At 36.7% G+C, this 72,089-nt stretch overlaps 1 protein-coding gene and 1 long non-coding RNA gene across 13 annotated transcripts; one reads left to right on the forward strand and one right to left on the reverse strand.

Moving 5' to 3' along the window:
- Window positions 1-31,851: 31,851 nt before the first annotated feature.
- Window positions 31,852-37,898, forward strand: LOC113274815. Of its 11 annotated transcripts, none has more exons than XR_003323272.1 (5): window positions 31,865-35,232; window positions 35,655-35,839; window positions 36,640-36,756; window positions 36,873-36,934; window positions 37,492-37,895. It is a non-coding gene; the product is annotated as an uncharacterized LOC113274815 (long non-coding RNA). The 11 variants fall into 11 exon arrangements; XR_003323271.1 differs by having other exon boundaries at window positions 36,640-36,705; window positions 37,492-37,893; XR_003323268.1 differs by having other exon boundaries at window positions 31,861-35,232; window positions 35,655-36,756; window positions 37,492-37,898.
- Window positions 37,899-68,739: 30,841 nt separating this feature from the next.
- On the reverse strand, window positions 68,740-71,784 carry LOC113274817. Of its 2 annotated transcripts, XR_003323274.1 has the most exons (6): window positions 71,555-71,784; window positions 70,470-71,257; window positions 70,146-70,345; window positions 69,806-69,902; window positions 69,559-69,716; window positions 68,740-69,296 (listed from the first exon to the last, which is right to left on the reverse strand). XR_003323274.1 is itself a non-coding variant. In XM_026524214.1 (5 exons), the coding sequence occupies exons 2-5, from the start codon at window positions 70,670-70,672 to the stop codon at window positions 69,695-69,697; spliced, it is 522 nt and encodes a 173-aa protein (XP_026379999.1). In that variant the 5' UTR covers window positions 70,673-71,257; window positions 71,555-71,784; the 3' UTR covers window positions 69,556-69,694. The 2 variants fall into 2 exon arrangements, 1 of the variants encoding a protein (XP_026379999.1); XM_026524214.1 differs by lacking the exon at window positions 68,740-69,296 and having other exon boundaries at window positions 69,556-69,716.
- Between the last annotated feature and the right edge of the window lie 305 nt (window positions 71,785-72,089).

Genomic DNA, 72,089 nt, shown 5'->3' on the forward strand with positions numbered 1-72,089 from the left:
CCTCCAAGTCAATTAGCAAGCCAAAGCGAAGTTGGTGGGCCAAGTCAATAACCAACACAGGGCAAAGGCAAGAAGGGCAATGTCAAAGTGAAAGTTAAAGGTTACCACCTTCCTCATATTAATGACATGATACTTGACCTTGAACGTGGTAGAATTTGGGGTGAAGCTCCGGAACCAGAAACTATTTGGATACAAGCACTCGTGGGCTCGTACTATCTATCAAACCTATGTAAGCATTTTTTATCTTGTGCATATGTATTATTGTGTATTTATGTAAAATATCTTAATTGTCTTGTCTCCTAATTGTAGGATCATAAGAAGGCTGTGCGTGTTTGCCGAAACCAAGCCACGGATTGTTGGAAATTGTCCGAGGAATGTGAGGAGGTCCAACAAATAGTAATGGATTCTGGTCTATATGCTTTGGTTGAAAATTATGTGAAGCTTGATTCTGTGACTGTCAATTGCTTCGTCGAAAGGTATCATGGTGAAACCGATACCATGCACTTCCGTTTTGGGGAAATGACCTTCATCCCTGATGATGCTCAGAACATTATAGGCTTGAATGTTAGCGACAAATCAATTGCAGAAGGAGTTGAGTCTCTAGACCTAGAATGGTCGAAGTTGCACGCTCTGACTATCAAGCTGTTTGGTTGGGACTACAAAACTTCTGTGGAGAGCTTTTATGAATCTGCGTCTGGTAAGACAAAGACAATCAAGTTGACGCTGCTTAATAAGAAGTTTGAAAACACAAATCAAAGAATTTTGGAGGATGGATGGGACCCTGAACAAATTCGTTATACTGCCGCTGCATACCTCTTATACATCTTGGGCACTAGGGTATTTCCTGACACTAATGGCAACACGGTTAGTGCGAACTACCTTCAGTACTTGGATCCGTTGGAAGATGTCTATGGGTATTCTTGGGGCACCGCGGTAATGTCACATTTGATGATGGAGATGAGAAGGGCCTCTAAGGCTAAAATCAACCAATTTGTCGGGAATTTCACTCTACTGCAGGTAATTTTATTTTTAAACTTATGTTATTATGTATATTGTTCACATGTACCCTTATCATGAACTTAGAAACTAAACTTATTGCCTCACCTTGGAATAGGTGTGGGCTTATGAACACCTCCCCACCTTGTTCAAGGACTAGACCTCCTTGAAGATCAAAGACCTTCCCGAACCAGATACGCCTATAGCTAGGAGATAAGAGTTCAACAATACTCCGAAGCCCGGTAACATAGGTCGACTGATCGATATGAGATTATCTTTGGACGCGATGAGTACCAAAGATGTTTTGTTCGAACCTTACAAGGAGAGGAAACCGCCAAGTTTTGAGGTATGCTAACGTTGCATTCTACCATGAGTCGTTTTTCCACCCAAAAGGATACGTTATGGCCAATCCTACACGTGTGATGCGCCAACTTGGATATAAGCAATTATCACATATCAAGACGGACTCTTTCCAATGTTTTATTCTTGACCTTTCTCGGTGCTTTTCAACTCCTAATCGGTTGCATGTAGAGTATGATTCAAAACCGGATCCAACAGATTGGAGGGATGGGGAACCACGTCGTTTGGTATATATTAGTCAGTGGGATAAGTGGGAGCTTGCGGAAAACGGTGATTAGGTTGATGCCGACTACATGGAAGATTACCTGTAATGGTCACATCCTTTTTTCGTCCGCCCGGATGACGTCCAAGTTCCACCCCAGAAACACCCTCTCGTTCAAATTCCCGCACTGGAACCACCTACGGTCGCCCAACTTAATAAGACCGTTGGATTGCTAGTAAGTATTGTTATTTACTTAGTCGTTTAATGTACACATAATCTTATATTATCATATATATACTAATTATGTGGTGTATGTATAAAACTAGCGGCGTCGGCTTGGCAAGTTGAGGAAGCAGTTATGTTGCAAGTACGATGAAGGAGTGGGGCTATCCAATGAAGAAGTTAAGGAAGTCGTGGAGAAGATTGATAAAATTAAAGAAGACGACCCTAGTGCAAGAGATTTGTTCGGGGAAATTAAGAAGAAACCGGCACAAAAAAAGCAAAATACCAATTGATTAACTATTTAGTTGTGTTTATTTTTCTGGATGGTGGTTGTTACGTCTTGAAAAATTCCGAACTTGTTTTCGTTTGTACCTCATGGTTAACTCTTTAGTTGTTTGGTTTGCTTTTAGTTTATGTTACCTGGATTAAGAACATTTAAGCAGAATCCAGTTGTTTGGTTTATGTTGAACATGTTTAGGTTTCTAGTGATTGCTTTATGTTGAACAGGTTTTGATTTCTAGTGAAATGTTATTTTTGCAAGATTTATTACGACTGCTTCCGGCATGGAAAAGCTTTGGTTCAACAACGCCGGTACTTGTTCCGGCATGCGAGAAAATTACAGTTCATTGCTGGTTCCTGGTACCGGCAAAGAAATGTTTTATAAACCATACCGGAACTAGAAGATTAAAAATTTCATGTTCCTGTATAGAAATTGGAAGGTACCGGCATAGTCCTTTTTCTAAAATCTATGCCGGTTTTATGATTTTTTTCCAAATTTTCATAGTCGACAGAAAACCGGCACTGTAAGCTTGGTTGCTTCTATGCCGGCACTCTTCTAATTTTGAGTATAAATGCTCTTTTATTTCATTCCTAAGTAGTCTATTACATTGGATTTGAAACTTTAAATTAAAACATGCTAGAAAACATAGAATGGATTACATTTGGTTAAAGATTATCTATTTCCATCCCTTTTCAACAATTGCGGAACCTTTGAGCGTTTTCCGAATCTGTTCGAAGACATCGTCCGGGATGGGGGTGTCAAGGATCATCTTCATTAGTTCTTCTTCTCTTTCAGCTATTCCTTTCCCTTCATATAACACCCATCACACCCATAGATAGGCTTGCATTGGCACTTGTGGTTTTTTCTTGACTCTGCAAGTTCAACAACTTTGTCAAACCATTGGAACTCATCGCACTTTAGGTGATTCAAACACCTTAGAAACATTCTTCCATTTCAGCATCATCAGTTTTTGCAATCCAAAACCGGCGTGTCCCATCACAGCTTCTACACTTTGAATAAATAAAAGGATAGTCCATGGCTAGATGAGAAGGTGACTTGAAATTTTGACACTTGCAATGATGACTCTGTAAGAGAAGATTATATTAGTTATGCGTCATAGTAGTGAAGACTATGTTGTTAGTAATGTTTAATCTACTTAATTTTCAAATAGAGCTAGATGATGAATCTCCCATCCCTTTTGAAGCTTTACCCGTGCTTGATAGGCACATTTTTGTCTTATATAATCTCAATTGTATATATTATTAGTGCTCGATTTTATATTTATTATGGATTTTTATGTCCCTGTAGGTATTTTTGGAGAAATAAGCTTTTGCGGCGAAATTGGCTAAAAAAGTGGTTTTTGCGCTCGTGGGAGAAAATTACTATACGGACTCTCACTTTGGATAAGGGGTAGCCTAATTACTAAGGGGTGACCAATTACTAAGGGGTAGCCTAATTACTAAGGGGCATCCATTTTCAGGCAGCTTCTAAAGGGAAGCCACTGCTGGATAAGGGGAGGTCATCTTCTTCATTTGAAATTTGAATTTTGGAGGGAAAATAAGAAAAAAATTAGGGTTGAAGAATTGAAGGTGTTCTAGGGAGATTCAATGGCTGAAATCAAATGGGTTTGTTCCTCTTGGCTAAACAGGGCTGGTAATGGTATTATTTTTGCCCAGAATTAGCTAGACAATCCGCAGGAGATGAATCAAGTTTTATAGTTTTTGGCGGGAAAAATATGCATGCAACTGGCAGAGTTGGGGATTGAATTCGGTCGATTTCCAGAGTGATTCAATGGCTGAAATTGATTGGGTTTACTACCTAGGCCTAAACAGGCCTGGGTAAGTCTTTTGTTTGAACGCAAATTGGCTAGAATAGCCGGAAAAAGAAATAGAAGTCAGGTTTTGCACGGGTCTCTATATGACTTATTTTTGGAATTCTAGGAAGACTAAAGGCAAGAAACTCTTCCCAAAGATACATATCTATCTAAGGAAGATTTTGAGATAAGTTGGAAAGCTCAGAAACGCGTGAAACAATTTTGGGAAGAGATTATTGCCGTAACTGCCAAGAAAAGAAAAGAAGAGATTTCGTGAAGTTTTGGGGAGATTAAATCGCTCTGTTGGCTATATATAAGTTGCTTGGAGTTCATAGAAGGGAGTCGAGACTTTGGGGGACCGAGCTGAGGGCTTGGTGAAGCTGCAGAGGTGAAAATCAAGAGTTGCAGAGAAGACGTTTCTGCTGCTGAAGAACAACGTCGTAGAACACTTCGCAACTTAGCAAGAAACCGTTACCTAATCTTTCAAATCCAATACCTTTGTAACAGCTTTGCAACAAATATTCCTGTTAGAATTTCTTTGTAAGGGCAGCTTCCGTAACAGTGGATTCTGTAACAATTATATCTGTTACAGATTCACTTCTTCAATAAAAACACCTATTTGAGCCATGATTAAATATTTTGAGCGTGTTTTTGACATGAGGAGCTAAACCCCAACACTGGGATGATGGAGGAAGCCCTATTTCACAATCACTTGGTAACTACAATTAATTCTTTATGACTTTTGCACTTGTTTTAATCGATTTATGATTTTTCTTGATTAGTTGTGATTTTGTTTGATGTTGCATGCTGGGTTTTAGGAACTTTTGATGCGTCATGCTTGTGATTTACATCTAATGCTTTATAAAATCTACTTTTGGCAAAGAAAAGAGTCAACAAAAGAGCTAGAATTGTTATGAGTCATCATATGATCCAATTGAATGTGATTAGTGGTGAAATCCTAAGTCTCAGTACCTCTCGATATTCGTGACAACCTTGTGAATATGTTTTTAGTATTTTTATTCTTAGTTCTTAAATCAAACCTTTACACAATCCGAGTTGAACGAACTTTACTACCACTTAAAAACTACATCAATTTTTGGCGCCGCCAACGCGGATTTGTATTAGGTTTTAGGTTTTAGATTTATTTTATTTCTTTTAGAATTTTTGTTCTCTTTTACGCCTTTGGTATTTTTCGATTCTTTTCAGATTGGAGCGAATCTACAAGGAAAGAAAAAAAGTATTATAAAAGGAAAGCATCGCCAAAGAAGGAAAGAAGAGAGGAATCCGAAAGGAGTGAAGAAGAATATTTTGTATATAGTTATTTTGTTTTATTTTTAGAAACTGTAAATAGGGTTTTAGTTTTTGTAATTTTTCTTTTTATTTTTGGACACTTTTTGGACTTTATTTTGGACTGGACATTATTTTTTAAAACCCTACGGAAGGGTTAAGATTAAATATAAACTGTTTGCAGGGAAGGACGACAGTTACGATACTGTCTCGGCCCCTCGGGTTCGTACACTCACATAGGAGTCGGTGGCCTGAGTCGACTTCAACGGTTCATCGCCCGTCTGGTACGGGAGGTAAGACTCTATCCACCCACGAATCCCCTGTCAGTGGGTTTTATTTTGTGTGACAACTCACACCCCTGCAATAGAATGTCGAACTGGTATTACAAGAGCCAATACAATGAATATCCGACTGAGTTTCAAAATGGACGTTACTACTTTGACCATAATGTGAATAGTGGTTGGGAACATCATCCTTTTCAAGGTTATGGCTCATACCTTGATGAGCCCAATTACTATCCACACACGCACCGGTCATACGAGCAAAATTCTTATATTTCTCCTTTAGAAGAGTCCCTCAGGAAATTAAAGGAGTCGACACGTAAGTTAGCTGAGATGAATAACTTAGTTTATGACGAAAGAGAACTTTCTATAGAGGAATCCTACAAGTTGATAGCTGAGACGAACGAAAGAATTGCTCGAAATAATCTTAATTTCCAATACAGTGATTCCAATAGTACCCTTGAAAATGAGGATAGTTATTTGCATAATCAAGATGACGAGGATAAAATTGGTAACACTACTTGTTTAGATGAGGTTCAACCATTTTCATGTTATTATGATGATTATGATGTAGATAGTGTTGATGAAGAATTTGAAATATGTAGGCATAGTGATCAGGAATTTGTTACTCCAAATGAACTTTATGATGATAGTGTTATTTCTGGTTCAGATCCCGATAATTTTAATGATTATTCACCTATTCAAAAGGACGAGGATTTGATTAGAGATACTACTTCTTTAGATGATGTAGTATTTCCTTTTGATTACGAAGTCGATAATGGTTTAGAGGAACGAGTTTATTCTGAGAATACCGTTTTAGAGTCTAGCGATTTAGAAACAATGGTCTTAGACGAAGAAAATGAACTCGTACAGCTATTAAATATGAGTGAGGATGCGTCACTTGAGTATAACCTAGAAGAAGCAATTGACTATTTTCAGGATTCCAACGATCTAGAAATTAAGGAAATTGTAGCTAGTCTATCTAGAGATACCCAAAACTCTAAGTTTTGGGGTGATCATCATTCTCCATGTGCCTTAACTCTTAGAAAGGTCCCTAACTTCGGACTTTACATATGTGCCTCAACCATTTTGCAAGATTATCTTCATACACGTTTTCCTGAACCTAGTGATGTCCATAAGGAAGTTCAGTTGTTAGAAACCCATCCTCTGGTTGATGAGGTTAGACCAGGCTATGATACCAAGATCGACTTTGTTTTCCCACCAAATATTTTTCAACCAATTGTGGGAACGTATAAATTTCAGATGTGTCAATTATTTAGTTTTGAGACTAAACCTAATTACTTTAAGAGATTAGGGTCGATACATATGCTTAATATTGACCACCAGTTTCATCGTGGTCGATTGTGTGAGTCAAAACTGATTGAATTTAAGGATCCTCAATTATTCAGGTTATTATTATGTGCTTTTAAATTTTTACTTGAGTTTCTTCAGACTCTAATACCTGAACCGGATCTTAGCTTTGAGGAATTCCAACCCATGAAAATATTTTATTTGGACCCAATTATAGAACCTGAACCTGAACCACAGCTAGATGTAGTTGTCTTAAATAGGAAACTAGACAAGGGTGTGCTTTATTTGTTTATTTTCTTGACAGGTTGCAGATTCCTTTTATTTGTGATAGCTTTATTTGGTTTTGATAACCCACAAAAATTTCGGCTATTACTTTATGATTCTATGAGGTGACTAATCCTTTCTTACTCTGGCTGAAGACTTTAAACTTAGCACTTCTTGGGAGGTAACCCAACATTCATGCGACACGGTAATATCTTTCCTTATCTCTTTTGCTTCAAATGGTAACAGTTTCTCCTTGTTCATGCTTTTAATTTCATCTTTAGAACATTGAGGACAATGTTAGATTTAAGTTTGGGGGTATGGGAGAAACTTTTTAGTTGCAGTATGAATAAATAAACTCCAGAGCTTAGAAATTTATGCCTATTGAGGATTGCACTAACTAATCTAAGTGGATGAAAGCATTTTGATCGTAGGAGTTGAGGAACCAATCTGATTAGATGGAAGCATCTAGAAGAGTCTATTCATAAAAGCACAGAGCTCATGTGTTAGAAATAACATGATAGTTTCACCATATCTCGTTGAGTCCTTTTCACTTCCATTTTTATTTTATTTTGTTTTTAAACCATGTTTCTCTAGTAATAGGTGTGGCCCACGATTCAAGTTGTTACCAATGCTAGGGTGAATTAGAGTGATTGAGTTACAAATAAAAAGAAAGAAAAAAAGACCAAACCAATTAGACCAAACGGATCAAAAAAAAAAATGAATGAAACGAAAAAGCTAAAAAAAAAAAAATCAGTGAATAAAGTCAACCACTAGTTCCCTTGTATATGCCAGTTGTGTTGAACTAGAATTAGGATTATCGATCACTGGTTCCCTTGTATATGCCAGTTGTGTTGATATTAGTCAGACCAGTATCTCAATCCATTAGGATAGGTTCATTTTGGCGGAGGCCTTCAGACAGATATGGGAAACGCCGTTCACTTAGTAAACATCAAAACCATCTATGTTTTTCTCTATATCCATCTTCTTGATCTATGCATGTGATTAGTTTTGACTCCGGATATTGATGTCCATAGTGCGACTATCTGAGTAGAGCTCTGTCACTTTATATGAATTTTAGTATGCTTGAGTGCAAACTCGTGTACAAAAATTGGAATTTCGCATCAGGGTACTTCCTCTTGTAGTCAATAAGTATGCCAACCAAGGAGATTCTTTAGTGCCTTCCAAGGTTCTGCCTAGATAGCTAGGGTCTGGAGTGTAAAGGTTTTATGGGTATATCTCTTGTAAGCCCTCCTGAAACAACACTCCGCCACTAGGGACACTTAGGGGTTTAAAGGCTTATTGCATACGCTAAATGCAATCGACGATGCCTGCGTCAGTGAGTTAGGATTTTATTTTATTTTATTTACTCGAGGACTAGCAAATAATAAGTTTGGGGGTATTTGATAGGAACATTTTTGTCTTATATAATCTCAATTGTATATATTATTAGTGCTCAATTTTATATTTATTATGGCTTTTTATGTCCTTGTAGGTATTTTTGGAGAAATAAGCTTTTGCGGCGAAATTGGCTAAAAAAGTGGTTTTTGCGCTCGTGGGAGAAAATTACTATACGGACTCTCACTTTGGATAAGGGGTAGCCTAATTACTAAGGGGTGACCAATTACTAAGGGGTAGCCTAATTACTAAGGGGCATCCATTTTCAGGCAGCTGCTAAAGGGAAACCACTGCTGGATAAGGGGAGGTCATCTTCTTCATTTAAAATTTGAATTTTGGAGGGAAAATAAGAACGAAATTAGGGTTGAAGAATTGAAGGTGTTCTAGGGAGATTCAATGGCTGAAATCAAATGGGTTTGTTCCTCTTGGATAAACAGGGCTGGTAATGGTCTTATTTTTGCCCGGAATTCGCTAGACAATCCGCAGGAGATGAATCAAGTTTTATAGTTTTTGGCGGGAAAAATATGCATGCCACTGGCAGAGTTGGGGATTGAATTCGATTGATTTCCAGAGTGATTCAATGGTTGAAATTGATTGGGTTTACTCCCTAGGCTTAAACAGGCCTGGTTAAGTCTTTTGTTTGAACCCAAATTGGCTAGAATAGCCGGAAAAAGAAATAGAAGTCAGGTTTTGCACGGGTCTCTATATGACTTATTTATAGAATTCTAGGAAGACTAAAGGCAAGAAACTCTTCCCAAAGATACATATATATCTAAGGGAGAGTTTGAGATAAGTTGGAAAGCTCAGAAACGCGTGAAAATTTTTTGGGAAGACATTATTGCCGTAACTGCCAAGAAAAGAAAAGAAAAGAAGAGATTTCGAGAAGTTTTGGGGAGATTAAATCGCTCTGTTGGCTATATATAATTTGCTGGGAGTTCATAGAAGGGAGTCGAGACTTTGGGGGACCGAGCTGAGGGCTTGGTGAAGCTGCAGAGGTGAAAATCAAGAGTTGCAGAGAAGACGTTTCTACTGCTGAAGAACAACGTCGTAGAACACTTCGCAACTTAGCAAGAAACCGTTACCTAATCTTTCAAATCCAATACCTTTGTAACATCTTTGCAACAACTATTCCTGTTAGAATTTCTTTGTAAGGGCAGCTTCCGTAACAGTGGATTCTGTAACAATTATATCTGTTACAGATTCACTTCTTCAATAAAAACACCTATTTGAGCCATGATTAAATATTTTGAGCGTGTTTTTGACATGAGGAGCTAAACCCCAACACTGGGATGATGGAGGAAGCCCTATTTCACAATCACTTGGTAACTATAATTGATTCTTTATGACTTTTGCACTTGTTTTAATCAATTTATGATTTTTCTTGATTAGTTGTGATTTTGTATGATGTCGCATGCTGGGTTTTAGGAACTTTTGATGCGTCATGCTTGTGATTTACATCTAATGCTTTATAAAATCTACTTTTGTCAAAGAAAAGAGTCAACAAAAGAGGTAGAATTGTTATGAGTCATCATATGAACCAATTGAATGTGACTAGTGGTGAAATCCTAAGCCTCAGTACCTCTCGATATTCGTGACAACCTTGTGAATATATTTTTAGTATTTTTATTTTTAGTTCTTAAATCAAACCTTTACGCAATCCGAGTTGAATGAACTTTACTACCACTTAAAAACTACATCAGTGTTTGCTTTCTTGAGAGAAATATTTTTGTTATTTGGTGGGTGGTTTGTGTAGATTTTTCCCAAGAAATTGGAGTATTCTATACAAATGAATAACCAACGGTCTTATTTTAAAAAAAAACTAGTCTTTTTTTTTTGAAATTCACAAACACCAGCATAGTAGTTATTTTAGATCCAATGCCAGTTCCCTTTAACAGCATTGAATATTGTTGTAAAACCATGCCGGTAATGGTTGCATATTTGGCCCAATTTCTGTGAAAAAATTCCCAAGTATCGGCATGACTAGCTTATGGCAAAACTGTACCTGAATTTTGTGTCGGCATTTTATGTCACAATCACTTCAATGCCAGTTTTGGTGATTTTCAAAAAAAAAAAACAGTCGTTGAGGTTTTTCTCTATATAAAGTGAGCTAATACTTGGACCCAAAAGTCCAAAACTCGTGTGTTCTTATATATCTCCTTGAGCCTCTTAACTTATAAACCCTAAACCCTTCAATAATTATCCATAAATATCTTAGTATAGTACCTAATCCCATATACAACAAAGGCATCGTTCGACTCGGAGGAAGATTTAGCAATCACCCAAGCATGGTAAGCCGAAACTCGTCCTTCAATTATAGATAAAAGCATGCGGGATTCCATGTGGTTGAAGATTTTTAACAAATTTATTCACGATTACGGTAACCCGAAAGGAAGAACTTCCAAACAAATCGAGGATCGATACCATATCATCCTAAATGCGGTGGTTGAGTACCTAAAAATGAAACACCGGATCAATCACGCTACCCGCAATAGATTGTCCCCTCAATAGCTCGTAAGTATCTTTATGATTAATTCGACATAATCTACTCGTTTGCAAATTTTATGTAACAAACAAAGTTTGTGTGCTGTTTTTTGTAGCATGAGGCCGTGAAAACGCGTTACTTACAAGAAAAGGGGGAAGCATTCATGTTTGAAGCCAACGTCAACCATATTGTCACCAAAGTCACGGAGTACCACCAGCTGGGTGAATCGGAGACGAATTCTTCTTAAGAAGATTGTTAGTTTATTGGTGTTTGCTTAGGTTTTTAGGGTATTTGGTTAGGTATTTCGTAAGGTTTTGTGGGTAGATCTCTATGTAACCCTCACGAGACTATAGCTCGTCCACTAGGGTCGCCTAGGGGTTTAAAGACTTGATGCACGTGCTAAGTGCATTCGTTGTTCCGTCGACAAGGATTACATTTGAAATAAATTACATTTCCGGTATTCTATGTTTACATAATTTCGTACCAGTACCATGAACCGGCATGGATTTTATATATTTATTACATGCCGGTATAAAGTTTCAAAAACTATATTGTTTCTGTATATAATAAACCAGGTACCGGCATTGATGTTATGTATGAAACAACGCCGGCTCCGACTTCCGGCGCGTCGCTTATCCTTATTACTATGCCGGCAAATTCAAAATTCAAATTTTTGCAAGTACAACTTCATTGATTGAGTACAATAACGGTCATATTTGGGCACCATCCTATAAATGCACTTCTTCTCCCTACAAAACAACACACACCTGGTTTCATATACTCTAAAAAGCTGATATCATTATATAATATTTCTAACTCTCCCAATACCTCAACATACAAAGCAATAGAATCCTTTGATTCAAATGAAGATTTGGCGATCACCAAAGCTTGGTACGCGGAAACTCGAGCTAGGAGCCAGTCCTCCGTAAGGGTGGATTCCGTGACCTTTTGGGATAAGGTATACAACAAATATATGCAAGAGTTTGGGAATCAGAATAGAAGAAGTGTTCAACAGATTCATGATAGACACCAAGTCATTGAAAGTGCCATACTTGCTTATTTAGAAATCCAAAAACCAATTTTCAATGATCCTCACTTTAACTTGTCCATTGACCAATTTGTAAATATTGTTGTGGTTTATTTTACGTGATCCATGTTGTTTGATCTTCATACTAAACACCACTAACCAAGTAAGTTTGTGTTATGTTTTTGTAGCATGAAGTCGTCAAAGCGCGCTACTTGGAGGAAAAGGTGGAAGCATTCGCATTCGATTCAAGCTACCAATTCATGGAATCCAAAATCCCGGATTATGCCCCGGAAATGATGGAGGATGTATCGTCCTCGGACGAAGATGGATGGCTTTAGAAGTTTTAGTGTAGGTTTTGTGGGTAGATCTCTATGTAAACCCTCACGAGACTATAACTCGTCCATTAGGGTCTCCTAGGGGTTCAAAGGCTTGATGCACATGCTAAGTGCATTCTTTGTTCCGTCGACAAGGATTAAATTTCAAATAAATTACATTTCCGGCATTCTATGTTTACATAATTCCATGCTCGTATAGTGTACCGGCGTAGATCTTATATATACTATATATTATTGTATGCCGGAATTCAGTGTCAAAATTATGAGTGCAATAAACAATGTTCCGGATTTTTAGTTATATAAATTAGCGTTCCGGCAACCGATTCCGGCATTGTCGAAAATCTAACGTTCACTGCCGGAATAGAGCATTCAACGCATAACGGCTATTTTTTTGAACCATAAACCAGTAAAGACCATTTCCGGCGTGGGATCTAAGATTCTAACAATGCCGGAATGAAAAAGTGGAAAAGAGCCGTTGTGTCCTCATCTATTTAAAGGAATGGATACACTTATTGCAGTTGATACCTCAAAAAAATAAAAATAGGTGAGCTCCAACACATCTATTTAAAGGAATGGATACACTTATTGCAGTTGATACCTCAAAAAAATAAAAATAGGTGAGCTCCAACACATTTCTCTCATGGCAAAGAACTCACGAACTACCAATTTCAGAGAATTTTTATATGAAAAAAACTTTTACTCCGATAGAGAATCAATCATCATCCACCACCAACTCAATTCCCACGCTACTAGAAAAACTTAAAAGGAAGGAGCCAACCACCAAGTCACTTGCCGCAATGGAAGAAGGGATACTTAGAAGGAAAAGAGTAGAAGAAGAGGAAGCAATACAAGAAAAATATCGCAAAGAAACTAAAGAGATAATCGAACGTGTAAAACAAGCGAAGATAGAAGCGGGTGTTGAGGAAGAAACCGAATGGATTAAGAATTAATTCATAGTTTCGGATTTGCCGGAAGATCACCGCTCTTCAAACCTTTTTTGGGTCTTGTTGCAGATGGTCCTTATATGTCGAGGTTATATGACGGTAAGTGCAAGAAACACAAAATGGATTACGGGGGTGAGTTTGTGGCGAATTGGACAATTTACCTCATAAAATTGTGTCGCAAATACAACGAGTTTCTCGCAAGATACCGAGATAATAGGTATCAAGCTCAGGACGCATATACCAAATGGAGAAAAGAGACTTTTAGGAATTTCGAAGCTGCGTTGTTTGTTGAATCTCGTACCAAGAAATGATGTTAGTTGCAATTAGCTTGAGATCTTTCATTTTATGTGTTTAATGTTTTTTAGTTTATTTCCTTAGTATTAATATGAGCCCAATTTGGGTCAGTTTGCTTACTTAAACCTTTTGGAGATGCGTTAATAATGAATGAAGAATCACTACCGGAGTTGAACTGTAATCAACATACTATGCCGGTTTTATGGTTACAATTGAAACTTATTGTCAGAATGCCGGCATTGAATTGTGCCATCTTTCCATGCCGGCATCCTGACGGTTACAAACACAAGTTATGTGGCAGTTACAAACTCCTTCATTCCACTAATTTGACGGTTACAAACTATTTTATCCCACTTATTTGACGGTTATAAAATCCTTAATACCAATTTATGCGCCGGTTACAAACTTCTTCATTCTATTTAAGTGACGGTTATAGAAAGGAAATTATTCAATCTCCCTTTCTATTCACTCTCCCTTTTTGTTTCATCTTTTATACCAAAGACAATGGGTCGTCGCAAACCTCGTGAAAAAGCCATAACCAATCCTGAAGAATCTGCTGATGATGTTCTGGTAAGTGAGCCTGAAGAGTCTATTAGTGAGGTTGGAATAACACAATTGCTCCGGTAAGTGATGTATATGTTGAATTGAAGTATTTTTTAGGGTTTATCTAAAGTGAAACTTGGTTGTTTAGTATTTCTACTACACTATAAGTAAATTTTGAAATAGAAATTTGTAGTTTAGTTTCATGTTTGATTCGCGGTAGAATTCAATTTGAAAATCATGCCAGATTATATGTCTTGAATCCCTATTTTATTGCATGGCTCCGCCGGCATGAATAATTAATTGAATACCACGCCGGTTGTCTTTGCCGGCGTTGTATATTTGATCAATACTATGCCGTTTTCATTAGCCTATTTTGTTAAAAACTCTGTACTGAAATTACAACGTTCCGGCATACACAATACTTATCTTACAATGCCGGTTGTCGTTGCCGGTAGTGTTTATATGTGAAATTACTATGCCGGTTTTGTTTACCAAAAATTGTTAATTTTATGTCTAAAATTCAAGACAACCGGCATGGATTTTTAATTATATACAATATCGTCCCTGCTCCCGGCATTGATGTTATGTTCAACATATATGCCGGCTGTGATTATTTAACTCGGTTTACATATTGGAACATAGGTCAACAGCAGAAAAAAAGAACAAAGGAAAAGGCAAAGTTGTTGTAGAAGCAAAACGTAAGTCTTCTCGACGTAGCCGTCCTGATCCGGCTACTGCTAAGGTGACAATTCGGGATCAACCTATAAGCGACTCAACCAGCAGTGATGATGATGATGAGTGAGAAAAACTACCTGTACCGGAACGAGAAGGTGGCTCATCCTCACAATCAGGTGGCTTAGGACATACTGGTGTCGGAGTTGAAGCCCCTAAGGATAATTAAAAGGCACCCCCATTCCACCTTCCTGATAAATATGACATGATTCCATACCGCGATGATGGCAAACATTGGGGTGAACCGATAAACCCGCAACTCTTATTTGCTTACAAAGACTCATGGGCTCGTTGGATCTATCAAACTTATGTAAGACGTTTGCATCTTCTTATTATATTATTTATCTGTGATCGAAATAAATTTAATTAAGTTTGATGTGTTTTTATAGGACCACAAGAAAGCCTTCCGTGTTAGCCGCCATCAACAGTCGCATGTATAGACTTTGAAGTATGAGTGTGGCGCTGTTAAAGTAGTAGTCAAACATCTGGGTTGTATCCCGCGATAAAAAATTATGTGGCCACTGATACCATCACGGTAAACTGTTTTTTGGAGAGGGTTTTTGGTGAAACTGATACCATGCATTTTCATTTTGGCGAGATGACCATTATACCTGAAGATTTCCAGAGGATAGTAGGTCTTGAGGTTCTTGGGAAAGCCGTTAAGGTAGGATATGACTCTAAGGACCTAGGATGGGACAAGATCTATGAGCTGACTAAAAAGTTGTTTGGATGGGATAAGGAAACCACTTTGGAAAATATGTACAAGACAAACCGTTCCCAGACAAATAATATCACATTCGTCAAACTCCTTGAATTGTTTGGGAATACGAAAACAAGGAATTGAATCCCGAACAAGTTCAGCAAATTGCCGCCGCTTATATGTTGTTCATCTTGGGAACCGCTATATTCCCTGACGCTAATGGTAACAGGGTGCATATGAACAACCTACAATACTTTGATCCGTTGGAAAAGGTTCATGAGTATTCATGGGGCACTGCTTTCTTGGCACATTTTTTGGCAGAAATGTGTCGAGCTTCTAAGGCGAAGGACTATCAATTTAATGGGAATTTCACTGTAATTCAGGTATAGTGAACTACTTATTTTTTGATCGTTGTCATTAAATTTGTTAGTTTCCAATTATTTATTTTCTTATACATTTCATTAGAATGATATTTCATTGGCGTAGGTATGAGCTTATGAACACTTTCCAAAATTGTTCATACGGTATAAAGGATTGAGTGCTTTCCTTGACTATCAAAAGAATAGGCCTCTAGGTCAGAAATACTTCTTCAACAATACCCCGAGGCCCAATAACAAGAAACGTTTATTAGAAATGAGATTGTATTTGGATTTGGTGGTTGTCCAAGATGTTGTGTTTGACCCATATAGGAATGACAGAGGAGTTTACTTCGAAAGGCGTGACAATGTTTCATTTTACAACGGACCGTTATTTCATCCAAAAGGATTTGTTATGCACAACCCTCGCCGTGTAATGCGCCAACTTGGGTACAAGCAGAAAGATCTCACGGATACATCTTATCAGAAATTCTCTCATGACTTTCCTCAATGCCAATCAAATGAGAACCATACTCTCGTAGTTTACGACCCAAAAGCTATTCTTGCGCATTGGAGTGAGAGGGAAGAACAAGGACTTTTGTTCGATAGGGATGATTGGGAATTGGCTGAAAACGGTTATGAGAGTGAACCAACCTTCCTAAGAGGCCATCGGAAGTACTCGCATCCTTATGTTGTACGCCCGTATGTGGTAGAAGTTCCTTCACCACCAGCACGTCCTTCCACAACTCCGACAACTGTACCCGCACTTTTACAGCTCGTTACGTTGTTGGTACGTACGTCTTGTTCATTACTAATCTTTTAATCTATATCTATGAACTTATACAATTGTACATACCAAGTACATGTTTAATAATTCCTTAACAGCGTCAGCGGATTGGAAATTTGTCAAAGTTCTTTAAGAAAAAGAACAAGGAAGGAGAGGTGCTGACCAAGAAAGAAATGGAGAACTTCGATCAAAAGATTGACAAAATTGAAGATCCGGAGGCAAAAGACTTGTAGGGCGAAAGGAAGAAGAGGGCATACAAGAATCCAAGAAGCGAGTGATCGTGTGTTTCTTCTATAGTATTGGTTTGGTTTGAACAATCTAGTGTTGGTTTATGTTTGTTTGTGAGTCTTGAACAATGTGTTTGTTTGTGTGTTTTGCTAAACTCTTTGCTTGACTTGGTTTATGTTTGATTTGTTTTCGGTTTGGAACAACATAACTTAGGAGTTTGTTCTGGTATACAATCTAGTATTGTTATTATATTTATTATGTTGATAAACTTGTGCCAAATTACCTCTTTTACAGAGTTTGAATGTGGCAAGATCACATAAATTTCTAAGTTATCTCCAGTACCGGTATGCTCGAAAAGAGTAAAATCAATGTCGGTTTCCTAAATGAAAGAGTTCCGGAATTTAAATGTGTTTGGATACTATGCCGGGGTTCTGCAATCCCCTTGGAAAATATGTTTTTGACAGAAAACCGGCACTGTTAAGATGTTAACTTCTATGTCGGCGACTTTACTGATTTCTCTGGATGTTTTTTCTGTATTTCCGTCATGGTTCCAAAACAAAAATTTACGCCGGCACCGTAGTTCCGACGTAATAATTATAAAACACAACTATGCAGGCAAAGACATCAGAATAGATTTAATGTTTACAATTCAAACTTCCAAAAAAAACAAAAGGTTGTGTATTAGTGAACCACATATACCGAAATTACTCATCGTCGCTTCCACACGTATTAACTTGAATCTCCTCCTCTTGAAGAGGTTTCTTTGATAAGGCCAACGCATCCCAAAATTGGTGATTCTTCTCATACAATGCCATCCATCCCTTCCAGATATTGAAATCTAGATCCTTGTTTTTTACCATCCCACAAACAGGTGCCAATGGACAATTGTCCTTGAGTTTTGGAATAACTAAATGATTACCGTTCACGAACGCCAAAACAACTCTTCTCTTCTAAAGGGATCCTTCACATTTTTGCCACTTTGGGGTAAATGTTACTTCTACGGTGGGGGTAAAATAATGAACAACACATCTAAATGTATCCGCCACTAGATGCCCACAAAGTGGCATTCCCATCCAATATTGAGAAGGAAGAAATTTCATCTCATGCTCGGGCCCTAATACTTGAGGATGCATGTCATCAAATCCCTCGCCTACACCAAGCAATTGCTCATAAAAGCTCCTATTGTTCACAAGTTTTTCGGCCATCCTCGTTCTAGCATATTGGCATGGTGTCATACCTCTACTAACCTCCGTGTCAAAGATTCCTAATTGTTCTAACACAGCATGATATCCACAATTTCCATCTCCATCGACATCATCCGTATATACAATATACTCACGAATAACCTCAGGAAGTTGGTCTATGTAAGACTGTATCTTGGTATGATAACTTCTAATTGTCCTATCTGTTCTGGGATCCTTATACATCTTCATATTACCCTTTTCTAACTTGATTATATCCAAACCATCCTCTGCAATGTCTACACTTGCACTGTCTTCGATATGTGATAGGAGTCCGTACTTCGGCCTACCCCTTCGCCTTGGAACTAAAACTACATCAACTTTGATATCACTTGGGTTTGTCACCACCTTTGCCTCGTCACCTTGTTGTTCTATGTCACTTGACTTTGATACCTTTGGAGGACTACCCCTTTTCCTTGGAACCTCCGCTAGATCGACTATGGGTATGGCTTCGGAATGCTCACCTTGTTGTTCTATGTCACTTGATGTTGATACCTTTGGAGGCCTACCCTTTTTCCTTGGAACCTCCGCTAGATCGACTAGGGGTATGGCTTCGGAATTCTCACCTTGTTGTTCTTTGTAACTTGATGTTGATACCTTTGGAGGCCTACCCCTTTTCATTGGAACCTCCGCTAGATCGACTAGGGGTATGGCTTCGGAATGCTCACCTTGTTGTTCTTTGTCACTTGATGTTGATACCTTTAGAGGCCTACCCCTTTTTCTTGGAACCTCTGCTAGATCGACTAGGGGTATGGCTTCGGAATGCTCACCTTGTTGTTCTTTGTAACTTAATGTTGATACCTTTGGCGGCCTACCCCTTTTCCTTGGAACCTCCGCTAGATCGACTATGGGTATGGCTTCGGAATGCTCACCTTGTTGTTCTTTGTAACTTGATGTTGACACCTTTGGCGACCTACCCCTCTTCATTGGAACCTCCGATGAGTTGGCTTTTGCTGTGGATACGGAATCCTGCGTTTGTTGTTGACTTGATAACGGTTCATTCCTCGGCCTACCTCTTTTTTTTGGAACATGCGCTTCCACGAACCTTTGTTCTGAAATCTCACTTGCGGTTAGATCTCGTTTCTTACTTGCCGCGCGTTCTTCTTCACGTTGAGTCATTTCTTTCAATTATACCCTTTTTTTTCTCCTTGACGTTTTAGTTTGGGGTCTACCTATTGGATCTCCCTTTCTTGGATCTTCGCTTTGTGCGATCCATGGGCGAGTAATTAGCCTTAGTTGTCTCAACAAGATTTGCCGTCTTACCGAGCTGCCACGTGAGTAAGCTTTGAAGAATTCCTTTGCTTCGTTCGTATCCCATGGAGATTGTCCGGGATCTCCCGAAGGGGGGTGGGGGTCGAAAGATAGTTGCTTCCAAAACGGATCAATAACCTCAATAGGTATCACTTCTTCATACTTCACAAGAATATGACGACACGGAAGCCCCAATGAGGACATGTCGAGACAAATACACACATCACCTGGTTTTCCGTAATTTTTGTCATATTCCATTTCTCTCATCATATGTTTTATTTCCCAATGAGAGACGTTGAATTCTATTCCTTGGAGCAACTTACCATAACGAAGAAATTGAGTCATCCTTTCCATTAAGCTTTTCTCAAAAGCCTCCTTGATCCTATTGATATCAGCCTTAAGGTATTTCTCCATTGCCTCGGTGACCGTAACCACATTGCCTTGACCGGATTGGATGAGATCTTTAAATCTCCCATGAGCGGACTCCGCTGCACTAGTTGCTTCAGTCTTGAAGTGTCTATACCGGTTTGTCCATGCACGTAAAAAAATTTCCTTGAACTTATCCAACCATTGAGTCCGACAATAACAGACGGCAGTCGGATAAACTTCGTTCAAATCGGCAATAAACTTCTCCAATCTCTTTTCGTACATAACCTCGATAAGAGACCAATAAACTTTCTCCCAATCTCTTAGAAATTCCAACCACTTTTTATGATTTTCCGCATGTTCTTTGTCCACTCGCTCATTTATCTTGCCTCTCTCATCTTCTTCTTCTTCGGGGGATAGTTTGTTCTTTCGAACATCTTCCTCTAGTTGAACAATCATTCTTTTCTTAATATCCTCCTTAGTGGGTTGAAACAAGGCATGGCAAGTTTTTATGATATTTTGACGTATATGATATGAACATAGGAAATTTTGAGCTCCCCGGAAGACGTCGGACATTGCTTTCATTAATGCGTTATCTTGATCGATTACGATGACCCTCGGAAGTTGATTTTCCCGGAAGAATAATTTCAATTGTCGTAATGCCCAATGATAATTATAGTCCCTCTCGTTTTCCATTAAACACCAAGCCAATGTGAATGTTACCTTGTCCGAGGTTTTCCCCACGATGTTGAACAACGGCATATTGTATTTTTTTATCTTGTAGGTACAATCCATCAAAAGAACACCACAACATGTATTTGCCAATTTTTAAAGCAAAGGATGAGAAATGAATATTTGAAGGGGCTTCTCATTCGACCCTCTTTTAATGATACGCGTGTAGTTGTAATCCCAAGCCATCTTCTCAAATTCTTGCATAACGGACCTCCCTTCCCATTTCACCCTTCTAATAGTTGCTTGTGCACTATAAATTGTACGTAGAGAAGACACATTAGACTCATCCTTTTCCTTGAAGCCTCTGAGAATTTGACTCAGCTTGATAAGTGCTTTGGTCAATCTCTTTACATCCTCAAACTCATGAGGTTTTAGCTTCGCAACTAGGGACTGACCAACAAAATCTTTCGGATCCAGGTGGTGGCAGCCACACAAAACCTCACAATCCCAATTGTTCATGTCATTTAAACGGAATACAAGCTTAAACGGGCAATCATTCTTCCTCGTACGAGTCTTGTATACCCTATTAGTCTTCTTTGGATATACATAATCCTTTCTTTTGTGGCTATAATTCTCCTTGTATTTCGCACTTCTCTCGCAAGCCATCTCAAAACGCCTCTTTGAACCTTCAGTATTCCTCACCAACACACACATGTTCTTAAGAGCCGTCTCTTTATCCAAAGCGATTGCTTCATTTCGATCTATTATTACCTACATAAGATCAATTTCACATTCATTAGAAGGTTCATTACTAGCAATCCATTAGTAAAGTATTCTTTGGTCACATACCAGAGGTATTTTATAGTATTCTGACGTATCCCGATAAAACGGCTTTGCATTTGTTGGATGAATATATATCACCACCTAAAAATCGGATGAAAATTAATTCCAAACGAAATCAAAACACTATGCCGGAAACCCGTACCAACATGCTCGACCAATGTTCCGGCATAGTCGAACTTAGCCAAAACTGAAGACCAAATTTGAAACATACTCCGGCATACAATATTTATTAGACAGCAACGCCGGAAGAAAAGGTTCCGACATTCTCGTAATTTATTGTCCTAAGCCAGTACACGCTTCCGGCATTAATATTAATTGATATGTAATGCCGGTATTTAGGTTTGGAAAACATTTATTCCTGTATGTTTTTTGGTAGGTACCGGCATTGTAAATTTGAAACTTAACAACGCCGGTTCCGCTGCCGGCATTCTCGAAATTGATGGTACCACGCCGGTAACACGTTCCGGCGTTGATGTTTATTAATTTTCCATGACGGTTTTTGGTTTTAGATGGAAATGTTTCCTTATGTTTTTCATGCAGTTCCGGCATGGTAACCTATCAATGAACCCATGACGGTTGAATATTCCATAGTATATTCCTTCGTAGGTAAAAAAGTTAACTGCGTACCGGCATAGTTTTTTGGTAGAATACTATGCCGGATCAGTATTCAAAATGGGGGAAATCGCTTTACCGGCATGGTCGTAGTATGAATACCATGCCGGTAACGCGTCTGCCGGCATGGTATTCATACTACGACCATGCCGGCACCGAGGTTTTACAGTTGAAAAAATGGCGGGTTTAAAGAAAAAAAATAAAAAAATTCAACCTCCTAGCAGCTTTACCTGTGTATGGGGATGCTTGCATGTTGTGCAAGTTTACTTTCTTGTGTAGCTTCTTCGAAAAACTATCCATACTCGTCAAAATCATCATTCAAGGGTGTTAGCTTAACAAAGAGTTGCAATTGAGAGTTGTTTTCGTTAGCTCCTTGTTGTAGTAGAGCTAAAGATTCAGCAGCTGCATTCTCTCCTCATAATCATCTTCCATTTTCACAAGTAAAATTCCACTCAAAAATATTTTTCCCTCCTACTCTCACCTCACTCACCCAAATTCAAATGAAACACACACTAATCATTTATCAAAAATCTTATGATTTTACTAATTATTATTAATCACTAATCATGATTAGTGAGAGGTAGATTAGGCAATACGTAAAATACTTAGATAAGGGGTGACCCCGAATTGATATCTGGATCTTGTTTTGTCCTTTTCTTATATCCCCCAATTCCTTTTTTTATCCCCCAATTTTGCATTCTTGTTTAAGCCTTTTATGGTATATTTTCACTTAAAAGTCTTTAAGAATCCCTCGTAACCTTAAATCATTGATTTGGAAATCCAAATCCAATAATAGAGAATTTTAAAGACTTTCAGAAAGTCATTATCCAATAACAGAGAATTCTAAAGACTTTCAGGATGTCACTATCCAATAACAAAAACTCTCAAAGACTTACAAAGACTCCCTATTGATTAACAAGAGATTTGAAATGTCTCTAAAATTCCCCATAATTCTCAATCGGCTAACCCCTGTTAGAAGTAGAGATCTAAACACTCTAATTAATGAGGTTAAGGGTTTGGTATTCCTCTAGGGCTCTAATATGGAATGGTTCTGGCATATTCAATTTAGAGAATAAGTAGCTCGGTCAGATGTCATATTAAAGTTGAAACAGATGTAAGCCTTTTTTTTCCTCGAAAAATTAAAAGAAAAATAATGGATTTAATTTAAAATTATGATCAATCACAATTCTGGTCACCAACACTTACCATATTTCTTTCCTTCATCTTAATGGTGATTCTCATTTATTTTACGGAAAATGGGTTATTTGTCCAAATATTTTTAAACATGGTTCAAATGGACGAGTAAAAATTATTATGGGTGAAATGGACACCAAAAAAATAGCAAGGATGAAACTGGATTCATCCTGACTTAAACTTAAAAAATAGCAAGGATGAAACTGGATGCATCCTGATATAAATTAAAAATAAGAAAAAGTATTTGAAAATGATAGGATGAAACTGTTTACATCCTGGCTATTTTTACATTTTTGTCCATTTAAACAGTATCAAAATCTAAATGTCTTTTTCACCCAGGAATTGTTGATTTTGGTCTTTTTAACCAATTTTGTGTTTATTTTTATAGCTTTTTTTTTTTTATTATGTGGATACTCATGTACGACGTCGGAACACGGATATCGGTTTTTTCAATTCCTCAGTCAAGATTTTAGGCAGTTGTTTACTTCATTTTTATTGGATCATCACTTTCTCAAGAAGAAAACCTATCAAATAGTCGATACATGTTAAGAAGACCATCTTTTCTCCGATTTGAATGATTGCTTCATTCTTGTATTAGGTCCTTTCTCAGGTTTCTTCTCTTTTCCATGTCGTAATTTTTCGATATCGTACAGATACAAGTATGTTTATTTTATTTTATTTTATTTATTCTTAATGTACTCGATATCCATGTAATTTTGATTTGCTATTAATGAATGAATCCGTGAAAGTTTTATAAGAAAAAAAAAATAAAAAAATAAAAGAAAATGAAAGAAGCACTTCCCATAGCTAAAAAGAAAATATCTCCACAAATGAAAAATGCATATTTGATCAAACACTATATCGCGTGCGGTCCTTCCCCTAGGTAAGGTTATTTGTCATTTTACAGATGTATAAAATCATGAAATTTAAGTGTCGTGCATCACAAACATACACGAAAAAGTGATATGGTTCAGGGTTCAACGAAAATTAAGCGTCGTGCATCACAACCATCACAATCATGAAATTTAAGCGTCGTGCATCACAACGAAAATTATTTGTCAGTTTTAATCTGCTCACGGATTTCCTTCCATTTCTCTTTCCCTTTCTCTGAAAATACCTTCAACGAAAACTCTCAGTCACTGATTCTCTTCTGCTCAGATCGGTCCCTTTAGGGCTGATCTGAGCAGATCGACCATCACCGATCTCTCTCTCGCTCCGATCTATCAGATCTATTTGTTTTTAACTTGTTTTAGTTATTTTGGGTTTTTATTTTGGATCCTGCTAAACGTTGCTGGGGTATGTGTTTGATTCGTGGATTTATGGCTGAAAGAGCAGGGATTAGATGTGATATTTTGCAAAGAAGAAATCAGAGTAGTTCTTCACTTTCAGATCAAATCCGTGAGAAGATTAAAACTTCAACAACAATTTTTGCAGCATCATCATCATCTCCATCTAATCTAGGAAGAACCATTGGTTTCTTCATTGATTTCTTCTGTGATTCCGGTGATGATTGGTTATTTCTTTTCAATGTTTTAAGTTTATGCAGATTTCATATCTTAGATGTTTATACCAATCTAGGATTTTCTAGATCTGGTTTTGTTTCAGATTTCAGGATTGTATGCTTTCTTTTTTTGTATTTGGGTTATGTATTCTTCACTGTTATGGCAACATCAACAAAAAGAACAGCAACAAGAACAAATAGAGCTATTGCTAAGGAAGGAAAGGAAGCTACAACAACATAAAGTTCTTCAACAAGTTCATCAACCACAACAACAACTGTTACAAAGACTCCAATGCCGATTCAGGCAGTTCCGTTACGATCCAGACCTCAAATGACTCTGTCAGAAGACCGTTGTTACTTAAGTTACTGTTACTCAAGACTCTGTAATTTAGATTTAGGTGTAAGATACTTTGATTATGAAAAACTTAGTTCATGTAAGCTAGACTTACATGTTCTTGAAATCATGGGGTTGGATTTGATCCAACCACTGCTCTTTGCAGTCAAACAAACTAGTTTTGTTTCAAAACTAGTTAGACCTTGTGATCCTATTTGGTCCTATAGGAATTCTGTAATGGTTTTTAGGTCTGTAAAATTGGGATGGAAAGTCAAGAATTGGTGGCGATACTTTGGATCAGTTGATAGGGGAAGGATGTTGAAAAATCCTGTAACCGATCAATGTATTATGTATTAGTATTATGAGGTTTTATCCTCTTTTATGAAAAAGAAAAGAAAAAGTGATATGGAAGTTTTATCCGTGGAAGATCTCACATAGACATTAGTGTTTACCAATATTCACAAGTAAACAACAGGCCAGGTCAAATTTCCATCTCCGTGACACTTGTTTCTGTATATAATGCCTTTTCCAATGTAAATGCTTGATGTTTCAGATTTTTTAAACCAGTTATTCAAATATTACGAGCAAATGTGCTTTTGGGCTGAGATGCAGGAGGAAATTGAATTAAATATTAATAAAATGACCTATTGTAACTAGGTCCATGTTTGTTTTTGCAAACAGGTTCTATTTATATGGAAGAGTCGGCTCTAGCATGTTCCACCACCACCATAAGAGAAATGGTTCTTAGGAATATACTAAGAGAACTTATGTAGAAAAAACATTCACAATCACACACAAGCCTGGTCAAATTGGTAAACATTTGTTACTCAAATGTTGATACTACAATGGTTTATGGAAAATTGTGTGCTCAATTTGTATTTTGTATTTGCACAACATCTTACTATGTTGTTTGATCAAAATATATATAACAAGTAAATTTTAGAGGGAAATTACTATTGAACGAAAATAAAAATAATAACGGCACGTAATTCTTTGTCAGATCGAACGATCTATCTCAATATTTTGCAATGTGTTTGGATCTCAGTATATTGACAAATCTTAGTTGCTTTGCTTGAATGAGTTTTTCTACTACAGCCACACAAGGTCACAAAACCAGCAACTTCGACCATAATGTGACAGGAAGCGAACGTTCTCGGCCAAAAGCATGGCTAAGAATCACGCTTTCAGTTTTAAAATGTGTTTCTTGCATACATTTTCAGTTTTTAAAGTATTTGTAAAGCTTTAGTAAATGATTGTTGATTTCTCTAAAGCGTACATAAAAAAAAAAGGAAAAGTAAAAGTTCCCGGGAAGAATTGTTATGATAGTAATCCATGAGTTAATCGTTGTTGTAGTATTAAATCTTGAATCACCATTCTGCTTGGTTAAAAACCTGAAATAAGTGTACCTAAACTGTTCGAGCTAACTATTTTCCTTTTCGTAGAATACATTGTTACCTCCGCCGCCGACGGACCTGCCTGCTACATGCACAAAACTCCTTGTAAAGTTCTGACAATAAAAAACAGATCCAGAGAGGCCTCACCTAGTGCCAGCTCAGCCAGATAACTTTTTTTTTTTTTTTTTTTTTTGGACAATCAACATATTTTAATTCATCCAATTCAAAACAGTGATTACATGTTCGCTTATAAGAATAACAAAAACTTCAAAATACAAGATAATCAAGACCCTATACAAATAAGGACATCAATTACAAGAAGATCGCGAAGAGAAAGAGCAATAAACTGCAAAGATATCTGATTTCTTTTTATGTACAAGGGAGAGATGATGCCATGATGGTATATCCGAGAATAATTTCCGACCATTTAATCAGATTGTAGTTTTCTTCGTAAGAGATGCTCCTAAAACAAAGGAGTAATTTGCCCATGAATTTTTCGATCCACACAAACACGGATGCTGATTGAAAACGATGTAGTGATGAACCTTCGATGTCTTTGAATCGAGAAAATCAAGCCATGAACCAAATATTAAAATTTGAAGAACTCGCCCTACAACGACGAAGAAAAATCGCCCCAAAACGGCGAATAAAATATGTCAAAAGACATCAGAAACGATGTAAAAACATCTTACTTATTACTTACTACCAAAAACTTTAAAAGAACCGGATCTAAACAAGACAACTGAAAGGTTTTTTTTTTTCTTTTGAAAAAGCAAGACAGAAAATTAATCCATTCTTCCCAGCGTGCCTAAACAGATCGGATAAAAATATTTGGAATATTTGCATTGGAATGTCACAATCACTTTTTTTTGTTTTTGGAATAATCTAACAATCACACCTGGCTGGTGAGCGACCATTTCGTTTTCATGATATTTGCTATAAAAGACTACCGTCTCTCCTCAAACTTCCTTAGATATATTGATCGGTCAAATTTCCTTAGATATACATGACTAGTACTATCGAATTAAGTCATTACTTGGTCGGTGAGATTTTGGAGGAAAATGAATTTCTTTTGTATTATGAATGTAGGTACACATTTCATCTTCCGCCACATGTCCACAAAGACACACGTGGAGGACATGCGGCTGAGAACATCAAGATATGATATCACACGTGGACAGCCAAGAGACGTGCCTTATCAAGATAGCGTCGCCACCCACCAGATCCAACGATAGGGGATCGAGGAAGACGGAAACACTAGAACACTGCGAAGCACTGAAGGATAACCCGAAATTCACTTTATCCTATCCCCAGAAAGATCTAAGATCTACGGCTGGGGATAGTCAGACTGACGCAGACAAGACAGGGGCAGAGGACAACTGTCTACCGCGGACAGACATCTCAACTACCCGCATTAAATATCCTCAAACAGCATACGTGTCAGTCAGCCTGTGGAGGAAGCGCAGATAGCACTGACTATTCAAACGGAACATGCAGAGAAGACCAAGCGGCACAAGACACAAGAGGATAAGGTTATAACGGGCTTCAGAAGTGAACCCCATGTAACCACCCTATAAATACCCCTCTCTCCCAAGTGAAGAAGGGGGAAAAGGGGAGGGGGGAAAACATTGAGAAGAGAAGATGAGAGAGACAGAGAAATAGAGAAAGTGTAAGTGAGGTTCCTCCTGCTACACAGGCTTATATTAGTCTCAAAGTCATTCGACTATTTCGGTAATCCCCACCATATAATGAAAAACCCAATCTCGGAGACAGGGATCTGAGTGAGAATCATATAAGTTAATCGTTTCGTCTATGTTCATACATCCGTACTTTATATATTCAATTCGTTACTTATAGCATATCATGTTCGTACATTTTATGCGTCGTCCATTATTTATCTTATTATATGAGCTAAGGACAATGATTGTAATGGATGAGATGAGGAAGAGTATTAGAACTCTGAGTCAAGGATTCGACATAACCAATCCGTTCCCTTCAAGCGCAGCCTATTTATTGTATTGTCATGAGTCTGCGCGCATTGTTTGTGAATACTCAGATGACTTTGATCTGCGTGTTCACAATGAAAATGTGCTACCGGATGATTCAAATCATTATTAACATCGGGTAAAGACTGAATACGGATTATTGTTTTAAGATCATTTTCGTTAATATCAGTTAAAATTGTATAGATTGTTTGTACATTATTACAACGTTCATAGGACCATGGATTTTGGTTGACAACACAAAAGAAAAGTTTAGTTTTAAGTGACAAAATAACACTGTGATGTCTAGAATAAAAGAATCGGAACTACCGATTGATTCTGTTTGTAAATACTAAACTCGAATATGTCCACTAACTACTATGTTTGAATATTTGAAAAATGGATCTATCAATCATCTCCATGAAATTAATATTTAGCTTGATTATGTTTTCGCTAAGAAATTGTCGGCTAACACCAAATATACACCTAATCTATATCCACCAAAATTTTGCTAAGAGCCTAGGACACCAACTTCCGTTTTCATGAGGGAGATGATGATGGCGGTAAAAATCAAACCATTCTACAATGGCGTCGTTGATCAAAGGAGATCATCAGACATCATATGCTTAAATTTAATCCGGTCGTAGCCTAGCGATAACTTTAAAGCTCTACGGTGAATTTCCGGTACGATCCAGGTTTATTCCTGGTATCAAAAACATTCTGCTGTTTATAGCAGCACCGATGGTTGAAATGGATTGTTCATCATTCCAGTTCAATTCGTTGCGGTGATACTTAGTTATTCAGGTTGGGTTCCGGTAAAAATTAGGTTATTTTTGGACCTAACCCCCTTAATTGTAAGAGACCTCTTTGTAACAGTTCCGGTAATACTAATGTGGTTGGAGTATATGTTTTATTAATCTCTACAACACATTTTAGGGTTTTGTGCATATAGCCCATTTTGTGATATAAAATTTTCAAATTAAAATTCATAGGAGGCACATTTAAAAAAATGTGCCTCCTATGGATTTATCTTAGCCATGCTATTTGCTGAGAATTTTAGCTTCCGACCGTACATAGCTGAACCTTGTGGTTTTGCGACTTTTGTGTGCAGTAAAACAACACCACTTATAATGCTTATTCTTCGAGCCCATTCGATGTAACATTTAGAGAAAGTCTTATGGTAGAATCCAAGTTATTTCAGGTGTGGAAAGACTGTGGAATGTCAAGTCTAATGGCTTCCAAGTTGAGGTCTTCCACAGTTTTTCCAAGCCATGTTCCATAATTTCGTGGGATGGTCTGTGGAATCCATGAAAGCGCTAATCAGATTAGCCTAAAATACCATTCAGAATAGCGCTTTTCTTTTTATCCGTAGATTTAAAACGAGCCATTGAAAATCTAATGGCTGGAAAAAAAATGTTATTCATTCTGAATAGCGTTTTTCTTGCGCTATTCTGATTAGCATAAAATGCTATTTTTATTAGTGTTTCTCTTATTCCACCACTACACTTGTGGTTCCATCCACAATTCCAAATGCTGAGGTGGCGTGGAAGATGGCAAATGGAAGATGGAACTCTTCCACCATAAGACTTGCTCTTAAAGATGAATATTTTGGTAGAATACATTTGTTTGTTTCCACTTTCCACGTATTTTACTATAGGTGTTTTAGTTGGAGGTCCACCACCGGCACTCCTACCTGCTACATGCACAAAGCTCCTTGCATGTAGCAGGATCCGAACAGCATTCCAGCACATCCAGAAAATTAACCATTCACTCCCACCGTTCATAAATATAGATCGGAAAAAATTACTGCACCAAACTAATGTCTTGAACCATGAGTGTGTTTTCTGTTACCAACATATTTTGCGTCGGAATCTCAACACAAAATTGGTTAAAAAGACCGAAATCAACAATTCCCAAGTGAAAAGGACAGTTAGATTTTGATACTGTTTAAATGGACAAAAATGTAAAAATAGACAGGATGTAACCAGTTTCATCGTGCCCATTTTCAAATATTTTTTCTTATTTTTAATTTACACATGATGTATCCAGTTTCATCCTTACTATTTTTTAAATTTAAGCTGGTTTCATCCTTACTATTTTTTTTTGGCCATTTCATCCAAACTATTTTTTACTCGTCCATTTGAACCGTGATTTAAAAATATTTGGACAAATGATCCATTTTCCGGAATCTCAAACCTGACGTGCCGTATAACAAATCACAAAAATTGCATCCCCTTGAGACAGTTAGCGGCCATCTCCGGTTCATGATATGTGCCTATAAATTGATGACGGTATTTCCACGCACATTTTTGGATACACATGAGTAGTAGTCTAGTACTGTCAAAGTGGAAACTTCCTTGATGGGATTTTGGAGGAAACTAAATTTCTTCTATGTTATGAGAAGGAACCAAAAAGCGATTGGTATTTCTTTAAAACTGAGTAAAGACTATACGAGGTAGTTAGTTCCGGGTACACTTTTGTTGATGCCGCCTAAACAAGATGAAGTTTGATGTACTCAAGTACTTTTATTTGATTAGTTAGATTGTTCAATCTACCCTTGTTGAAGTTTCACCAATCATTTACTACCACGAGGAAAACATTGGTTGATGAAGTGGCATTGGAGAAGATTCCATTTTTGTCTTAGTAAAAAATGAAGGCTTCTGGATGAATAGCTCGTTTCAACATGGACCGATCGAATGGTCTTTCGTGATCGTGGATACGGAAAATGGGTCATTTTTCCAAATATTTTTAAAACATGGTTCAAATGGACGAGTAAAAATTATTATGGGTGAAATGGACACCAAAAAAATAGTAAGGATGAAACTGGACTTATCCTGACTTAAACTTAAAAAATAGCAAGGATGAAACTGGATGCATCCTGATGTAAATTAAAAATAAAAGAAATATTTGAAAATGGGTAGGATGAAACTGTTTACATCCTGACTATTTTTCCATTTTTGTCCATTTAAACAGTATCAAAATTTAAATGTCCTTTCCACCCAGGAATTGTTGATTTTAGTCTTTTTAACCAATTTCGTGTTGTGGATAATGGATTCGGAATCTATTTAATGCGAAAGATGAGTCGTAATATCCGTCAATTACCATGAATATATTTTATTTTATTTTAATTGGTCAAATAGAAATTTTATTGAAAAAAAAAACACTTAAAAGGGGTGCCTTAACCCAATGATTACAACCGAATAAAAAAAAGGAACCCAAAGGAGATTCTGTTACAAAAAAAACAACAACAAAATAAGAAAAATTATGGAAACCGATATAATGAATCCCATATAAAAATTTACACATTTAGCTTGAACATATCTGCGTCAAGCAATTTTGGCCGAACACCATATACATGCCCCACATTTGTCCACCATAATTCTGCAAACACATCAACTTTCACTGAGTCGTGTTATCATGCGCGCATCCGCGTAATAGTTTAAATGAACTCGCATATAGGAACCTGTTAGATGCACATCACAGTTGTTGATCCGTAAATAAAGGAAACTACATTATTCTCTATATATTTTATTATTTAAACACCCACAAACTTTATATTTATTTTACATTCAGCCCTTGCACATTAGAAACAGCTAACTATTATTCAATCATGGAGGTCAGATCCCAAAAGATACATATATCTCAACTTTCCTATCATGAAGTTCAAAATGAATTATACAAACTTTCCAAGAATACCGAGTTAAATACATATTCATAATAAGCTTGTATGAAGTTGGTATGCTTTTATTTTCATGTCATTTATAGGATTAAAAGTTTTGATCAGAACATGCATGATTATTTTTTCAGATCCCGACCTGTATCTCAATGAAATAGTCTATCGATTCGACACCCAGTCTTCTCAAATCGATTTGGTACCCAATCTTCTCAACACATCCATATAATCATAAAGCTTGTTCAGGTTTGCAATTATAATTGTGGATTTTGTTTTGCCAGTGATTTCGTTGATTTTAATTGTGGTTGAAATTGTGTTTCTTTTAATAACATGTAATGCAAGTGTATAGTGAATGTGTGTGTTGTGCGTGTGCTATGCACGTGAGGAGTACGAGTGTTGAGAGAAGATTGCTATATATTCTCATGTCTGTCTTGTAAACAATCCATCTTTATTATTATCAATCAATTGATTAAATCGTTGCAAATGTAGACATCAGATTTACCTGTGTTACTATGGTATCAGACTCAGAAATCAATTTCTGAGGATATCGATCCTATCCTGTTTCTTCATCAAAACCACCATTACTTCCATCTTCAACAATCATCACCACAATTAGTTCATCATCTTCTTCTTCTGCTGCTACTGTAGATCGAGAATTGAAGGCTGATTTCACCAAATCATCTTTGTTTTGCAACAAATTCGACTCATCTATGTGTTTCTATCTACATCTACAACAACATTGTGTAAATTTCTTCATCCACCTCCATTAATGGTGTTTTCTGGTTGGAATTAGGGTTTTGATTTGGTTGATACCTCTGCTACGTCAACAAATAGGATCAAGCATGTATTTTATATCTAAAATTCAGTTTTAGGGTTTGAGCTCTTGGTTATTTCAATTTCCTGTTTGGTGTTTGGATTGAAATCTCTTACCTTATCAACTAGAATTGAGTCTCTGTTGGTAATCCCCAATTTCATGTTTAGATTACTTTAGATTTGATGTGTTCAATTTCTACATCACTTCCTCAACTACATCCAGTTTCATCTTCAACTGCTTTATACATCATAATTAGCTTGTATTTTGCATCTAATTTCTTCATCAAGATCTATCGTTCTTGATTCCTGATGCCGATATAGTCTAAGCGTGTTCTAGTCCGCTACACCAAGGTCTAGTTAGGACGAAAACTTAAAGTCGTTCCACTGATTGGATTCAGCAGAAGATTGAGAAGTTGTTGGTCTCATATCTTACTTCAAGGCAGTCCTCACATATGTGTTGAAGAATCTTGCGTTTTTTAATGGTGTTTCTGCAATTGAACATCGAATTGGAGTTGCTGAGTTACATTAAGTACAAATTGATGTTCTCTTTGTTGAGTTTGTGTACACTTAGTATGCAACCTGGTTTTCATCTTGCATGTGTGTTCAATGTGCAACCTGTAGTTCTTCTACTTTTCATATTCTTTGAATAAAACAATTGAAGTTCATCTTCAATGGTTCTTTTTAATTTTGTTTCGTGTGTGAGTAAATACTTCAACCTGCTCTGGCCTTAAAGAGAATAATAAAAGGTTAATAATACAGTTGAAGCCAAGTCATGTTGGAGTACAACATAGATTGGTCAATAAATTGCTTCAGCTCTTGTGTGAATTGAATGAGACAAGGTACAACTGGTGGGAAGATTTCTTATGTTGCAGCTGTGATTGATTCTTCATATTTGATAACAGTGTATGCTAATGGATGTTTAAATGCTCATAGTCTACAGTTTGAATTGGTCCAAAGTCTATCATTTACAACAATATTTTCAACTTATGGAGCCAAGTTATTCAGTAACTTCAACAGACATGTTCAAATCTGGTCCTCATCTGCAGTTCTAGAGAGTAAATTCCAATCTTAGCTAGCCTGCAATTGTACCTCCATATGCTAGTTTATGAGTAGCATCCCCTCTATCTGCACTTTATATACATTTTCCTGAGTTGGTCTGATTGGCGCTGGTTTATCTTCAGATTTTCTTTCATGGTTCCTAACATTTCGTAGTCTGCAAGTTACAGCGATGGGATTATTCTTTTGGAGGTGTGTGTTGCAGTCAAGGTATGATGCTACATGTGTTCATTTTGGGTCAGAATTCAGTCAAAGACAAAGGCTAGAGAATGGTACTGCAACTGTGTGCTTATGAGTATTGTGCTTAATGTTATCTCTCTCAAGCCAAAGGTTCTCCAGCCGCTTACTCATGGTTTTCAACAACAACCTCATAGTGCTGGTTCCTTTCTTTTGGAGCTCAGTCGGTTGGTTGATAGTGGTGCTCAGATTTTTCGTTTGGTTTCATTTTCTATCATTCATTTCAGCTATATTTTATTGTATCTGCTGCTCCTGTCAAGTTCAACAATATCTATGGAGGTCACTTACTTCAACTTTGTTCTGGGTTATATTTTCTATTGTCAGATTTAGCCAACTGCTTTCAGCAATGCCTGGTAGTTTTAGAAATGCTTATCCACTTATAATTCAACTGCAACTACAAACTTTTTCTGCACCAACTAGTCATGCACTACCATCTCAACTACTTCTATTGATGCTTGTTTATACCTGGTATTTCTAGATATGCTGCAATACCAATTGCCTTACTTGCTTACTGTGTTATTGCCTCTATCAACACTACTGTTATGGTCTGAACAACCCAACATTTTCGTCTGCGACAAGTTCAAACTTCAGCAACATATATTCGTATTGCTTGTCCGTATGCTTTATTTTCTGTTGGTGATTTCCATGTAATGCAAGTGTGTCGTGAATGTGATTACAAGCTCAAGTATCCTCTTCAAGCCCCCCTTGAGCTTGAGGGAGGGTAATAACATGTAATGCAAGTGTGTAGTGAATGTGTGTGTTGCGCGTGTGCTATGCACGTGAGGAGTACGATTGTTGAAAGAAGATTGCTATATATTCTCATGTATCAAATCAATCAAACAAGATGATAAGTGAATCTAAATACTGGATTCTCCTTAATTCTGGTGACAGTATTAGGAAATACAGCTCTCTCATTAATTCTATACCCACACAATTAACTTTACGCCTCATTTATATCTCCCACTAAACCCATTTCGCGTTCACCCCACTTTCTCTCCCAGTGCTGGCTATGTAACTTACGATGATGAACAAAATAACTACTGCAACTTCGACGATTTCCATCAGCCGTAGTCAACCAAAATCAAAGTAAGATTCGCAGGAAACCATTATCCAGAATCAAATCCTTAATGTTATTAAGTTCGGCTTTTGATCTCTCACGGATTTTAGGTTCAAAAATTGCGGAATCTACGTGATAATTCTGAATTTTCAAAACTGTTCTTTGAGGTAACCCTAAGAGTTAATGTTATTAAATTTAAACTGAAAATTGCGTAGTTCCTCCCAGGATTTGCATTGGGAATTTAGGTAGTGCAGGTGTTTGGTTTTTTGGTTATTAGCTGTTACCGCTTTAAATTTGTTCGATAAATTGTCTAACTGAAAATTCGGTATAAGTTTGTTTTGTGTAGTGTTCTAAATTTGCTCCTTGAATCTTTGTGTTATGATTCAACCTCTGATAAAGTAGATACGTAGGAGAACAGATTGTGAAGCTAATGTTAACTTTGTGATTAAATATGGGTGTTTGTCTATTATATTTAAGAAGCTTCTTTTAGATGAGCCCGGATGATTAGTGGTGGATAATCATGTATTGCTAGAAAAATCATACAACTAATACTTATTGGTTTAATTGATGGGGATTATTTTGTTGACAGAATAATCAAAATCTCAAGGTGGTGTTGATTCTAAGAAGGAAAACTAAACAACTTCATGTATGGTTTAACTCTAAATATACCGAGGCGAGAGCTACCTGTTGCCGCTAATAAGTTCAAGGAAGAGTGCTTTTGGTGAAGATGGATTTGGACGTTTACATAAGGGTTATCTTGAAAACACTGGTCAGGTCAGTTGTGTTCTTGAAGCTAATGTTATATTTGTTAAATTGTTTTGTGTTTACACGTTGAATTAGCGGTGTAAATTCTGCTTTGCTGACATACTGTGATTGTTGTGAAGAATCCATCCTTCTTGGAAGTCTTCTCTGTGATTGTTGCCTTTCTTTTGGGGTTAATGAAATCAAAAGCCTATCTTCCTCTTACTCTTTGTGATTCTGAATAATGATTACTTCAATTTGTTGTTTAATTATATATCAGATTTTGATTTATGCGTGTGGCGATGGAATTGAAAGAGAAGTCCTGCAATTCCCTTTTATTTTAGGTTTATCTTTTTTCATGGATCTTTTTGTTTAGCATTCTAAAACATCCTTAACATGAGAAATTTCTAAATACACCCTCTGCTTTTCTGCAACGTGGACCAAACTGGTTCTGTGACTGAGAGCGTTAAAGTCTGATGGACTGTTATGGCTAGCCAACGAAGGTTGTACGCATAACTTTATTGGTAATTTAAAATCTTTATTACATGAGATGTTGAACTAACTTCTCCTGTTAGGGGTGCAGCGGTCAAATGGAAGATAGTGGTGAAAGTGTGAAACCAAATTAAGATACATTTATTGCTGATATATCTGGTGGTTTGGCAACTGTGAATTTGTTTATTTATCTTTTTGTTATATTTATATTTATCTTTTATCTTATTATTTTTTGCTTAATAAAGTGCTTCTTAAGGTGTTTCATCTGTGTGTAAAACTGAATAAAATTTGTAAACCTCACCAATTATTACTCACAGAAATATTTGCCTTCGGTGAAACAGGGACAAATCAAGACCGGAGCGCCTTGCAGATCAAAACTAGATTGGATGACTGAGCTGTACCACTAGGTGAAATTCTTCTGGTCATAATATCGTCATGCATAATCAAGCAGTGATCAGGTTTAGCTGGTTGTGTTGCAGTACTGACATTGTTGGTGAAATTTGATTCCTTTAAAATTTGACCAAGTTGGGTGCGGTCTCTGTAGATTAATTGAAACTCTGATTGTGTTTTGCAGGTGCATAGTGCATGCATATTGGTGGAGTATTTGCTGAAGCCTACTGCAATAATCGAAGTCAGGTACTCTCTTAGGTTTAAAAGTTAATTTGTAATGTTGCACACAATACCACTTCACCGATTACTAAATACAGCTAGATTGCACTTCAAAATACACTGTCACAATCAATTAAAGTGACGTGAGGTACTCCTTATCCGTGTAGGTTTGTCCTTTCCTCGCTCTAGCATTCATGCAGGTCTCTTTTTTTTTCTGTTCTCTATTTGTCTAATATACAACACATGGCTTACTAAGCAAAACAGGACCAATATTCTTAGGCGAACACTAGCACATGTTTTTCCTTTTGAAGGTGCAGCGATTTAGATTTGGTAGTCACCGATTGTTTAGGTTTGCAGTCCCTTCTTTTTGTTTTTGCCAATCCCACGGTTCCCACCGATTATTGTCTTCTCTTTATTTTTTTGTTTCATCTGATATGCTATCTTTGGTTGTGCAACTTCAGTTATTTTGAAAATTTCAGAAGGAACTAAATGGATTATAAATACAGACATTTAGGTCTAATTGTGCAGTTTTGCAACTACATATCTTTTCAATGCCTTAATTTCCACTTTTTACTGTTCCACAGATTGTACAAACAGCAGAAAGTTGAAAGAGATGCTACAATTGCTTTCTCCATTAATTAGTTCAGTACCAACAGAAGAGAATGGTAACTTCTCCTTCCACCGCTTTCCAAATAAAAATTTCTCTTTACACTTTGTACTGGTTTGAAGGTACTAGCTAAAGAAAAAATGGCAGCAGCCTGTAGAGCCCCAAGTAAATTGCGTAGCCTGAAGTAAATAGTGATATTTCATTGGTAGTGGTATTGGCGCCTTTTGTTTTGTTCGGATGAGTGCCTTTTATGTAAAAAAATATCTTTAAATTAATTGCAAGAAATTTATAGAACCTATCTAGATAGGGAAGTTTAAGAATTGTAAAATGAAATTTGGTGTTTTCAGAATATGTCAGCATAAATATTGTTTTCTCAATTAAGAAATGAAAAGGTTGTCTCAATATTTTTGCCGAAATTTTATTGATTGTACTAGCTATTAAGTACTACTGAAATGGCACATGCCTCTATGGCTCTATGCTACTCGGAAAAAAAGGGACTCTTGATGTCCTGGACCGGCAAAATAATACAAATGAACCAACGCTCACATTCATATCTTTAGAGATCAAGGGGAAAAAACAAGGGAATCTCCCGTTGCGTAGCACGGGTTACTTTCTAGTGTCTTGTAAACAATCCATCTTTCTTATTATCAATCAATTAATTGATTAAATTGTTGCCATGTAGACATCAGATTTACCTGTGTTACTATCTTTATCTTGAATAGAAGACGAAAGGAAGTTGGGGACTCTGGACATGAACAGAAGAATTATAAACCAAATAGGGGTTCGAGAGCACAATAATTTGAAACCATTTCTTTTTTCTTCTGTGGTGGTGGAAATTTTTGATTTCCATGAAAGTTCTTCACTTGCAGATGATGTTGAACGAGAAAGAGATTCATATTAGCTAACAGCCTAACACCTAGCACGGAGGGAGGACTGAATACAATATTTATGTAGAGTTTATGGTTGCTATAAAAGCTAAAATATAAAAAAGAAATAATAGATTTTCATTGTTTTCCGGATCATTAACTGTTATACAGATCCAACGGCTCCAATATGCGACTTCATTTTAGCTGTCAAGCGGAGCGCGTGACAGCAGGACATTTAACCATGTCATAATACATTAGTCCAAAGAAAATAAAATATACTACTCTCCATCGCAATGTTGAGCTTGGAATCACAGTTATGGTCGAAGTTGGTGGTTTTGCGACCTTGTGTGTAGTAAAAAAACAATTCATGCTACTTGTGTCAGCTATTGCTTGGCAGAAAACATTACTTTGTTACTAGTTATTTTAGAACGAAACTGTACCGCCGCCACAGGCCAGCCTACCATGTGCACAAAAATGGATTACAGATACAAACAGAGCCCCACGGCCCCACCTTTAACCAAATATTTGCTTTGCAATCTCATGCCTTAGATACATACTTCCTCCGTTACTTTTTAATAAGTTGGTTTTGTTTTTAGAGAAAATTAAGAGAATTAATCACTGAAAGTGATTCTCATGTCACTTGTCGATAAAAGAAGTGAAATGAAATAGTCCACATTACATTTTTCAACAAAAGAAGTAAAGTGAAATGGTCCACATGACACTTGTCTAGGACTGCACATGGATCGGGTTGGGTCGGGTTTGGCCTCACCCACCACCCGACCCACTGCTGGTGGGTAATTGAACTTTTCACCCGCAACCGACCCACCATAACAATGGATCGCTTTTCACCCGACCCACAATAAGGCGGGTTGGGTCGGGTCGGGTGGTGTTTTACCCGTCATAACTTGCAAATTACTTGTATCATGATTCATGAAGAATTACAGAATTCAAGTGTAGAAAACTAAAGTTACTTAAAAATGAAGGAGACAAATATTTTCCATAAACTTCTTTGTTAACACCTAATTTACTACTAGGGGTGGATAAACCATTTCCGACGAGGCATGCTGATCGGATGATGAAGCAGCCATTAATCAATTTAGGGAAGAAGAGTCTCCGTGACTCTGTTTCTGAGAAGGAGAGAAGAAGAGGCCGAAGTGATAGGTGTGGGCTGCGAGTGCGATGCTTAGTTAGGGTTAGGTATTTTATTTTTTCAATCCAATGGCTGAGATTCATTCTAGGATAGAAAATCTAAGGGCTAGCATGCTAGGGAATATTGGGCGGGTTGGTGGGTCGGTTCGGGTGAAGGAAGTTTCTACCCGCAACCGACCCAACATACGGTGGGTTTTCACGTGCCTCACCCATAGTCGACCCATACCTAGGTGGGTCGGTTCGGGTACGGGTATTTTTCGACGCGTGTGGGTCGGGTCGCCGGGTCGAGTCGGTTATGTGTAGCCCTACACTTGTCATCAAAATAAGTTAAGAAAAAAGTGATCTCAGAAAATTAAAGTGACATATGTCTTTCCCAATTACGAAACCAGCATATTTTTTTGAAACATTTATTTATACAAATCACCGTATCAAGAAGGGACGGACGGAGTATAAGATATAACAATTCACAAATAATTGCAGTCTCTAAGAGTTGCCTGACCATTTCATTTTCATGACATTTGGCTATAAAAAGACGACCAGTCTCACTTCGTGCGATATATATTATACATGTAATGACTGGCACTGTCGATAAAGGCGAAACTACCTTTTATAGGATTTTGGAGGAAACTAAATCTGCTCCATGTCGACTAAAAAAAGTATAAAGTGATTGGAATCTACGCCTACACCCGGTAACAACCCAAAAACCAGTAATTGTCACGAGTACATTTTTATCAATGTCTGTTAAATTAGAATGGGTAATTTATTTTTGTCCGATTATAGTGTTTAATCAATGTTGAAGCTTCTCAACTCATTTAGGAGCAAGAAAAAATCGGATGATAAAGTGTTGGAGCTGTAACAACAAGACTCAAAGAAAAATGTTATAAAATAAATTTCTGGAAAGATTAAAGAAACACTCAATGGAACGCAAACAGAGGACAGAGTCATGTGTTCAACACGCTGTCCTTAACATGATAGTTGACCGGTACGCCTCAAGAATGAGTGATGTCTATACCCTGTTGTCAAATCGTATCCAGGATAAAACTGCCTGATGCAAACACTGTTAGCACTACAGTACTTGTCCACTCTTACGAACTCAACAACAATTGCACAGAAGAAAAAAAAAGACCACACAGAGGGAGATAAATGAAAATAATAGGATAGTAGCTCTTATGGACACGAATTGAAATGAAAGTTTCGAGTCTCTTTTATAGCATAAAAAGGGAGAGGTGCGATAAATGCAATTTATGGAGAATCAATTCCTTGCGCCATGCAAGGCCATATAGAATAAAACGGACAGAAAACAACTATGGCATTTACTCGAATTATGTCAATATATTTTGATTTTTGGAAAGAAATCAATGTCGAAAATAGGTCATCATAATTTAAACTAGGCAATAAATATATTGCGCCTGGTCAGATGCCGCCACCCCCTCCCGCGTGATTGTGAAATATTTAAGGAAATAATTTGAAACTATTTTGTCAAAGACTCAAAGGGATAAAGCTTTGTTGATCCATGTCCACGATGCAGGCCCGAGCCCGAGCCCTAAGACTTAGTGAAAGCAAAAATATTTCATCCCAACCCGTTCCATCCACATTGTTATACTAACTATCCATAAAGGAATAACTATATAGTGGAACTCCTCTTTAGTTATACCCAATGTGGGACTAAAGGTACTATTTCATTCACTCATAAGAAAATGAGTAAGTGCTCTTAGGGACTCAAAGGTCCTAAGTTCCATTACCACCAAGACTATAAAACCGATAATAAAACTCATTTTCTCCAACATAAAGTCGTGATGAGAAAGTGTACGAAGGATCGTTTCAATGAGTTGTTTGGAATACAGAATACAAAAATTCCACTTGATTGTTGGTGCTAGATTCGGAATTTATAAATCATCGTATATGGAAAAAAAATTATGTTGTAATATTCATCAAGGCCATGAAACTAACATTTAGCTTGAATATGTTTTTCTCAATCAATTTTCGCCTAACACCGTGTATTATGCATACACCCACCTATAGCAGCAAAAATTCTGCCGACAACTTCTGTTCTACCGTTAACAAATGCTGCTCCACAAAAATATTATTTTTTCCATCACCGACTTCAAAGACATCTACTATAACTATTTTATTTTTTATTTTTTGATAAAAAGAAAATACATTGAACTAACCGAGAGCCATTACATTGTTTCCGTTACAAACGACACTGGACCAAATTTCCTTCGAAGTATCCCAACTACTAGAATCGACATGAACATCCGCATATCTGATAAGGAATTTTGTTAAGTTATCCGCTAGTTTATTACAAGATCTCCGAGTATATACAAAAGACGAACTAGTAACAAGTTTTTTGGACTCTAAAGCATTAAGCAAAATGGCTTCTGAAATCCAATTAACAGCAAAATTGTTCCCCTTTAAACTGTCAACTACCTTCAGATTATCATTCAGGAAGATGAAACTATCATTCTTACAATTCTGAACCCATTTTATAGCTTCGCGACAGGCTCTTGATTTTGCCTCTTCGGCACTTAAGCACCAACCTGTTCCTCCTGAAAAGTTCACAATAGAGTTCTTGTCATTTACTTCAACAATTCCATATGAACATTTCTTTGTTTTCTCATGAAAAGCAGCATCCACATATATAAAAAAAATTCCCTGCAGAAGATCAGTGTTTTGATGCATACAACAAGGATAAGCAATATCACAACCATGGGAAGAGCCAAGCTTAATAGCAGTATTTTGAGGCTTTCGCAGATACTGAGGACAATCTTTCTTGATGAAGTTAATCAAGTCACTTGGGTTAGGCTTAACATGATCAAATACAACCCTACACCTATAGTTTCAGATGTACCAAAGAACATAAGCAAAATAATTATTGTTGACTCTATCTTTCAGCCACAGAAGGCACCAATCTTTGTAAGAAATGTTTGCTGCCGAGTAAAAGATGTGAGCAAAGGATATGCCTCTCCAAATTGCTTCAGAGAAAACACAACTGGTGAAGAGATGGTCAATACTTTCTTTTTCATTATATCTATTAAAACTATTACCCCTTGTTAGGGACGGAGCCGAGACTAATACACCGTATGGTCAAGCAAACTTTTTCATACGAAGTTTACACTCAATTCATTACCAATAAATTTCAAATCCTAAGAACGGAAGTTCGTACCCACCAGACTTAATATTACACTAGAACACCGCTGCCAATGTGGAGGGCCGACCGAATAGAAGGAAAAATAAGGTAAATTGGAAAAGTAAAAGTATCACTTTTTCAGAAACGGAGGGAGCACATTGTTTTATTAGTTGCAACGGCAAATTAGTTTACACATAAGCGAACATGTGGATGCATAATGTGTTGTGCATCCTTTGTGATGGTTTGCATAATGACTTGTATTCAATTTTCAAAAATTGTTCCTAAAAGGATAAACACCTCCGAATTTTTTGTGAAAATTCTAAATTTGATATTCTTGTTTGTACTCATTGTGTAGATTTCTTTAAAATCTTTCCTACGAGATAAAATTTGTAAAATTCCGTGGCATGGATTTTTAGATATGTTATATTCTAGTTTGCTTGCCAATTATACCCCTAAAAAAATGTTGGAATATTTTCAACACCGCTAACCAAAAGGGGGTCCTGGGGGGCATCGCCCCCCTATGCAATGGCATGAGAAGTTTGATAAAGTAGTTTTGTCATATGGGTTTGTGGTGAATGATGCGGACAAATGTATCTATAGTAAGCATGATAGTTCTGGTTGTGTGATTCTCTGTTTGTATGTTGATGATATGTTAATCTTTGGGTCTGACATATCTGTTATGGAAGAAACAAAGAAGTTTCTTAGTTCTAACTTTGATATGAAGGATTTAGGAGAGGCTGATGTAATCTTGGGAATTAAGATCCTAAGAAAGGGAGATGAGTTGGTTTTAACTCAATCTCATTATATTGAGAAATTTCTCAAGAAATATGGTCACTTTGATGACAATCCAGCACCTACTCCTTTAGACCATACTATCAAGTTAATGAAGAACACCGGCCGTACTCATGCTCAACTTGAGTATTCTAGTGTTATTGGGAGTCTTATGTACGCTATGCATTGCACAAGACCGGACATAGCCCAAGCCGTGGGAATATTATGTCGTTTCTCAAGTAATCCAGGATATGAACACTGGAAAGCAGTTTCAAGAGTTATGGCTTACTTGAAAGGAACAATAAATTTTGGTTTGCATTACCAAGGCTATCCCGCTGCACTAGAGGGGTACAGCGATGCTAACTGGAACAATGTAGAATCAAATTCCAAGTCAACTTCGGGATGGATTTTTACATTAGGGGGTGCTGCTGTGTCTTGGAGTTCCAAGAAGCAGACTTGTATTTCTGATTCAACAATGTTGTCAGAATTGATAGCTTTAACTGATGCATGTAAGGAGGCAGATTGGCTTAGAAACCTACTTATGGAAATTCCTTTTTGGAAGAAGCCAACTCCGGCGGTCTTGATTAATTGTGATAATCAAGCTACAATCTATAATATCTCTAATAAGACTTATAATGGAAAGTCTATACATGCAAGTCTTAGACACTACATGGTTAGGCAACTACTCAAGAGGGGAGTAGTTACGGTTAACTTTATTGAATCAAAGAGGAATTTGGCAGACCCATTTACGAAAAGTCTACCAAGTTCAGTGGTTTCAATAAAAAGGAAAGAAATGGGACTAAGGTCTGTGAAGGAAGTTTGATCTCCCATAGCAGAAACCCAACCTATGTTTTGAAAAGGATAAACAAGGTTCAATGTGGTACCAACAAGTTATGGATGTGGATTATGGAGCACTAATATAAAAACTTCCCATTTCTTATTAGTGCTGGTTTCTGCAAGAAAATAGGATGGATGTAAATCCTTAATGAGTCTATGATTAGTAAAAGGTGTATCGCAGAAACACCTTCGAGACTTACCTATATGAGTATGGAAATAAGGCCGTTTCCTAAGAGAAGAAGACCGTTCTCTAAAGAAGACTCATGAACAAGGATATAAGCACATGGCCATTAACGTGCTTGGCTACAGAACACATGATTTTATGAAATCAATATGTGTGGAGACTCCGGTTTTATCATAAGGGGTACTTGGTTCAAGACTGGTTTCACCATAGAACCTCGATAAGGCTTTGAGTTTCTTACACTAAGTGAAGGTTCAAATCCAAAAAATACCTATCATTTATGTGTTGATCTCAACGATGATGCTTAGTCTCAATTGTGCTTGAACTACGTTGGCTTGATCCCACTCGGGTACGTAGGCAGTCACTTCGGTGATGCAGTCACTCTGATTTAAAAGTTTTAACTTTGTTTTATGGTTTTGAAAATAGGGGGAGAATGTTGGAATATTTTCAACACCGCTAACCAAAGGGGGGTCCTGGGGGGCAACGCCCCCGGAAGAATTTTTTGAACTGAAGGTTTTATTTGGCCGATAAAAGCCTGTTCGAAAATTTCGAATCCAAAAGACACCATTGATGTCTGTTGATGAAGGAACCTGACGTTTCGTGAATAGAAACCTGTTGGCGAATAAAAACCTATTCCCAACAGGTGCAAAACCCTTTATAAATAGCTTCTCCCAGTTTCGTTTAACATATAAGAAAAATCAATCTGTTTTCTCTATTTCAAAAAGCATCATCAGAAATCAGAAATCTCTTTGTGTGTTCTTGATTGAATCAAGGGGTACAAACCTTGAATTCAGTTTTCGTTGCAGGGCTTTCATTGTATCCTGAAGGCAATATTTCGCATACCTGTTGTAATCGCCAATTGTTATTGGGAGGGTAGAAATATTTGTCTAAAAGAAATTTATACAAGCCTTGAAAGTTTTGGAGTGCAACACTTTCTTCTCTGTGTCATTCATCCTTTGTGAAACCCTATTTTTTCCAACAAAAAATACGGTACATAAGGAAAAATATGATACATAAGAAAAGGCTTCACCTATTTACCACCCATATTTTTGATATTTATCACACATAGTAATTGCCACCTACACTTATCCTATTTGCCACCCATACGTATTTTCATATTTCCTAAATAACATCTATTGACTTCATTTTTACACCGTCTAATAAAACCGCCCAAAAACTTAAAAAAAGAAACCCTAAGTTACCGATCAATATTTCTTCTTATTCAAATGTATAACTTTCCCACCGACCACTTCCACTAATGGTTTCTTTAATATTTGCTTCTAGTTTGTACATTGGGTATCAAAAGATGCCTCCAAAGAAAGTTCAAGCAATTGTAAATCAAACTTAAGTCTGTTAAAAGGAAAAAATCTTGTAAATCAGACCTACATGTAAACATTATTGTACGTGGAAGTTTTGCTTCTTAAACTGGATTGCTTCAAAATTGGCCAATATGCATTGCCATGGACTTCCAACGAGTTTTGGGACATAACTTGTTTTTCGACTTCCAACCAACACCCCTTCCTTTTATACGTCTTATTAGCATTTCTACAAATAAGATTAGGGGAGAAAAAATCATTCATCAACTCCTCAAAACCGCATATGACAAATGTCATGTCCAAATGAAACTTTATTGTGTTCGACCAACATCCCACTTGCAATAATGAAGTTTCACCGTCCTAAGACGGCTTGGAAGAATGAAGTTTCATCGTGACCGACCATGATGGATGAACGGGACTCGGACAGCTTGCAGCCATGATGGCCGAGCATCCGAGCCGTCAAGTGTCTAGTGATGCATTTCGAGTATGACCAAGCAATTTTTTGCTTCAAAATTGGCCAATATGCATTGCCATGGACTTCCAACGAGTTTTGGGACATAACTTGTTTTTCAACTTCCAACCAACACCCCTTCCCTATATATGTCTTATTAGCATTTCTACAAATAAGATTATTAGGGAAGCAAAAATCATTCATTAACTCCCCAAAGCCGCATATGGCAAATGTCGTGCCCAAATGAATCTTCATTGTGTTCGACCAACATCCCACTTGCAAGAATGAAGCTTCACCGTCCTAATCCGACTTGGAAGAATGAAGCTTCATCGTGACCGGCCATGATGGTTGAACGTGGACCCGGCCAACTTGCATCTTACAGCCATGATGGTCGAGCATCCGAGCCGTCAAGTGTCTAGTGATGCATTTCGAGTATGACCAAGCAATTTTTTGCTTCAAAATTGGCCAATATGCACTTCCATGGACTTCCAACGAGTTTTGGGATATAACTTGTTTTTCGACTTCCAACCAACACTCCTTCCCTATATATGTCTTATTAGCATTTCTACAAATAAGATTAGGGGAGCAAAAATCATTCATCAATTCCCCAAAGCCTAAATTTGATATTGTTGTTTGTACTCATAGTGAGATCTCTTTAAAATCTTTCCAACAAGATAAAATTTGTAAAATTCCGTGGCACGAATTTTTAGATATGTTATATTCTAGTTTGCTTACCAATTATACCCCTGATAAAATACGGTACATAAGGAAAAATATGATACATAAGAAAAGGCTTCACATATTTTCCACCCACATTTTTGCTATTTACCACACATAGTAATTTCCACCTACACTTATCCTATTTGCCAATCATACATATTTTCATATTTCCTAAATAACATCTATTGACTTCATGTTTACACCCTCTAATAAAACCGCCCAAAAACTTAAAAAAAGAAACCCTAAGTTACCGATCAATATTTCTTCTTCTTCAAATGTATAATTTTCCCACCGACCACCTCTACTCATGGTTTCTTTAATATTTGCTTCTAGTTTGTACATTGGGTATCAAAAAATGCCTCCATCAGTTTCAAAAAAGCTCCTCCCTCTCTCCTCGCTTAACGGCTATTTTTCTTCATCCTTCTTCCTCCTCTCTTAGAACCTGATTGTATTCTATAATGATTGCTGAGTAACTAAACCCATCTAAGATTTCATCCAAAGCCAGATGGGGAACAAGAAATGGGTTTTTAAGCACCGATTGTTACCTATGATTCTGTTCGAAGTCTAATTACTGATAATCTGGGTTCCTTTTTGCATTCATCCGATCTCCATATATTTCTGAGTGCAGTCTCATATCTCATTCATATCATTCATTCAGATCATTGGTATGAACCTTGTATTGCTTGTAGCATTCATTTACATTGCTTGCATTTCTGGTTTCCTTTTGGCATTCATCCGATCTCCATATATTTCTGAGTGCAGTCTCATATCTCATTCATATCATTCATTCATATCATCTGTATGAACCTTGTATTGCTTGTAGCATTCATTTACATTGCTTGCATTTCATTCTAAATCGTCGACTCTTTCATTATGTCTCTTTCATTCCTTTGTTTGGTAGAAATCTTTGGGTAAGATAACACAGTTTGGAAGTTTGTTTATTTGATTTCTTGCTTGGGTTTTTAGAGATGATTTTAGAGAAAGGCATTTTCATTAATTTGGCAAAGCTTCTTACATTTTGTTCTGCTAAAAGAAAAACTGAAAGCAACATAAACTTCCCTAATCTTGAAAAGAAACCTAAAAACTATAAGATAGAAATCCTAATGCTTTGCCCTTTCTTCTCTTGCTTATTCTTCATCATCTGAATCCTCAACCTCTATCATACCGCCGTCTCGCTCCTGTTGATATATTGCCGATTTCTCATGAACATACGCATAGTCCATCCCTGGAGGATATTCTGTTAGAAAGTAATTAGCAGTTACTGGTATCCCTCCGGCAAGCCTTATGTGAAGATCCTTAATAGCCTGTTTCCCTATTCTTGCCTTCTCTTCTTGGCTCAAATTGCATAAAGCTAATCACTGTGCTTGTGCTGGATACAGGAAAGTTTCTCGATGACACTGGTTGCATCGATAATATTGCATACGCTGAAGTTGCCCTTCGTGACAGCGTATGACCTTTGTAGATGAAATTGGTACCCCCATCGGTATTCTAAAATGGTTGCAAGCCATGGTTCCTTAAATCTTTATCTATCTTTCTTCAATCCTTCTTTTTCTTTTCTTTGTTTTGGTATGGGTTGCTGAAATTATTTGGGTTAGAATTTATAGTTCAAGGCTCCCCTCGAATTTATCCCCCTGTTTAATGTTTCTCATCCCCTTTACGCTTCGTTTCTTCTCTTCTCAGTCGGCTCATCTTCTTGTTATCTCCGATCCTTTATATTGGCATGTTTTTTTGACTTAGATTCAATTAATTAATTTCTTGTTAATGTAGACGTATAGGGTATCTATTCATCTTATAGGTTTTGACCCTTAGTATTGTCTATCAAATTTAATGCATTGTTATCATGATTCTCTGTACTTCTTGATTTAGAGCGACCTTCTAGCTCTAGATCCTATTTCCTGCCTATTTGTTGCGTATAGAAATGTTTAAAACTTAAATGTCCGAGTTCTTTTAACATCTTCGCTGCTCTGTACCAGCAGTCTTTCCTTGTCATCATTTATTATTTGCTTTATGGGTTTTCCTAGGTATATTTATCTTTATCCTGAGTCTATTTTCATTGATTTATCATAATGAGTGTTGTCGAATTTCGATTGGTGGATTTCTCAAATTTTGAATATCTTTTCCTTTGTTTAAGGTTAGTTTCTCGAGATTCTTGGTTGTTGGCTGTAAACCAACATAGCATTTATGTCTCCTCTTAGCTCATTTCTTATCTCTTTATCTGAGCTAACTTCTCTGATGGTTTTTTCTTCCTCGTCTATCTGCTTCCTGCTTCTTCAATTTTCTTTCTTTTGAGTAATTACAATCTTTACAAGCATTTAAGTGGTCTTTCTATGGTTCAGCAGTATGCTAACTATACGAATATGGGGATTCTACCAACTCCTCCAGCTTTAATGAGGAAATATGACATTAAAGAGAACAGTATTTTGGCTAGGATTTTTTCCACTGAGGTTTACAAAGCTGAAGATATAAGAGGAGTTCTTCGACATTTCTGGGGGCTTAATACAGGTTTTCAAATTCATGAAGTTGATCCTAATCTTTCATAACTTTCCGTTCTGCTGAAGATCTCAAATGGATTGCCTTGAATGGTCCCTGGTACCCGTATGATAATGTGATGTCTGCTAGATCGGCTTTCCATGGAATGCAGATATCAACTGATGTAGTTAAAGAGATCCCTCTTTGGGCTAGTACTTCAAACTCAAGGCATGAGCACAGATTTGCTGAACGTATAGGTCAAGTTGAGAAATAGGAGTGGTTAGTCAAGTTGAGAAAGGAGGGTTAGAATGTGAACCAAGAGTGCTTGTTTGGGTAAATATTGAAAAATCCCTGGTAATGAAGCTTTTAGTTAAAGTAGATCAATATCCAGTGAGAGAACTCATATTCACTTACCATAACCTTCCATCTAAGTTTTGTGCGCACTGCCATCGATTTGGTCATAAGAGTTCTCAGTGTGCGATCCTTCAACATAGGCCTTTGGAGGATATCTACGATATCTCGATGCACTCTCCCCGACCGGCTGATGATAGTTTTTGGTTAGATGATACCCCTATTCAGATATGGAATCCACAAGATAATACAAATGCTCATGGAACCATGGAACCCTTAGAACCTTTTTTAGATATTCCTGGAAATAGAGAATCCTTGTGTGAGCTGTTTGGAGAAAATCATCCAACATCTGGTCATCTAACTACTCCAACAGCTAGGGTAGGTCATAACTATGAAATTTTAGGACCGGTTACTTACGACGAGGAAATGTCGGAAGCAACTACCTCTATTTTAGGGAAGAGAACCTATCCCTTTAACATGCCAGAAAACTATATTCACATTAATGGCTGTAGCTCCGAGTCAAGGGGATCAGGTAACTCAGAGACCAGGAGAGTTCTAGACTCATTGACTCATCTGGGAACCACTGAAAATTTAGGGGCTGACTCTATCCCGGTTCTACCTATCCATCCAGATCTGGGGCTAGAACTAGAACCGTTGTCAGTTAACAGAAGGCTTTCTTTCTCTTCTCCGCCCTTTGGAGACGTGTAGGATCAGAATCTCGCAACGATAATGTCTCAGCGAAATTATCAACTACACAATACAACAGCGTCGCAGAACAATTTCAGAAATGATACGATAAACGACGTCAGCTAGAATCACGAGAAAGATGTGATAGTTCTGCGAAAATTAGAAAGCTTGCGAAATTAACATTTGTAAGGTTGCGAGAATGTCGCAAACCATACCCGAAAATAAAGGACAGATTAGTTGTCATCCACTATGAATTTCCCTATAAATAGTAGTTCAAGTTGTAAAGAAAGGAGAGAGATCTTTTTGAGTAAGAAACAAGTAAATAGGAGAGAGAAAGTCTAGAGCAGAGGTCATTCTTGATTCCTTTATCTTTTCTTGTAAGAACATTCAAAGATTGATCAATAAAATTAAGAGTGTAAACCTAAAAATGAGTTGAGTAATAATGAAATCATATGAGGGGTGTAGTATAGGATTTCCTGCAACTACATAATGGCGCTAGAAAGAGGGAGGTATTGAAGATTATTCTAGAAAACGCTGAAAATTAATATTGAGATTTGTGAAGATTTAGAGTGATTGATTAAGAATTTTCCATAATTTCTTGCAATATTGTTAACATTGAAGAAATGGCTAGAAGAAGAAATACATCCGAACAACCGACAACTGTTAGAAGAAGCAAGAGAATTGCTGGGAGAGAAAGAAGTGAAATGGGAGAATCTACTAGAATGAGAAGTAATAGAGAAAATCAAATTCAACCACCAATTCAACAAATACTAGTACAAGGGAGGAATACAGATTATGATAGGGTGAGTATACACACTTGGCAATCAAATTCGGCAGAAGAAGTAGAAGAAGAGCAACAAAACAAAAACCATAGACAGGTAGAGAGAAATCAAGAAGCAGGTGAAGGAATAATTCATGGAGATGAGCAAATTGGAGCGTTAGAAACGTTGAGACGAAGAATACATGAAGAAAGAAGAGCTGAGGCAGAAGAACGTGCAAATCGAACAAGGAAAAATCACGAATTAAGGTTGGAGAATATAAGACTACAGAATAGAAGATCGAGAAGTATTACAAAATCATATTCAAGATCGACTAAAAGAGAAATGAGGCGAAACTCACCCACAATCAATGATGGAAACAATATTCAAGAAAAAATATCAAATCCTAATGAAGAATATCGCGAAAATAGATAAAGAGCTGATGATCGTTATGTTCCACAAAATGAAACTTTTAATGATGGGCAAAATGGTAGAAATCAAGAGAATGGACAACGTCAGGGACGAAATGACCAAGATGGCGAAGGAAATCGAGAGGAAGGAAGAAGAATTTTACATGCAAGAGAAACTCAAAGAAATCAACAAACGCTTGAAGAAGAAATTGAAAGACATTATGCTGAACAAGCACGTTTAATCTGCGAACGTGAAAGATTGAGAGCGGAAATGGAAGAACAAGAGCTTCAGGATACAATTCGCCAGAACAATCACGATAATCGAGAAAGAAGGCGTACACAAAACCGGAATAACGGTAATCTCAATGAAGAGTATGATAGAGTACAGAGGATGGCTGAAAGACAGCGAATGGAATTGATAAGAAATGAACAAAATCATGAAGGGTAAAATGAGAGACATAATAATTTGCTAATTCAAGATAGGGGTGAAGAAGAAACTCGCAGAAGAAGACGAGATGAAGATAATGAAGAAGAAATGCAAAATTTCGCGAGAGAAGAAAGACATGAACGCAGAAGAAGAGAGGAGAAATTAAAAAGACCAATGAATCAAAATTCAGGTGTAAATAAACAAATCTTGAAAGAATTAGAAGAAATAAGGGAATGCTAAATAACAGAGGAGAAGTAGGCAGAAGACAATTGGATGAAGCAATAGAAGAAGCTGCGAAAACTCCATTTACAAAGGAAGTACAATTAGGAGGAATACCACCGAAACTTGTACAATACCATAGGTTTTGTTACATTAAAGCCTATGTAAGGTGCATGTTACAATGGGAAAATCATGATGCCGTATTGTGCAAATATTTCGCATCCAGCTTAACAGGAGAGGCGTTAAAATGGTTTGAAGGTCTACCAAAGAATACAATAACATCCTTCAATCATTTGCAGACTACATTCCTAGGGGCATATATAAGTAATAATTCTTCGCGACCTGGTATAGAAGATGTGTTTGGATTAAAACAGAGGGTTGGCGAAAGTTTGAAACACCTGACTAAAAGATGGAGAACTATGTGTAGCGAAATGGCTGGACGTGTAGATGAGAGATATCTTATATTATCATTTATCAATGATATGTTTGCAACAAACCTATTGTATGTCCAAATTTTCAGAGTCAAGAATACGATCACAATGACTGAATTGCGAGAACTTCAATAAGAATACATTGCTCTAGAGGAAAAGCAAAATGAAATGGAATCATATCCAGTTGCGAACACCAACTCACAAACAGCGAATGCAAGCTTATTACCCAAGATAATAAATACAGTAGCGAATACTTCGCAAGTACAACAAGAGAAGGTGACGGGTAACAGTCAACAGAAACTAGTGGCTATGGGAAGCCGAGATCAAGAGGAGTACGAAAGAGAAAGAAATGTTTACAATCGTGGTGGAAATAACAAGATTCAAAGACTCGATCAACCACAAGAAACTTATGGAAGTCAAAGACAAAACTATAATAGAGGACAAGGAGGTCACAAGGTAGTATAGGAAGAAATCCAGATGCCACCTCTAAATGCAAGTGTGGAGAAAATATGGGAATCTATAATTTTGATGGAGAATATACCAACACCATGGAACATGGGAACAGAACCACCTCCAAACCATAGAAGCCATGAGTTCTGTTCTTATCATCATTTTCATGGGCATACAACAAATGATTGCAGAAATGTAAAAAATTTATTTTGAGAATGATAAATCAAGGAAAACTAAACCACTTTTTGGTAGGGCACCCACAATCTCAACCATTGCCACCACCACCAGAGCATCACAAAGTGAACACGATGAAAAAGAAGGAAACATTCTTCATAGAATGTGGTGCAAAAGCAAAAAATCTATTCTGTCACACTATCGTACATTCATATAAGACAATTGAAGATTTTCATGATAATGTTTTGAGTAGAGTGTTCGCAAGAGATAACGATGGAAGAGAAATTATGAATATTGCGAAAATCTCGCCACTAGAGGAATGGCAGAAACAGATTATTTCTTTTACCGCAGAAGAGATTACCGAAGGTGAAGAGGTGCATGATAATCCGTTGGTAGTAAAATTAGAAATTAATCCAAAGCCGAAAGAATATGAGGATGATGAAGCTGAAGATTCATGGGAAATTAATAGAATTCTAATCGATACTGGAAGCTCTGTGAACATCTTATTTTATCATACTTATAAAACTATGGGAGGAAGAGATGATGATCTTATACCATCAACATATAGGATATATGGTTTTAATGGTACTGCTAACAAGCCTAAAGGGGAGGTTACTATGCGAATTCCATTGAAGGGAATATCTTCCGAAATCTTATTCTGTGTCGTTGATGTAGAATCACCCTACAATGCGTTAATTGGTCGACCTTGGCTACATGGGATTCTAGGTGTAGCTTCAACTTTCCACCAGTGCATCAAATTCCCTCACCCCAGTGGTGTAGGAATCATAAAGGGAGATTGGGTTGAAGGAAAGAGGTGTTACGAAACTGAGATAGAATCTTGCGAAGGAAGAGCAAACAAGAAGGAAAATGGCGACACAAAATCAAAGATACACAAGAAGTGAGAGGTTGATGGTGGATGCAATCGAAAGAAAAGAAGAAGATGTTGCGAAACTAATGCTAGCTCAGAATAAAATGATGAACATACCACTACCAAGGAAGCAGTAGTAGAAAATAATAAAGAAGCAGAGGATGGCAAAGGTAATAAAAACAAGAAATGTATGAATGATTAAGTTGTTGCGACACTCTCGCAATAAGTAAAATTCTCAAAATATATTTATTGAATGACAAAATTGAGATTGCGAAATCAAATACAATATGATGATTCGAGACTCTCGCAGAGATAATGAATTTTACAGAAGATAATCAGAGAAAAATGACAAAAGAGAAAGAGGCGAACCTTTATGGCGTACACCCTAGTTCGCGAATACAATTTCGCAAGAGGCAAATGTAAGACCTAAAGTACGTCATATAAGGGGGTACCTGTTGCATGGCTCAGGGAAAGGCTACACCGCCACCGGAACCTGAGTCATGGAGATTTGGGGTCAATAAAGCCCATCCGGGAGAGGCACCTTGGATTCTCAGCTTAAGCATATGACTTAGGTTGGGCGACTAAGGTAATAAGGACTCTCCCAAGGAGTGCAGATCTGATCAAGGCGCCGAGGTACACGGTTGAGTCAAGAGTGCCAGGGACGTTTGAAGCGTACTTTGCCATTCTTGACAAGTCTTGGCTTATACTGCACTCGGCCTGAAGAAAATACCACTTAGGGTGCAGTCTCCTAACCATAAGCCCTATAGGTAAAAGGGATAAGAGGCTGCGAGAACAACTGGTTGTTGTTAAGACTGGATGGGAGGAGCTAACCTTGTATGGTAGAAGTACGCCTCCTTGAAGGGGAAACCAGGGGGGAGATAAGGGCGGCACCCTCCATTAGGGAGATGATAAGTGTCTTAAGACGCAGATGTCATGAGGATTTTTACTCGCAAGGGTATTAAGGCTTGTCATATTTGTGCAACAATCCTGAAGAGGCAATAATACAAAAGAAAAAGATAAGACGAGATCAGTAGGTTTTCGCATGAAAGTGCGAAGACGTTCTGCGATTTCGTCGCAAGACGGCAATGTCATGGGGCTTTATTTTCGCAAGAATATTCAGGCCTGTCATATTGTCGCAACATTCCTGAAGAGGCCACAATACAAAAGAAAAAGTTAAGTCAAGATCAATGGGTTTTTGCATGAAAGTGCAAGGACGTCCTGCGATTTTTTCGCAATGACAAGAGGTGGCATAATAAGACCTTTAATTAGGAAGGAAAAATAAAACCACACAAGAATGAAATTTTGAAAAGAATCAAAATTCACTTCGCATAAGATAGCGAAATTATATATAATTAACTGCGAAATTGAGGCATAAAATAAGAAAAATTTATAAAATTTCTGATTTGGATACAAATAACAGAGGCAAGTATGGGAATGAATGAAATTAGAAAATGTTATTTGTCTCCATATGATAGATTTACTGAAAGATTCAAAAATTAATGATTATATTGATCAACTGTATTGCAAGGAAAAATTGTTTTAATGAATGCAGGTCAAAATGAAAGAAACACAAATATACAGAAAGAAGGAATAAATGTACAAGTATTACAGAGAATCAAAGAAATAAATAAAGACTACTTCTTAGTTGATCTTTCATTATCTTCATCAGACTTGTTCTCTTCTTCGTCTGCGTCAGAATCTTCATCACCATCAGAACCTTCATCACCATCTGATTCTTCACCATCAGCTTCGCTATCAGAGATAATCAAACTGGGAGTATTCTGTGGGATTTCTTCCAAGATACAAGGATAATCATAATGTGGGATATTATGATCGTCACAAACCATTTGGATAGTTTGATTGCGAAAATGCATAGCATCATTCTTAAAATTCGCAACAGTGATCTTGATTTGATTCTTTAATCTTGAATACTTGTCGTTGCGAGAAGAAAGATTCTTTGCGAGTTCCTCCTTTTCAGCTTCGAGTTCCTCAATCTTTTCACGATATCTACTTTCAGAATCTGCGAGCAAAAGACAATCAATTATTAACTTGATGAAAATTCATAAGAAGCAAAAGATTAGTAAAGAAGAGCAGTTAGTAACCTTCTCTGTCAGAAATCATATCTCTAATCAAGGCTGTATGCTCAACTTGGAGACTAACATTTACACCTAAATCTTTTCTGGCATCATCTAAGATTTTCGCAGCCCAAACAAATTCATCCTCATTACTTATAAGAAGACGAGAACGAATTTGATTTTCCCTTTCGCAGAGTTCGATGTTCTTACGGCTAGCTTCATTTCGTTCAAGTTGAACTTCAAGAAGAGTCTCTTGGAATTTCGCCAAAGCCTTAGCACCTTGATCAGAGATGTGATCCTTGTCATCTATGAGATCACTAATTTTAATTCTTAACTCATTGGTTTTCTCTTTAGAATCAAGAAAGAGACGCTTAAACCGGTTGGCTAAGCCTAAACCAGATCTATGGTCAATTTCTAAGAGGCGAAATTTAGATCTAAGCTCATTTAGAGAAAGAGATGAAATTCTATCATTTGAGAAACTATTTAAGGAATTGTTAAGACGCTCAAGAAGGGTATTATTATCCAAGGCATTAGGAAATGAACGAACAAGGATAGCTTCATCATAAAGACCATAAATGTCTGCAAAAAGGATCATTTAAATAAGATAAAACAACAGGATGAATGAATTAAGGGAAAAGAGAAAAGTAACATACCGTAAAGCTGATTATTAGCTTGCTGAAGACTAGAGATTTTGTTCTTATACGAAGAAGAATCAATTTCTAGTTGTTTATTTTTCTCGCGAAGATCTTTAACTTCAGCTTCCAATTCTTCATTCTTTTTGCGAAATTGAAGATTCTTCTTTTCAAGAATTTCGCGTCTCCTCTCTAGATCCGAGGCAACAACGAAAGAAGCTTTTCCAGCCTGCGAGAAAATATAAAAAATATTAATATAAAAAGAAATTTTGAGTTATGAAAATGAAGAAATAAAAGGATAAAAAGATACCAGACTATTGAGGGAATGCAAGAAGTCGGGAGTCACTGATCTAGAAACTCCACGAAGAGAACTATCACCATCCAGCAAAGGGACATCGCAAAGTGTAGCGAGAGCCTTGAAGGTGTTGGCGAATTGTCTATCTCCCATTCCTTGCAGAGAATCATAAAAGAGGCCAGAGAGCTTAGCCATAGAAGATTCAGGGGGGAAATCTTCACTTGCGGCAAGATCATCATTGTCCTCATCATCCTTGTCACTTTCGAAATTTTCATGAGGAGGAATATTTGAAGGAGAAGAAGAACGGACTTTCCTTTTCTTTAAAGGAGGAGCAGTTGATTTTTCTCTGCGAAGAGCACCTTTACCTTTATCACCAGTCTTCGCAACATCAGCAGGCTCTTCTATTTCAGCTATAATCTTCACACACAGATAGAAATAAGAAATGGAAGCAACAGTATACAGTTTAAAATCATAAGGAAAAATTTCTTACCTCATCTGTGTATGAACGAAGAGCTAACAGAGTACTAGCTTTCCCAGTCCTGTTATAACTATCTTTCAGTTTTTGGATCTGCAGAATGTCGCAAGAGTTAGCGAACAAAATAATAAAGACAAATAAATAAATATAAAGTGAGCTAAACGGGAAGAAACATACCTCTTTCTCCTTCTTGGGCCAAGAGAAAACCCAAGGTTGATAAGCAGCGAGATTCGCAGGAAGACCATTTGACCCAGCAATGTAAGGTCCTTTTAGCATTAAAGGAAAAACACACCATTTATCATCTTTGGATTGGCGAGGAGTTGTGTTTTTACCAGAGTTCCAGTCAATATCTTGCATGAGAATTTTAGCTTCATCAATGTTATCTTTCCTTTTTAAGCGAATACCCCAACGAGTATTCTCTTTCTTCATGGAGATAAGTTCATAATTCTCAAAGAAACTCGTTACTGTGTATTTCTCAGCAATTATCTCTAGGTCTGCGAATTTAGGATCCCTAAGTTCTTTGGAGTACAGAGATCCTTTACCAGCACCACGGTTAGCGAACTCTAGCATCAAACGGATGCAGTCCCCACTCAGTTGGAAGATAGCTCACGAAAATCCTGGGTGAGCGAGAATTTTATAGAATAAAGGAAGATCTGGGTCATAAAGAGGAATAGGGAGACCTGCGAGAATCTGACCTAGCGAAATTATGATTGATTGATCATCACAGTACTGATCAGAGAAAAGTTTGACAGAAAGAATTGATTTGGCATTTTCACCAGGAATGGTAGAGAGTATGAAACCTTTATCAGCAAGATCTTTTTGGACATCTTTTAAATTCTTCTCATGTCTATGACCACTTGGAGCCATATTTGAATATAAAGTATGGGAATGAATAAAAAGTAAGAAGATTGAAGGAGGAAAAATTACAGTAGCAGAACTTGCAGAAGAATAACAGAGTTGCAGAGATGAGAGAATAAAAAGAGAAGAGAAAGTAAAAGGAAAGTGGAAAGAAGAGTAAGAAGTTATATAAAGGAGATTTTTTTTACTCGAAGAAATAAACATCATTAAGACGAAAACACGTGAGCGGTTGAAAAGCAGCGGTTACAGAAGATGTGTCAAGAAACAGATGGAAGAAAGAATACGTGTGATAAAGTCAGAATATGAAGAGATGAACAGCTGCAGCATTTCTCACATCATTCTCTACTTTGCAGAGAAGATATGAGAAAAGGCAAGATGTATGATCAGAATCTCGCAACGATAATGTCTCAGCGAAATTATCAACTACACAATACAACAGCGTCGCAGAACAATTTCATAAATGATACGATAAACGACGTCATCTAGAATCACGAGAAAGATGTGATAGTTCTGCGAAAATTAGAAAGCTTGCGAAATTAACATTTGTAAGGTTGCAAGAATGTCGCAAACCATACCCGAAAATAAAGGACAGATTAGTTGTCATCCACTATGTATTTCCCTATAAATAGTCGTTCAAGTTGTAAAGAAATGAGAGAGATCTTTTTTAGTAAGAAACAAGTAAATAGGAGAGAGAAAGTCTAGAGCAGAGGTCATTCTTGATTCCTTTATCTTTTCTTGTAAGAACATTCAAAGATTGATCAATAAAATTAAGAGTGTAAACCTAAAAATGAGTTGAGTAATAATGAAATCATATGAGGGGTGTAGTGTAGGATTTCCTGCAACTACAAGACGCATTGGAAAATCTTCCTTCTCCGATTTCTTCTGAATATTTTGCATCCTCCTCTATTGTTATTGATAATGCACTGCATTCATCCATTCATTCATCGCATTCATTACTAATTTCACCATTAACTCAACCAAAATCATCATTTAAGTTATCGGTCCCAGATTATCAGTCATCTTCATCTTCAGAAGGACTTCAAATTTTGGTAACTGATTCTGATTATCAGTTCAAATTGATCAACGCGGCTCCAACTTCAAGGAACAAAATCAAGTAACAGGTGCAAATTCTCCAATCCCATTCTATCTTGAGTCCCCATCTGAGCAAAAAGAGGAAATCCAGGTAACCCTAAATCTTGCTGAATTTGAATTTTATTTATTGCCATCTTTATAGTCTTCCATACTTTGTTTGGTGCTGCTGTCTACTCTGTTATTAGTCCGGTTCCTGCTCTGTGCTTTGTCTGTTAGTGAATTTATTCTGTGATACAAAATGAAAATTATAGATTGGAATGTTCAAGGGTGTGGAAACCCTTTTACCCAAAACCACCTAAACCAATTGATTAATGGAGACAAACCTGAAATCCTCTTCTTATATGAAACTAAATCCAAGAAATCTTTAGTGAAAATATGTTTAAAGACTATCCCAATGTGCATATAGTTGATCCTGTAGGACAAGATGGGGGACTAGTTCTAGCTTGGGTAGATGGATTTTATTTTGAAATAGTGCAATGGAATTTGAACATGATTAATCTTCTGGTGCAAACCAACTCTGAAACAAAAAAATGGCTCCTAACTTGCTTTTATGGAAGCCCTTACCCCCACAATAGAAAAGAGGCTTGGGATTTTCTAACTGAAATCTCTTATCAAGTAGACAAATCTTCAATGCCTTGGGTTTTGCTAGAAGACCTTAATATGATCTTTAGCCATGATGACAAGTTAGGAGGATTACCTTTTAGGAAAACAGATAGTGACTACACATGGAACAACCATAGGGAAGGAGGAGCAAACATACATGAAAGACTGGACATAGCAGTGGATAATACTGACTGGAGTTCCATGTTTGCTAAAGCTAAGCTATCTCATCTTGTTGCATATGGTTCTGATCACTGCCCCATAGCTTTAAACTTAGACACAACCAACACTAAGTTTTCTTATACCTATAAGTTTTATGACACTTGGCAAGAAGAAGATTCTTGTATTCAAACTATCAAAGAATCCTGGGTTCATGCTATTATAGATAACCCTGCTGAGTCTCTAGTTTTAAATCTTCAAACATTACAGATCAACTTAGATTATTGGAAGAAAAACATATTTGGTCTTCCTTCCAAACAAATTAAAACAACTTTATCTCAAACTGAATCTCTAAATAGATCCAACGGTGTTTTTAGAAAGGAAGAAAAGATAAAATATAAACTTTTACAACTAGAAAACTTGTATACCTCTCAAGAATCTATAGCAAAAAAGCAATCCAGGGATAATCTAGTAAATTTAGGAGAAAAAACACTAAATATTTTCATACCAAAACAATGAAGAGAAGGAAATGGAACAATATAGATTTCCTCAAAAGGAGTGGCAATGTCATTACTTTTAAAAAAGAAGAACTGCAGAAATCCTTAAAGGATTACTTATCTAATATATTCTCTGCTCTCTCTCCTCCTCCTGCTCCTAATCTTTTATTGTTTCAAAATATCAATCCTTACATATTTTCTGATGAAAATCTCTCTCTAAACTCCATCCATTATGCTGAGGAAATTTGGCTAGTAGTAAAAAAACTTAAACCCAATAAATCCCCAGGCCCTGATGGTTTCCCAGCTAGCTTTTTTAAAATTAATTGGGAAACTGTGGGGGAACAAGTTGTCCTGGCCATTCAACAATTCTTTGAAACTGGAATCCTTCATCCCGACTTTAATAAAATCTTTCTTTTCTTAATTCCTAAGAGTAAGCACCCTAAAGATCCAAGTGGTTTTAGACCAATTAGTCTCTGTAATACTATTTATAAAATTATAGCTAAATTTTTTTCAAATAGAATTAAACCCCTTCTTAATTCCTTTATCTCTCCTTTCCAAGCTGTCTTTCTTTCTAAAAGGCAAATTTCTGATAACATCATTATTACCCAAGAGATAATTCACTCATTCAAAAAAAAAAAAAAAAAAGTAAAACGTGCTGGATTGGGCATAAAGATCGATATGTCTAAGGCTTTTGATAGGGTGGACTGGGAATTCCTATTAACTTCTATGAAAGCTTTTGGTTTTGATAATAATTTCTATAACTTAATTCATCAGTGTGTTTCTACTTCTTCCATTGCAGTTTTACTCAATGGAAGTCCTGAAGAATACTTTAAGCCCACTAGAGGGATTAGACAAGGGGATCCTCTTTCCCCTTATCTCTTCATCATTTGTATGGAGATTTTTTCTAGGATATTGCTTACTAGTGAACAACAAAAGCTCATCAATGGGGTTAAAATTACCCCTAAAAACAATCCTATTTCTCACCTCTTTTTTTGCTGATGATTGCCTTCTATTCATCAGAGCTGACTTTAAAGAATGCCATAACATTCTCGATATCATAGAATCCTTTGGTAAAGCCACAGGTCAGCTTATAAATTTTGAGAAATCTGGGGTTTTCTTTAGTAAAAAGGTTCAACCAAAACACCAAAGAATGATTATCAAGATACTAAAAATTAAGAAAATTGATCCCAACGACTCATACTTAAGTACACCTCTATTTATTAATAAAGCCAAAATCAAACTTTTTGACAGTCTAGTGGAAAAAATGGAACATAAGATACAAGTTTGGATGGGCAAAATTCTTTCGCAAGTCAGCAAACTAATTCTTAAAAACTTTACATTGGCAAGTATGACTAGCTATCAAATGAGCTGCTTTATCCTTCCCAAGAAAATAGATGCTCTTCAAAGGGACTTTTGGTGGTGCAAGGAATCAGATTATAAGGGATACTACCCTAAATCTTATTCTGGTATGTGCAAACCAAAGAGTAAGGGGGGCCTAGGTTTCAGGGATGCCCATAAGTTTAATATTTCCATGATTACTAAACTGGCGTGAAGATTGCTAACTGAGCCAAATGCTTTATGGATAATTCAGTTAAAGCCTAGATATTTTAAAAACTCTTTCGTGTTTAAAGCTAAAACCCCATTAACTAGTTGATGGATTTGGAAATGTATTAGCAAAGGCATTCAACTAATAGAGCAAAACAACATCTGGGAAATAGGAGATGGTAACAGTACTAATATTTGGAACGATAGATGGATAACCAATTTGGAAAGAAATCTGGAGAGCTTTAAAACTCCTAATAATTCTTTTTTAACACTTGTAAGAGATTTCATTGATCCTCTTACACAGAAGTGGAATTTTACTTTAGTTTTTGAAATGCTCCCTACTCATATAAATCAGAAAATTACTCATATTAGAATTGCTAGTAATAAACCTGATACTCTGAGATGGCTTCTTACACCCTCTGGAATTTATTCAGTGAAATCTATGTATAATAAAATCATTGCAAGAACAGTAACCCTCTACAACTTAGGACAATCTGATTCTTTCTGGAATAATATATGGAAACTAAATGTATCTCAACAAATAAATTTTTTTGCATGGAAGTGTCTTCATGGGGCTCTGTCAATAAACTCCCAATTATCTTGCTTTATGGAGGATGTTCATCCTAATTGTTCCTTTGGTTGTAACTGCCCTGAAACCATAGAACATCTACTGATTACTTGTCCTTATGACAAATCTGTATGGGCCTTAGAGCCAAACTCTATTGATATTAACTCAGATCATAGATTCTCATTCCTTGAAATTTTTAAAGTAGGGATAGGGAGAGGGGAGTCTGAAATACCAATTGAAATAATTCTGACAAAAGCTTGGTTTATTTGGAAAGAGAGATGCAACAGGGTGTTTGAACAAAAACAACAATCTAATACTCAATTAGGACTAGAAATACAAAGGTTTCTAGATTTCTGGTATAAGGGTAATTTGACCTTAAAACGATCCTCTAAGAGTAATGTAAGGATACATAACTGGTCTTTGCCTAATAACTCTCAGTTCAAACTTAATATTGATGCTGCATGGATTTCTATAGAGTTGCCTGCAGGTTTTTCTTTAATACTCAAGAATGATGCAGGAGATTTCGAGCTTGGCAAAGCAGGAGCGTTCACAGCCTCTTCCTCTGAAGAAACGGAAGTCATAGGACTATTGCAAGGACCAAACTGGGCACTTGACAAAGGCTTATCAAACTTTACATTGGAAGGAGATTGTCAGAATCTGTTTGACTACTTAAATGGGAAAGCTTCTCAAATAAGTTGGCAAAACAGATCTATTATGGATGAAGTCAAAGAGAAATTCTCTAGATGTCAAAAAATTTTGGATTTTTTTCTAATTCCAAGAACTGCAAACAATGTGGCAGATGTTTTAGCCAAAGAAGCTAAATCTTTCAAATATTTCCTAAATTTGAGCTCTATTCCTACTGCTTGTATTAACTCAGCTTTATCAGTAGATAAATCTAATGCTTAGAGTTCTTCTAATAACTTCACATTAGATAGCTCTACTCAATCTTTTGTAAGGGTTTCTAACTCCCAAAATTAGTCTGCTGGACTACATTTTAACTTACCAAAAAAAAAATATGTAAACATTATTGTATGTGGAAGTTTAGCTTCTTAAACTGGATTGCTTTATCTTTTTCTTTTAAGCACCGAATTGCTTTATCGGTCGGTACACCCTAAAATGATTGAACCTACAGTCATACAAAGTTAGTCTCATTAACTAATCGAATCCATACAGCCGTCCGAAAATTTCCTTGCGACCATTTTGAACAATTCAATCAGAGTCCCCATAATAATGTTACACAGTCTCTTTGTTGATTGATTCGCTTGTTTCTAGATGAATTAAGTGATATAAACCAAAGAAATATAGGAAAAAAAAGATGACTCTGACCTAGAATTATTACATTTTAATAGTTTGTTTAACGAAAAAATGTGTTGGAGAAGAAAATATATGTTAATGCAGGAGAAGATTTTTTATTTTTTATTTTTGGATAAAGTCGGACCCAAGTCCCTACCCAAATCCAGCCAGTTGGACTTGCCCCACTGCTAGATCCAACCCTGCCAAACCCTTTTATACAACTAATTTAAATACAAACCTTTTATTTTTTATTTTTGGATAAAGCCGGACCCAAGCCCCTCCCCAAATCCAGCCAGTTGGACTAACCCCACTGCTAGACCCAATTCTGCCAAACCCTTCTATACAACTAATTTAAATACAAACCTCTGCTACGGTGGAGATTGAACCCCTGACTTCCTCCTTACTGGAGTTGATGGGATACCACTGAGCTATACTCTTGGACCCAGGAGAAGACAATTGAGTGATGATAAATATAGTCGAATTTTTAATTTGACTTTTATAGGTGGTAATTAAGAAAAAGCAGAATTGAAAGTAACTTGTTAAAAATTCTGATGATGGTGGCAAATAAGAAAAATGTTGGTGGTAAATAGCTAAGGCTTCACAAAGAAAAACCTCGCCAACTCCGATCTTTTTATCAAATTCGACATTTGTGTTAGGTTTTATTTTACAAAAAAAATGGCCACAAAAGGGACTTTCTTTTTGGGGGCACTCTGATCGGTCGGCCAATTAATTAAATTCAAAATCTTACAATCCGTAGGGAAAATATATTTGGAGTCCCAAATTAAAAAATTTCAAAACAGAAAAAACATTATAGCAGCTTAATGTTATTGGCCAATATCATAATAAACAAATTCGTATCAACAATAAAATGTTATCACCGGAAATTCATTATGATATCCACCTAGAATAACTAAACAATTTTCAAGAGATATTATTGTCAAATTGAGAGTAAGAAACACAAAATACTTTCATATTAGAGGTTTGAAAAGAAGGAAAAGAAATAAGATTGATTGCTTATTAGATCAGAATGGAGATATTATAACAAAGAGAAGTCGAATAGCTGATGAATTAAGAAAGCATTTGGAAACTCTTTTCACCGCCTCCCCAACTTTTTTTTTTTTTTTTATCAAGAACTCATGGGGTTTGTAAATTAATTACTCATCAAGAAAATGCAAATTTCCTTGCAATTCGTATGGGATGTATTTAAAACAATGAATCCAAATAATCATCGGGACCAGATGGGTTATGTTGAGTTTTTCAGGAACTAGTAGGAGCTCAAAGTGTTTCTGTAATTCAAGATGTTATCAAAACCAAAAATGGGTCATTTGTCCAAATATTTTTAAAACATGGTTCAAATGGACGAGTAAAAATTATTATGGGTGAAATGGACACAAAAAAAAAATAGTAAGGATGAAACTGGATTCATCCTGACTTAAAATTAAAAAATAGAAAGGATGAAACTGGATGCATCCTGATGTAAATTAAAAATAAGAAAAAGTATTTGAAAATGGGTAGGATGAAACTGTTTACATCCTGACTATTTTTATATTTTTGTCCATTTAAACAGTATCAAAATTTAAATGTCATTTTCATGCAGGAATTTTTGATTTTGGTCTTTTTGACCAATTTTGTGTTATCAAAACTAAAGCTCTCAATCCCAAACTAAATGAAACTTTTATTTTCTTAAATTCTAAAAGTTAAGCATCCTAAAACTCCCGATGACGCATCCTAAAACTCCCGGTGACTTGATGACAATAGGTTTAAGCAATACTCCACATAAGATTTCCCAAAAAATTCTGGCTTACCTAATAAAGATGGATCTTAAGATTTTTCCATAGTAAACAAAATAGAAGTTTTCGATTGGTTAACTTTTAATTTCCATTACTACAGACGGTGGAAGGAGGAAGATGTTCTGTTAATTAGCACTTAGGAGGAGAAAGAGAAAAAGTACAGTCAGAAAGTTTTTCAAATCGGGTTATGGGTCACTCTAGAAATCCGGGTGTTTACCAACTCATCATAGCCAATTCAAAATGATAAGCATCAACGGTTGCTGCACTTTGAGACAAAGTCTGTGAGCCGATCCCGCCTCAAACATATATTAGAAGGAAACTGCAACCACCCAACAGGAACATACTATACTGCTTTTCCTGAACAATCACACAATATTTTGCAATGTGTTTGGATCTCAATATACTGACAAGTCTAGAATACAGTTAGTTTGACCGGCAAATTCAAGTAGAATGGTAAAAATCTTAGAGCTAAAATCTTGAGTATATCCACTGTATGGACAGCTAAAATAAATGTAGTGCCATGCCATCACCAAGTGGCACATTAAAAATTGAGGAGAGATTACTCCTATGAGAATCCTTTCCGGGTTAACTTTTTCCTTTTTTGAGTGCGCTTCAGACATACATTCTCAAAAGCTTACATATATCTAAAATACGCACAAGAGACATTTTCAAAACTGAAAACGTGATTCTTAGCCACGCTTTTGCCTGAGAACTTTCCCTTCCTATCGTACTGTGGTCGGAGCTACTGGTTTTGCGACATAGGCGGGGTGTGTAATAGAAGAACCCATTTATGCTACTATTCGAGCTCAACTGTTTTCCTTCTCATAAAATATAATTGTTTCGGCATATCTTAGTTGTTTTAGAAGGGACCTCCACCGCCGACAGACCTGCGTGCTTCTGCACGAAACCCCTTGCAAGCTGCAACTTTACAACTAGGGCGGAACATGATTTCGGTTTTTCGTTAGAACCGGACCGAACCAGATTAATTAGGAAAAAATCAAACCGAACCATTTAGTAAATGGATTGGTTATGGTGTAGAAAGTGGAAAACCGATAGTGTTGGTTTTGGTTTGGTTTGACCTCTAAAACCGAACCAAAAATTATTGGAAAACCGATTAATTTTTTAACTTAGTTTCTACAATTGATTTACAAGTATTAGATTCTACTCATTGATTTAGAGGATAGATAGAAACCCTAAATCTAATATTTCATTATGATACTCTCCCTCTTTCTCTAAAGCAATACTATGTGCAGCTAAGATTTTTTTTTCTGTAAATTGGTGTATTTTTCTTTTTTGATTTGACATAATTATTGGTTAACCAAAAACCACTGGGACAAACCGAAACCGGCTGAAACCATTTGGAAACCGAACCAATGGTTAATGGATTGGTTTGGTTTAGATTTTTAGAAACCGATAGTATTGGTTTCGGTTTTGGTTTGGGTAGAAACCGAACCAAACCGACCATAAACAGCCCTAGTTACAACCGAAAAACGGATCCAGAGAGGACCCACCTAAGCCAACCCAACCAGAAAATTAAACCCATCACTTCAACTGCCTAAATACAGATTGGATACGATTAAAGTTAATTTTTTTTAACCATGTGTGTTTTCTGTTACCAAAATATGTGCATTGAAACCTCAAATCAAATCACACCTTTTTTTTGTTGTTGTTGTTGGAATAATCTGAGAATCACACCTGACACGCCTTATAGCAATTCACAACAAACAATGCATCTCCTAAGCTAAGATGGTAAGCGACGATTTCTTTTCATAACATTGCTATAAAAGTTGTCTCTCCTCGAATTTCCTTTGACATGGCTAGTGTTATCGAAGTTGGAACTTCATTTGTGGGATTTTGGAGGAAACTGATCTTCTTCTATAAATTGAGCTACCAAATGATCAGAATCTCTATTAATACTCAGTAAAAACCGAACTGGAATCGTTGTGTTGGGTACAAATTCAATGATATCCATTACCTTTACACGGATCACTTGTACACGACTTGTTACAATGTTCATGCGACCAAAGATTTTTGTTGATAAAATCACACAAAAGACAAACTAACATGTGATGTCTGGAATAGTGAATCGAATGATTCTGGTTGTAAATGCTAAATTTGAACTTTGTAAACTAGTATCTTAGAAAATATGAAAAATAAGTGGTAATGTCTACCAATGGCCATGAAATTAACATTTAGCTTGAATATATTTTCGTCAAGGAAATTTTGCCTAACACCACATAAACACACAACCTATATCCACCAAAATTCTGCTAAGTCGTCAACTTCCATTTTCAAATAAAGAAGACCTGGATGATGATGGTGATGAAAAATCTTGTTGTAGTGGCGTCGGCAATTAAAGAGGATCATCATAATGGCTAAATCTAATCTGGTCGTATAGTGGTAGTGGTAATGATATCTTTAAAACTCTCTGGTGAACTTCCGGTAAGATCCAGGTTAGTTCATCATGGTATTAAAAGCCTTATGCTGTTTATAGCAGCGTCGACGGTTGAATGGATTGTTCATTATTCTAATTCAATCTGATAGTTGTGGTGATACTTAGTTATTCTGGTCAGACTCCGGTAAAAAATCGGGTTGTCTTTGGACAAGTATGTAACTCTTTTATTGTTAGAGACCCCTTTGTGACAGTTCCGGTGAGACATGAGTTGTCGCAGGTAGTGTAGTATAAAAATAAAATTTGTTATAAATGGCTTCCGGAGCAGCTACCTAATACAATTCCATTTTCTTGCTTTTAAATTCAGCAAGTTCCACCTAAAATACAATTTTTTATGTGGTTTGCAGCTCAAAATTCTATCTTAACAACATAAAATTAGCTAAAAAGAAGATGTCAGATTCAAAACAATATGTGCCCACTCTGCAACCTTCAACCACGAATTATAAAGGGCCACTTATAAAATGGTCCTACTTTTTCTAATTTGGTTACAAATCGATCATACTTTTGTAAATCGTCAACAAAAAAGTCACACTTTGGGCGACATAACAGTTTTTGAAAAAACGGTGTTAAACTTGTGACTGACGTGGTTTGCAAATGTGGCAGATCTGTGACGTGGAACCAGGTGACGTGGAACTAGGTGACGTGGAACTAGGTGACGTGGAACTAGGTGACGTGGAACTAGGTGACGTGGAACTAGGTGACGTGGAACCAGGTGAGTGGCAGCACGTTGGTTGCCAGAAAATCAGACCTTTCCCAACAGTCGGATTTTCACTTTTCTTTTTATACCTGCAAAAATTCATATTTACCATCAATTTCCAACAACCATAATACCTGGCACACATTCATATTTATCTTCAAATTCCAACAACCACAACAGAACATGTTCAAACAAAAAATGGGTGGAGGAAAAAGTGAATGGTGCAACAATTCAAGTGAGGCAAGCAGCAGCAGTGTACTTGGTGGATCAACATCATTTGTTGTTTATGTGAGATTGGAATGCATGATCCTATTTCTTGTCCTTGGATATATTCAAGGTGTAAGAATGTACCTTGCAATGGAGTGAGAAAGTTGTTGAAATCTGAAACTGAAGATCATCCTGCTGAGAAGTTCTTGGTCATAGAAGGCCCTAGACCATTGCTTTGGGTTTTCCCTCATCATATATGCTGCTGTTGCTGGAGACAACTTCACAAGATCATCCATGTGGGCCTGGTGATTAACATAAGATAACATTATTACCTAACCAAAACAATTCTCAAATAAAATAAAAATAAAGAGTAGTGCAGCATAATACAAACCTTCCAATGTCTTTCATTGTAACATAGTGCAGCATTGCAAACCAGGTTATGTAGCTTTGTACCTTTATAGTATTTTTTGAAATTTGCATACACATGTCTGCAGGTGAACGCACAACAAGATTAACCACAACTTACAACCAGTAAGAACATATAACTAACCAACTAAATTATTCATATTCAAAATTACAAACTAAAATTTACTGTTGGTTATGATTTGGAAATAACTCAGTAATGGTTTCCAACAACCCTTTTTGTCTATCTGAGATAAAATTCAGCTTTCCTCTAGAGTGGTTGACAATATATGGCTTCAAAAATTTCATGAACAGGTGCCAGTTCTCACCAATTTCATTTCTAGTAACCATTATAGCCAATGGGACAATCATATTCTCTGCATCCAAAGCAGTTGCAGCCATCAGACAACCACCATGTTTTCCAGTCAAATGACAAGCATCAAATCCTATCACATTTCTACACCCATCATGAAAACCTTTGAGTGGTGCTGCAAAGGAAATTGTCATTGACTCAAAGAATCCATCAACACTGCAAAAACAGAAGTATTGTTATTAATAACCATGCTTCAGATTTAAAACAACTGAAAATAAGTAAAACAAGAACAAGAACAACTTAACATCTTTGAACTATGTAAAAATATAAGGTAACTCACCTTCCAAATGTGTAGTTTTTCAAAGAACCAGGATTTGTTTTCTCCACCATATCACAAAAAGCTGGCACAAGTCTGTAAGACTCATCATAATTGTCATTTACTTTTTCTAGTGTCTTAGTTGTAGCTCTCCAGGCCACATGATAGGGAACACTAGTATTATGAAGAGTGTGGAACTGATCTTGTAAGTTGTAAGGGCTTGGCATTGAGTCTCCCCTCTTCAGCTTATCATACAAGAACTGTGCAACAAATTCTGCATTTGTTGTCCTGTTTCTGGTTACACCTTCAGTCACACATGTATGCTCCAAGTTCACCTTTCTCACTATAAAAGTAAGTTCATGACATATGACACTTGCATAAATAAAAAACTTACAACTCTGAGACTTGTTATACTAGCAATTAACTTTGATTCTTTCTTTGTCATTGGGCTTCAACTTGTACTGAAACTTTTTCTTCACTGCATATTCCCTTAAGTGGTTCTTAAAGTCTTTACTATCCATAAACTCATGTTGGTAACATTCATGTACAGATGAATGTACCCATCATCTTCAACCACTCCTTTGTCCAACATCTCAAAGAATTCTTCATTACTACCAATACAGAAAGGGTCTGTCTCACTGAACCAGGTAAGATTAACCTGCTTAATGGGGGGTAACTGATATGCAGCATGAACAACATCACTAAAACCATTCAATCCACCACAATTCACACTTACATTATCAAAATACCTAATCTTATTTGTATCATTTTCTTCAACCCTGAAGCTTCTAACTGGGTTCTTTACATACTTCCTGCAATACACATAATCAAATTCAATATACCAGTGTGACTATTAACAGATAACATACCTAATTTTTCTCAATTAGGGTTCACTAAATTGACAGACAAAATACCAAATTACTGAGTTGACATAACATACACAACAATCCTCAATTAGGGTTTACTGAAATCTTTTTGTAAAATACAAAATTACTGAATTTGTAAAAACCGGTTTGAAAAATTAGGGTTTATAAAAGTTGAAAAGATCAACTAAGTAGGGTTATTGAAATCCTCAGTGAAATTGACAGTTTATGGTTATGAATATCAACCTCATTATGTTCGCGTACATAGTGACGAACTCTTGTAAGAAAACCACCTCCGTTTGACCACCAGTTACCTTCTAATCTTCACGAATAAGTACTGAAGATGTAAAAAAAACCATTAACACTACCATCCTAATCTAGTGATGATCTGTTTGCGACATAAACCACTCCAAATATCAAGTTTTAGAGTGTATCCCCATTTCTGCAGAGAGTTTAGAGAGAGAGAGATGGATGAGACGAAATGAAATGGTTTTGCCACTTTGCGTGAACCCTAAACTATTATAGATGGAGTGTTCCAACTTCTGATCATATCCGTCAGTTTCATCTCGAGATGCATCAAACGTAAGATGTATGGTGGTAGATCTAAATTCATTATCTTACGGATATACTCTATCTTGGCCGTATATTTTGTCATTGAGATGACTCCGTTTGAGATATACGGTCCTAGATTTAACCAGGTATGGTTAAGGGAAAACTCGTCAAGTTCCAGAAAAATTAAATCTGCACCAGTGGGACCCAGTGACATAACCTTGATTTTGAC

Source organism: Papaver somniferum, chromosome 4, assembly GCF_003573695.1.
Source record: "Papaver somniferum cultivar HN1 chromosome 4, ASM357369v1, whole genome shotgun sequence".
NCBI classification, from domain to species: domain Eukaryota; kingdom Viridiplantae; phylum Streptophyta; class Magnoliopsida; order Ranunculales; family Papaveraceae; genus Papaver; species Papaver somniferum.

What these genes read in the sequence shown, in the direction of transcription:
- LOC113274817 (XM_026524214.1), bottom strand. Translation starts at nt 70,672, where the DNA reads ATGCCAAGCCCTTACAACTTACAAGATCAGTTCCACACTCTTCATAAT. An exon ending in AAAAACTACACATTTGGAAG is followed by an intron (nt 70,346 to 70,469) that starts GTGAGTTACCTT and finishes CTGTTTTTGCAG; the next exon opens with TGTTGATGGATTCTTTGAGT. An exon ending in GGTTACTAGAAATGAAATTG is followed by an intron (nt 69,903 to 70,145) that starts GTGAGAACTGGC and finishes GTTCACCTGCAG; the next exon opens with ACATGTGTATGCAAATTTCA.